The sequence below is a fragment of the Scyliorhinus torazame genome, chromosome 6, assembly GCF_047496885.1.
Source record: "Scyliorhinus torazame isolate Kashiwa2021f chromosome 6, sScyTor2.1, whole genome shotgun sequence".
NCBI classification, from domain to species: Eukaryota; Metazoa; Chordata; class Chondrichthyes; order Carcharhiniformes; family Scyliorhinidae; genus Scyliorhinus; species Scyliorhinus torazame.
This window is the reverse complement of record NC_092712.1, coordinates 286907126-286968073: the sequence shown is the minus strand read 5'-3', so window position 1 is coordinate 286968073 and position 60948 is coordinate 286907126. Positions and strand designations below refer to the sequence as shown.

At 46.9% G+C, this 60948-nt stretch overlaps 1 long non-coding RNA gene across 1 annotated transcript; it reads left to right on the top strand.

Moving 5' to 3' along the window:
- Window positions 1-5746: 5746 nt before the first annotated feature.
- Window positions 5747-49690, top strand: LOC140425813 (uncharacterized). Its single transcript, XR_011948026.1, has 3 exons — window positions 5747-5892; window positions 48732-48809; window positions 49627-49690. It is a non-coding gene; the product is annotated as an uncharacterized lncRNA (long non-coding RNA).
- The last annotated feature ends 11258 nt before the right edge of the window (window positions 49691-60948 follow it).

Below are 60948 nucleotides of genomic sequence, written 5' to 3'. Positions count from 1 at the left end.
AGGGCCTCTGTGATGGCGCAGATGCATCTGTGCGCCGTGGTCTGTGAGATCCCGGACAGGTCTCCACTTGGCGACTGGAAGTATCCCGTCGCGTAGAAGTTCAGGGCGACCGTTACCTTGACGGTCACTGGGAGCAGGTGTCCTCCCCCATACCACCAGGGTGCCTGGTGTGTGGCACTGTCTCACTGCTCAGCCAGAGTCTCCGACGATATGCTCGGTCCGGCAGGTCCCCGAATGACAGGCGGTGCCAGTCCACACGAGGTCTCATGCGGTGCCTCCTTGGCAGTTCCTCCTCCTCAGCCTGTTGGGCAGCCGGCCCTCCAGTCTGTGTGTCTGCCTGCCCCTCTGCAGCCAGTTCCTCTACAGCCCATTCCTCTGCAGCATGGTCCTCTGCTGGCCGTTCCGCTGCTGCCCACTCTGCTGCTGCCTGCTCCGCTGCTGCAGCTTCCCCCTCCTCTCTGAGCAGCCCCCGCTCATTCGGCCACAGGGCATCTCGCAGGGCTACGACTATCACCGCGGCTGACAGCATTGCTGTTTGAATACCATACGCCATGGTCTGCAGGGGGTGGAGGGCCAACATGTTTGCATGGCCCATACTCCCATGCCCAACCTGGTTCCATGGGCTACATGGTGGCCCCGGTTGGCACTGTGGGTTCCGCCCATGCATCTCACTCCCCCACCCCCACACCGTTGCCCCGTCAGTATCCGGCACCATCGGTGCCCCCGGACCTTGTGCCTGTCCTTGCTGCCAGGGGTACTGTTGATTGGCACTGCCCTCACTGGGGCTGCCTTGGTTGTGGACCTGGATGGTCCCCCGGTGGGTTGTGACCAAGATGTTGGAACTCAGTGTTGAGGATGCCATTCTCCTGTGGGGAGCCCGCGTTGTGCTCCTATATACTATGGGATCTACACAATGGCACCCCGGTGTCTCAAGAATGAAAATGCTGGCCCATGGCTATGTGTGGTGACCGGGCCTGGATGGAGAAATAGAGTGGCTGGCTCAACAGTGCGGTGTCTGCCAAGTAGCAGAAACCTCCACCTGCCACACCGCTTCACCCATAGGAATGGTCAGACTGGTCTTGAGCACGTATTCATTTCAACGTTGCTGAGACGTTCCAGGGATCTATGTTCCTGCTTTTGGTCAATGCATATTCCAAGTGGCTAGAGTTCCACAAGATGTCCTCAACACTTTGAGAGCGGTGATCGAAAAGCTCCGGCTCTCTTTTAGCACACATGCTATTCCGGAGGTTCTGGTTACAGATAATGGCACCAGCAAAGAATTTGGCAGCTCTCTGAAGACCAATGGAGTGCGCGACATCCGCATGGCCCGTACCACCCGTCCTCCAATGGACTGGCCAAACGGGCAAAGAAAGCTATTAAAAGGGGCTGACAGAAGCGGACTTCGGGGGGCTTGGACATGAGGCTGGCTAGATTGCTATTTTGCTACCAACACCGCATGTCGCAACCAGCGTAGTACCGGCAGAACCTTTAATGGGCCCGCCTCAACCTCATGTTCCCCAATACTGGCAGGAAAGTGTGGTGGAATCCGGGGCATCAGGGACGTAGCCCAGTTGGATGTGTACAGGTCAGACAGTTCAAACCTGGTGTCGCGGTGCGCGTTTGGAAATTCGCCAAAGGCGCCATGTGGGTTCCTGGGATGGTCGTACAACCAACAGGGCCAGTCCCCTACCAGGTGTGAACATGAGAAAGGACGATGAAGAAACATGTAGACCTCCTCAGGGGCAGGAGATCAGCATTGCGCCATGCCCCTCCGGAAGAGCCAGCTTCTACAAACATTGGCCCTGCCCAAGCAAGCTTTGTGACGTTGCCCCCTGCGCGGCCCTACGCTGCGATGCGTAGAGTCGTAGACTCAGACTTGAACATGCATACCCAGGCATCAGACGTTTCCAACGTTGAGCAGGCTGGGGATCAGCCACCAGAGCAGACACCCCCCATTCTCGGGCGCGATATATGCCAACCAATGCGGCCCCGCTGACAATGAAAGTGCTGTCGCGGGCGAAGAAGTGCATGGTTTAACAATAAATCGGTTTTGTTATCCTCTCGTACCTGACTCCTCTGTGACCACAATATGGTTGAAGAATAAAGATTGGCTTATCACTGGAGGAAATGCCCTGCTCATTTATGTGTGGCGCCAAGGTTGAGTCTGCTGAAGAATCCTGAGACAGAGCTGGCAGTGGATTAATTTTTTGGTTGGTTCTTTAACGTGCAGTTGGCTCCTATTCAAGGGGCCTAAAAAGAAAATGACGTGCAATTGGACAACAGGCTGTCCCACTGCTAAATTGGTAGGCCCAGTGATGGTTTTTGGTGAGGGGATCAATGTGAGTGTCTGCCTTGGCTCTCACAGATGCTTTCTCACATGCTACCCCCTACCCACTCGCAAGCCCAAGTGCAGCACGGTAGCATTGTGGATAGCACAATTGCTTCACAGCTCCAGGGTCCCAGGTTCGATCCCGGCTTGGGTCACTGTCTGTGCGGAGTCTGCACATCCTCCCCGTGGGTGCGTGGGTTTCCTCCGGGTGCTCCGGTTTCCTCCCACAGTCCAAAGATGTGCCGGTTAGGTGGATTGGCCATGATAAATTGCCCTCAGTGTCCAAAATTGTCATTAGTGTTGGGTGGGGTTACTGGGTTATGGGGATAGGGTGGAGGTGCTGACCTTGGGTAGGGTGCTCTTTCCAAGAGTCGGTGCAGACTCGATGGGCCGAATGGCCTCCTTCTGCACTGTAAATTCTGTGATCTATGATATTATGCTGCCAATTAACAGGCAAAACACACGTTAGTTACTGTCCCAAAATGTGCAAAGGATGAAAAGATGCGGTTACTAAAAGCGGGAGCTTGAACAGGTGTGATGCCAAAGTTAGGCACATGACGGTTGGCAAAAATATACATCGGGATGAAATTTTAGTTATTAATGGAGCGATTATTTGAATAGAAACAATAAGCAGGGCTATGGGGAAAACGTGGGAAAATGGCACTAGGTTATAATGCTCATTTGCAGAGCCAGTGTGGACACGATGGGCTGAATGGCCTCCTTCTGCACCGGGATGATTCTGTGATTTTCTAAAGCAGTGGGAGAGTCTCTCAGTCCCCTTCAACAAGAAATCCAGCAGCAATTTTGCTGAGATCTGGTTGAACACAGCATTAAACATGAATTTTAAAAAGAGGTTAAGATATGAGGAAACTATGCGGAACAAATAAAAAGTGTCAAAGCAATGAACTGATTTAAGCAAAATTAGTAATTTAAATACGTTGTAATTTGAAAATGGTACCAAGCAGCAGAGCTAATAAATAAAGCCTTTTTTGCTTTTTCATTTCAGAAGCAGAGCTACAGAGGGACAGACTAGGCCCCAAGTGCTGGTCACCAGAGAAGGAGGAGTAAACTGGGGCCAAGCTAAGGAGTAGGGTTTAACTGATGCCAACCTTACATTCGCCTCTGGTGCTGTACATTCTGCGCTAGCCTTGGCAGAATTCTTATGAAAGTGGGGGTCAGCAGTGGGCTGCCTACCAATTTGAGTTTTCCTCCTCATGGCCCAGTGATGGTTTTTGGCGAGGGGATCAGTGTGAATGTTTGCCTTGCTCCCAGTCTTGGCTCTCACATGTGCTTTCTCACATGTTATCCACTCGAAAGCCCAAGAGGTTTGGAGATTAATATCACTGCGGAGGGTTTCGAGACAGCTGTGAAGGAGATGGCAAGACGTGCTTCCTCTTCAGCCACATCTAAGACTCCAGCTGCCCTGGGCTTTGCTGTTCTGCAGATGTGGCTCTTCCTGACCTCCCCAGCCTGCTCCACTTTCTTGATGTGCAAGTGGCTCCAGTAATCCTTTCGTGGACCAGTGTCAGTGCAAGAGGCAGAGAACACGGTCAAGGATGGACTACATCACCCAAATGCATCCTGCCTGTCAAAATAAATGGTTGCTTGGAAGCAGGCTCCCACATGAAGTGGATCCAATCTGGAGCATAGATACATAGAACATACAGTGCAGAAGGAGGCCATTTGGCCCATCGAGTCTGCACCGACCCACTGAAGCCCTCACTTCCACCCTATCCCCGAAACCCAATAACCCCTCCTAATCATTTTAGCCACGAAGGGCAATTTATCATGGCCAATCCACCTTGTCATGATATTCAGACAAACATCATGGTGCAAACACACATACGCACTGATGGACAGATCAATGGACCAATCAACACACACGCAACATCACAGCCAATCACAAGCAAGAGCACACGCACTATAAAACGGGGAACACCAGAGTTCCTGCTCATTCCAGCAGGAGACAGCTCAGGGCACAGAGCTCACAGCAAGCCACTCAGACATACACCATGTGCTGAATGCCTCTCTATGATAGTGTAAGGGCTGGGTCCACAGGTTAAAGGGTAAAGAACCAACCACAGTCATAAGTTTACAGATGTTGTTATTGATAGTAATAAAACAGAGTTGTACCATCTGCAACCGTGTTGGTTCATCTGTATAGCGGAACACCCAACATGACACACCTAACCTGCACATCTTTGGACTGTGGGAGGAAACCGGAGCACCCGGAGGAAACCCACCCAGACACGGGGAGAATGTGCAGACTCCGCACAGACAGTGACCCAGCAGGGAATAAAACCTGGGACCCTGGCGATGTGAAGCCACAGTGCTATCCACTTGTGCTACCATGCTGCTTTGCTGCAGAATGCCCACCTGAAGCTTGTGTGCGAACATGTTGTGGTGTGAGCCTGTCACTTGAGATGGAGAGGGGTAGTACAGCTGGAAAAGGAAAAAGTTACGAGTTGAGCGAGGCCCCCGAAGGCAATTTTCCAGTGCTTTGCTCCTTGTGAAACCCCACTCCTGCTCCCCCTATGCCTTACTTGGGTGCGTTGCTGATGTCAACACTTGTGCAACATCTCTCCAAGGGTTGGATTTTCCAGTTCCACCCGTTGCCGGGATTGTCCGGTCCCGCCGGAAGTCAATGGATGTTTGGCCGAGCTGGAAAATCGCCTCCTTAAATGTTCTACATTGGCATCCTTTTCCTATTTGATGGACTGTACCTCCCCTCCCATCCCCAACCCTTTATCTAGGACCTCCATATTACATCAGTGAACTTACTACCCAAATTCCAGATTGAGAATTTAGCAGCAACCGCAGAAACCAATGTTAGCAATAAGAATGCAAGCGCCCTTCAAGATGTATATTCCGTCTTTAAATCACCCAGCATGGACCAGCAGAAATTCAGCCCAAGGTGAGTTGTCCGTCACCAAGACAATGATGCAGGTAAACATCTCATCAATCAAGTGTGAATGAGGCCTAGCTGTTAAAATCCACTGGGCCTCAGAATGGTGCCTGTTGGATGGTGTTAAAATTTCCCCTCTTGATTTATATGGTACAGTCCCCAAAGGGTTAAGCTGTTTCTATAGTTAACACTGCAACCACAAGAGGTTTTTTTTTTCATCCTGTCATTATTCATTAATTGCAAATATTAAATTAGTGCACATTTAAGCCTGCAGCAATGCTTTAATGGTTTATTTGAACCTGCCAAACCATCAACAGGTAGTAAAATTAGGAACAAACGAGTGAATTTGTATCGCTGCCATTAACAGCAAAATAATTATCAGCGTCAAGAAACCATTGGTGCTGTGTAAGCACATTTTGACTAGCCAATTAGGTAGGAGAGGACCATTTCCTGTTCTGCGGAAGGTCTTTCTCAAGCAGAACAAAAGTATTTGGTCTAAACGATGACAGATATGCCTCCATATTATTGAATGCACCAAGCTAGAAAAAGGAGAACCCATTCTTTTTTTCACAATACGGTATGGCATCCAGTTACACTTCCATGTATCTTCAAATGAAACTCAAGGACCCCAGGAGGAATCTACGACGATCTGCAGGAGGTAAAACTCTTAACAGTTACAATAATAAATAGGTTGTATTAATTTTGTAATTTGGATAATATCGAAAGCCCAGATGTATTTTGCATTGACAGAATAGCTAATTGAGCAAATGTATATTTATTCTTATTCAGAATGTGATTAAAACTGAGCATTTCCTCAATGTACTTTACACGTAGGCAAACCTGATGTAGTTCTTGAGTAGAATAAAACTATTTAACAAACTCGTGTATCCCAGGCAAGCAAAGGGAAAATTATGATTGAAAAATAAATAAGCAGGTTAACCTACTAAGACAAATGCTCACCTACTCAGAGAAATGTGATTACTACCAATGGTGTTGAGCAAGAATTGCTTTCAGTGTTAATGTAAGCCTACTTGTGCCACTAATAAAGATGATTATATTATTATTTGAGCACACAATTCTACAAACAAGGACATGGACTGCTGCTATTGCTACATTACTTTTTTTAATAGAAAAAAAGATACACGGCACTCATCTTCTTAAACAAAATCTAATAATAGACGAAAGTTACTGAGGAATATATCCTGTCGATTCTGCGATTGTGGCTAAGCACTATTTTCTGCTATCGGGTTGGAGCAAGATGCTCTTTGCATAGTGTGCATACCGACTTGTGGTCCAGAGCACAGGAAACAGTCAGTGATGAGAACTGAAATAAGGAAGGGTGTACCTAACCACAGAGCTGCTCTTAGTTGTATTTGAACGTATAAAAATGTCTAAGAAAGCAACCCCAGCTTCTGTATTTTACTGCTTAGAGTCACTTCTCTCATTTCCTTTTCGTACATGGTCAGAACTCAGCTGGGTGAAGCACTGAAATGAAATGAAAATCACTTAGTGTCACAAGTAGGCTTCAAATTAAGTTACTGTGAAAAGCCCCTAGTTGCCACATTCCAGCGCCTGTTCGGGGAGTCTGGTACAGGAATTGAACCGCGCTGCTGGCCTGCCTTGGTCTGCTTTAAAAGCCAGCGATTTAGCTCTGTGCTAAACCTGCCCCTGGAACTGAAACATGGGTTCAGAAGTAAATGGATTTTTAAGGAAATGGGGAACTTGACATTTAACATGAGTGTCATCTTACTTAAACTTTTCTTTAAAATTAAAAATAAACTTGTGTTAAAAATAGTTGAAGTTGTGGTGAATTACTAATATACATCTGCTCGTGACATTCAACAGATTCTCATATATGCCCATAATTTATCACTTTTCAATCATTGGTCAATGTACAAGTTAATTTTTGTAAGTATTGAAATAATTTCTGAGATAAATCTTTCTATTTGCGTGTAACATTTCCTCTGTCCTGTTTCCTAATTCATCCATTACGTTTAGCTCCCAGAAGCTTACTTCTTTCATGAACATGGGATTTCAGTTCTTTGACCCTTTTCAAAGCTTCCACACTTATTCCGTCGGGAGTTTATTGTGTGCAACGCCTTGCAATGTCTATTCACAGATTTTCTTGCGCTCTGAGACTCTCATGTCCTTTGAGTACCAGTATGTCTATGTCTAACTCAAGGCCCCAGATTTTACTGCTTAATTCAAGTGCACGTATCTTCACCATAGAATTAGAATCCCTACAGTGGAGAAAGAGACCATTCGGCCCATCAAGTCTGCACCGACCCTCTAAAAGATCACCCAACATAGGCCCACTCCCCCGCTCTATCCCCACAACCCTACCTAACCTGTACATCTTTGGACACTAAGGGGCAATTTAGCATGGCCAATCCATCTAACCTACATGTCTATGGGCAGTGGGAGGAAACCGGAGCACCCAGAGGAAACCCACGCAGACATGGGGAGAAAGTACAAACTCCACAAAGACAGTCACCCAAGGCCAAAATTGAACCCGAGGCCCTGGAGCTGTGAGGCAGCAGTGCTAACCACTGTGCCACCGTGCCGACCCTGTGTGGTATCTAACTGAATTTTTAGCCACCATCCTCTTTCCTTCCTACTTCACTTGTGAAATTTTCCATTCCATTCATCAAAAAAATTAAAGTTTCAGATGAAAATATGTGACTGGTAATTCCATGGATAGTAACAGCTCTTTAAATCTTCCAGATTAGAAAATGCATTTTTAAAATTAGTCTTTAATGGGATGTGGACATCGCTGGCAAGGCCCTTTGCTGATTGCCCGTTAAAGTGAGAAGGGGGCTATGTGGGAAAATATACGGACAGCTACTGGACAGAGCTCGAACACCACTGGACGAGACCAGACAAAAATGGGAGGACGAACTGGGGGCAGAGGTAGCGTGGGGACTCTGGAGCGAAACACTGAGCAGGACGAACTCCACCTCCTCCTGCACAGAGCGCACCCGACCAGAACCCGAATGAGCAGGTTCTTCCCGGAGGTGGAGGACAAATGTGAGCGGTGCCAGAGGGGCCCGGCCAACCAAACCCACATGTTTTGGGCTTGCCCCAAGCTTGCTGGGTTCTGGACAGCCTTCTCCGAGGCTATGTCCAAGGTTTTGGGGGTGAGGGTGAAGCCAAGCCCAATAGTGGCAATTTTCAGGGTATCGGAGCAGCCAGAGTTACACATGGGGAAGAGGGCCAACGCCCTTGTTTTCGCTTCCCTAATCGCACGCCGGCGAATCCTGCTTGGCTGGCGATCGGCAGCACCACCCAAAGCTGCAGACTGGCTCGCTGACCTCTCGGAATTTCTCCACCCGGAGAAGATTAAGTACGCCATTCGAGGGTCAGAGGAACGCTTTGTGGATACTTGGGGGCAGTTCTTCGGCCTGTTCCAAAACCTGTTCGAGGCCGGCAGCGAGGAGTAAGCTAAGGGAAAAAAAAAAGATAGATGGGAACCAAAGGACTGCACAACCCAGGGGTGGGGAAGGAAGGTGGGGAAACCACAAGAGAAGAGGAAGGGTGCTGAAGCCAATGGGGGGAGGAAGGGGGGGAGGAAGGGGGGGGGGGCGGGGAGAGGGGGCAGGAAGGGGGGGAGGAAGAGAGGGAGGAAGGGGGGGTGATATCATAGACCAATCCAGAGGGGAACAAAATGTACATAGAGTTAGTTAAGTGAAGGACAAAACAAATCTCTGTAAAATAACTTAAATTAGCACGGGCAAGAAAAATGTAATGTATATACACAGCAACTGTTTATAAATATGAGAAAAGCCAATAAAAAGATTTTTTTTAAAAAAAGATGGCGGTGAGTCATCTTCTTGAATCACTGCAGGCTATCTGCTTGATACACCCACAGTGCAGTTCGGAAAGAATTTCCAGGATTTTGATCCAGTGATATTGAGGAATGGTGATGCAATTAAGTTCCAGATGGTATGAGGGGAGCTTGCAGGTGGTGCTGTTCCTACCAAAATATTTGCAAGGGCTGTTAATTCAGAAAGGAGTTTGTGGCAACTGGGAAGGAAATAATTTATTCGAAATTGGTGAGAAACATTTTGTTCCTCTTGCATGACCACATATGAGGCCTCATTGTGCCGCACTTGGTGATGTGACGAGGCCGTTGAATCCCGCAAGAGGTCTCTCACGAGATTTGCGACGCTCGAAACGTCTCACGAGATTCATCCAAACCTCCCGAGAAATCGCGATCTGGACCTTGCCCTCGCTGGGCAATATCGGGATATGGGTATTAAATGAGCCATTAGGCTCATTTAAGTGTGTCTGCGGCGGATTCTTCCAGCGCCCGGGAACTAACGGCCTCCTCAGCACGGTCTGGACCAGGAGCCATTCACTACTGGTTCACACAATGTGGTCCAGGAGTAAAGGCATCTGGGAGGTTTCCTAGCCCGTTGGACACCCCCAATGTGTGCGGGTTGACATTTGCCAGTCTCACCAGTGAGTTCAGCTCCCCAGTGTTGAAAACATTTCTGACGGCAAAATTCCCCATTTGGGAGACTAAGGAGCGAATTCTACACCTCCCCAGCCGCGGGCTCCTCGGTGGCGCGCCCTCGCCGGCAGAAGGATTCTCGGTTCCGGGTGTCGGCCAATGCGACTTCCCATCGTGGCCACCCTATGCCGGTGGGGAACCCGCGGATGTGGGTGTGCTGCTGGCGGAACGAGGAATCCCGCCAGCGGAGAATTCATCCAAAAATGTTGACGCCAGGACTGAATGGCTGGTGTCCTCTGGTTGGGGAGCTCTGCTGATCCCCTGCTTCTTCTGCAGTGGGGCAGCACTTCTAAGTAGTGCCAAACCTAGTGGGCTCCTAATTGTACTTCGCCCTTATTGATACAGCTGGGGTATGAGGGTGACCAGAGGGATGACCCGGGTGGGCTCCCAGATGACCAGAGGCCTTCTGAGCATTTAAAGGACACAGGCAGCACTCAGCAGTGTGAGCAGCCAGCAGCCTGTAAGTAGCACCAAAAGGTGCGTTTAAATGACAGACGGCAGCAATGGCGGTCTGAGCCAGGCCACCCCAGTCGAGGCAAGACCACGGACTGGGCATCAAGTCACTACTCGCTACAACCCCTGGCCAGGCAGCAATCCCACAGCAATCCCGACAGTTTTCAACGGTTTATCAGTGTTTGTTTAGCCTCCCATTCTGCCTACGCAGCCATGGCACGCAGTCCACGTTTGTAAATACTTGTAGTAATTCACGCCCACTGAGCATCACGGAAGGCCGGAACATACTGTGTTCAGACCGCTAATCGCAAACCTCGTTTTTGCTGCCGGGGAGGGACTGGAGCATGGAGCCCAAATCGGTATCGGGCGCGAAACTCAATTTGGCCGGACGGCAAAAATGTGTCAGGAAATTTCCTGACTCAAAGCACCTGGCTCACGAGGGAAAGTCCAGCTCCTAGTATCCAACATCCAATTCAGATTGAGGGGGCAGTAAGACATTTGTTTTTGTATCCCCGGAGAGAGAGATCAGGGAGTGTAGTGACTTTTTCAGGGTGGGCCTGAAGAGATCCAGAAAGTAAAATCCACTGCCACCCCATTTGGCTTCACTCAGAAGTGTTGGCACCCTTCACCACTTGGGGGACTATAACTGGGGCGGCTCCACTCCCGGTGAGTGGAATATTCTTTTGCCAAAGACATGAGCAGCAGCAATTGTTCATCAGTGCTAAGCTCTACATTTACCACCTATGAAATTTTAAGGAGGTAGTTTTCTTGGCGCCATTCTCACTGTTTACGCCTGAGCTTTGCCACTGATGCCTTTGTGGTGAACGTATTATGGTAACCATTCAATTAAAAGTGGTGAAAAGGGCTCACGTAACGAAGGCGAGGACGAGCCGGCTGTTTGATGGGGTGGAGGATACCTGCGAGCGGTGTGGGAGAGGCCCAGCCAATCCTGTCCACATGTTCGGCTCCTGCCTGAAGTTGGGGAAATTTTGGGGGTCATTTTCCAGCACCATGTCTGAGGTTCTACATGTGGACTTGGAGCCGGGTCCCCTGGAGGCCACATTCGGGGTGTCAGACCTGCCGGAGTTGCAGATGGGTGCGGGGCAGATGTTTTAGCCTTCGCCTCGCTGATTCTGCGCAGGCGGCTTCTGTTGGGGCGGAGGTCAGCTTCTGCCCCCCTGTGCCTCGGTACGGCTGGGGAAATCTAATGGAGTTCCTGTATTTGGAGAAGGTGAAATTTGCTCTGAGAGGGGCAGATGAGAGGTTCCACCAGAGATAGCATTTGTTTGTCTTACATTTTGGGGATCTGATTGCCATCAAGGGGTTGGGGCGGGGCAGTTTGGGGGGTGTTGGGGGTGGGTTTATTTGTTGTAAAAATGTTGAAAATTCTGAATAAAAATATTTTTAGAAAAAAAAACAATGGCAACACGCTCTCTGACGGCCTGCCAATGCTCCAAGCATACAAGTGTGCATGCCCTTTGGCCTTTCCTTTACATTAGCCATGGAGGTCGGCATAAGAGTCCTCAGCAGCAGAACCTGCCTGTGACCTCACTCTAAAGTGAGCACACCCTATCCTTTCCCCCTGTCCTGGCTGCAGGCCACTCGTGCCTGGTGACATGGCACGTGCAGATCCCACCTGTATACAACCTTCTTACGGTATGAACAATGCCAGAATCTGAGCTGATTGATTTGAATGCCGGGACAAATGATAGTGTTTCTTTGGCAGAGGTCTAATCTTTTTCTGGACCTTCACCCTCGGGCACTGCTGACTGCCCAAATGGCAGTTCTTGGGTACCTGGGAGGGGTGGATTGTGGATAAGAGATTTGAGGAGGCGCATAACATGCCTCTATTGTGGACGGCTTCAGTGACATCTTCTGTCCGGGTCCCAGTTCCTGCCGCTCCAGTTACCCTCAACTTCTACATGGAAGTTCAGCAAATAACCATGTCTGCCTTCTGCTCATTTGCTTTTGTGCCCGTCTAATATGGGCGACATTGTCCTGCAAGAAAGTGCCAGTGAATGTGTTACAATACAGTTGGGCGATGTTCCAGTCAAAGCGGAATAGCTGTGAGATGTGGGTGTGAGTTATACTGCAGTGCTAAATGTGTGAGGGCGAGGTAGAGTGTCAGAATGGTAAGCGTTAGTTATGATTGCTAGAGATTGTTGATCGGTCAGAAGTGGGGCTTTGGTGCTTTGGGTAGTGTGAGGTTGAGGGTGCCCTTACTAGGATTTGAAGATGCATTCAGTCACTCGGGTGACATTGTTGAACTTGTTCTTGCACCACATCCAGGTCCTTGAAGCCTAACTCTGGCACCGACCTACGTGGCTATCTACTTCCATTGATTTTGCAGTATCTGTCTGCAGGGCCTCCTATCCCCTTTCAAATAGCGCACCTCTCACCTGCTTTCAACCTACTGCACTAAGAACAAAGAACAAAGAAAAGTATAGCACAGGAACAGGCCCTTCGGCCCTCCAAGCCTGCGCCGACCATGCTGCCCGTCTAAACTAAAATCTTCCACAATTCCGGGGTCCGTATCCCTCTATTCCCATCCTATTCATGTATTTGTCAAGATGCCCCTTAAACATCACTATCGTCCCTGCTTCCACCACCTCCTCCGGCAGCGAGTTCCAGGCACCCACTACCCTCTGTGTAAAAAACTTGTCTCGTATATCTCCTCTAAACCTTGCCCCTCGCACTTTAAACCTCTGCCCCCAAGTGTGGCCACACTAAGGTTCTATACAGTTGCAACATGATTTGCCAATTTCTATACTCAATGCCCCGGCCAATGAAGGCAAGCATGCCGTATGCCTTCTTGACTACCTTCTCCACCTGGGTTGCCCCTTTCAGTGACCTGTGGATCTGTACACCTAGATCTCTCTGACTGTCAATACTCTTGAGAGTTCTACCATTCACTGTATATTCCCTACCATCCCTGCAAACAAGAACCTAGGAGCCCTCTCTCTACCCTGCAGTGCCATTACTCAGGTTTCTTCCTGCTCCTAAAGTGTATCCCAGCCTGGGTTTAAGAAGTGCAGGCTGGCTTTAGTTGGCATGAACGTCAGAGAAACTCAGACTGCCTGCCGAGTCTGCAGCCACTCAGCAGCGCATTTAGGGCTGGGCTACAAGGACCAATCACAGAAATGAGAGGTTTTCATCCTTCCTGCATTATTTTAAACAGGCGAAGGAGGTTCATTGCACATTACGATCCCCATATCTATTATCGGGCCTTCACAGATATTGAGTTCCTTGCATACACAACACCATTAATGTCACTGCATTGTCTGAGCCCTGATGTCATCATGATTATTCTGAACACAAAGCTTAATTGCCTGTTGTGAGGATGACGTCATCTGAGTCGAGGAAAATCGCCTGGAATAATCCCACAAGCCCTCTTAGAGCAATTGAGAAGACAAATTGGGGAAGGAAGGAGAGAGAGTGTAACAAACTGGGGAAGGAGGGAGAGAGAGAGTAACATAAACTGGGGAAGGAGAGAGAGAGAGTAACACAATCTGTGGAGGGAGGGAGAGGGAGAGCTTCACAAGTTGGAGGGAGGGAGAGTTTATGACAGTGCATAAGGTTTTAGACAGGCATCATGATCCTAACCTGCACGTCTATGAGAGGAAACTGGAGCACCCGGTGGAAACCCACGCAGACACACAGAGAATGTGAAAGCTCAACACAGACAGTCACTAAAGGCCGGAATTGAACTCAGGTCCCTGACGCTGTGGGGCAGCTGTGCGAACCATTGTACCACCGTGCTGCCCATGGGGGGAGGGGTGGAGGCAGATTCCTGTTGTTGCACTGGATCTCTGCAAGTTTTTCAAATATTATCCAGCCCCCAACACCTCGCGCTCTAGCTAATCCCGGCTTGTCCATCCACTCACTCCAACTCTCCTTCAGGCCACAAATCTGTCATTTTGTACAGCTCCATTATGGAAACCTTCAGCTCCCTCTAGTGCAAGCTTAGCACACTTGATTGCAAGTTTGTGTCTCAAAACAGATTGATCATGTTTTCAAAGTTGTTTTTATGTAAATTATGTCAGTTTATCCTTCTCTGATTCTGTTCCAATGAATCATTTTGCATTCTAATTACAGCAGGCATGTCACAAAATGTACTTCTGTTGCATTTGTGATGAATGTAGGAATTTGAGATGCATTGTGTTATAGTTACTTGGTGCAGTAAGGGGTTAAAAGCCCTGGTTAGTTTTGACTGCTGCAGTCATGTTCTAAAAGAAATCCTTGTTTGATAGACAACAAAGGTTTTGGGAGCCAGGGGTGCAATTAAACCATCCTAAAAAGCTTGGGCTAATGCAATTTTGTTTGGATTAAGGGGATTCTCTGTGGAGTTAATTAGATTTCAGCTTGGTAAAATGATGAGTTGAGTTGAGGTATCAGGCATTTTGCAGAATGCAGGTCAGTGAATTTTTAGATGAAGCTATGAACAGAAGTCAAGCAGTTTGCTCTCTGCAGTGCAATTAAAGATATAGCCATACTAGCAATCTTTCAAAGCAGGTCAGACCTGTCTGAGTAGAAGATGAGCAGAAGCAGCTTCTGAAGAAATACGGCCAGGGTTTTTGCATGAGTCTGACAGGAATCAGATCTTGTCTTTAAAGCAGTGTCAAAAGATCTCTCTTTCTCAAAGACATCCCTGTATAGCATGTATCCCTATGTGCTAATGGTATTTATTTTTTGAGTGGGAATAAAGGTAGCAGTTAAGGGTATTGTATTCACTGTATTGAGTAGCATTGTTAAAGAGATTATTTTCTGGTGTGATGTTAAAGATTTTTAACACTGTGTTGCTAATAAAGTTTGTTTTAAAATACTATTTCCCTATTTGTTCATGAAATCATTCCTGGAGCGAGGTATCTTTTCCTCTCAGTCTGACAAAATTAAAATAATATACTAGGGTTGCTGTCCAGTATCCTAACCACTGCTGCGGTCTGGTCTGGGATCGCAACAAATTAAATTCTTCATATTTAATAATGGTGCATATCATTTGAAAATTATTTTCAAGTTCAGGGGAAATAATTGCCTCCCTTCATCACTCTTGCTCTCTAGCTTGCCCCCCTCCCCCCCAAAAAAACAACCCTATGTCTCTCTTCCATTGTCCCCCACGGTGAACAGAAAGTTTCAATACACAACCTTAACATTAAGGACAATAACTGATAGGGTATTTTGGAACTTTACTGAAAGTTAACACCACTCAGTCAGTGTGTTCTCCAGATCCTCGTGGGCTGTGTCTTTTTCCCAAAGACAACAGCCATAACCTTTGTTGCTAATGGCCATGCTTCTGTAAAGCCATGTCTTCGACTTCCCTGACCTTGCTACCTCATACGATGTGATGAAGTGGAAGAATGGAGTTGAATACTGGAAAGTAACAGTGCAGAAATACACGATAAAAGTGCCACCTAAACAACCATTGAATATGGGAAAAAGAGGAGCTGGATGAGAGCCTGTGGGCTGACGTCCTGGGCAGGGTCAATTCCTCCTCATCTTGCGCCAGGCTTGATGATTCAGTTTAAGGTGGTGCACCGGGCACATATGACAGTGACAAGAATGAGTAAGTTCTTTGGGGTTGAGGACAAGTGTGTGAGGTGCTCAGGGAGCCCAGCAAATCATGTCCATATGTTCTGGGCATGCCCGACACTTACAGGATTTTGGAAAGGCTTCGCAAAGGCTATGTCCAAGGTCTTGGATACTCGGGTAAAACCCCACCTTGTTTTGTTAAATGGTTAAGTTGTTTTCTATTTTATTGCTATGTTTTCTTTTCGCTGTTTTTCTTTTTGTAGTGGTTTGTAAAAATTATTGAAAAATTTTGAATAAAAACAAATTTTTTTAAAAAAGAATGTGAGGAAAAAAAACAACCCAAACTTTCATAATTTGTGTGAAGCAATGGGCTGAATTGTGTGGTCAGTGGTGAAGCAACAACAGTCATTACTGGCCAGGAAGAGAGCTGTCCACCAAGATCTAGCGATCGATCTCTGTGGCGTGGATTTCCTCTTTCCTGACAGCAGTTTAAATCTGACACTGCGCGCGGCGAGGGCATTTCTTGGTGAGCTGCAATGAGGTCAGCAAGCAGGAATAAGCTGCCAATCCTATTGAAGCATTCAAAAACAGCGAACTAGGGAATTAAAAGCACGCGATAACTTCACTTTTGATTATTACTTTCAGATAGCACGATGGATGCGATCAAGCGCATTAGAAGCTAAAATAACGATTAAAACATTTTATGACAAAATTGAAATATGTGGAGTTTGTCAAAATGGTTTGTTGTTCCACAAACATAAAATTAGCTTTTCAGCAGCAGTGAGAACTTTTAGCAGTATTTATGATGTTAGTGTGCAACTCTTTCAACAAGGTGTAACTTTTTCAAGGGTTATTACAAGTGAGATTAGCAGGGTTAAGTGTAGAAGTTCTCATTAATTCCACAGCAGTCAGGGGTGCATCAACAGCGCACCCTCTGGTGAAACAAAGAATCACTGACAACAGCCTCTGGAACTCCGCGTTTATGCTGCACGTGTGAGGACTCCAGAACATGCCGTCGGTTTCAGTGCAGTAATGACAGAAAATACTGAGAGTTATATGTGCTGGCTAGATTTAAAAAAGAAATGTTTCAGAACAGGAAACCATTTGAGCTTTCTTATAAGCAATTTATTCAAAGGGATCATTAGAGATAACTTTTGCAATCTTAAGAGAGAGCAGTTTATCAGGAAATTTGAGCATGGCTTTTGAAAAAGATCTCATGATCATAATGTAAATGTATGAGGAAATTCCAGTCATCCATCGTGCATCCTCAACCCAGACAGATTCATTCACATGGTCCCCAAATGTAACATTTCAATAATTTTCAAAACAATTCTAGGGTTCTTGTCACCATCACCTTTTATCAGGAAGTTTATTCCACATTTCGGTCACGCTTTGTGTGAAGAAGCATTTCCTGATATTAGATATTTTTTTTAATATCTTTTACTAATTGGAACATTTGTTTCTTCTACCTCCATGTTCCGTCCTGTACTATTAACAGACCCCAGGGTCTGGGATTTATCTTTGTGGCTCTACCATCTATTGCCTCCAGACTGTGTCTGTTGTTTTCAGCAACCAGAAATGGATGCAGTATTCAAGATGCTGTCTGACCTGAGCACTGTACAGTTTAATCATTACCTTTTCTGTCTGACCATCTACTATTTTGGTTATATAGTTCAGCACCCTACTTTCCTTCTTACTCTGCATTTGGCACCTAAGATTCCTAGATCTCCTTCAACTTCATCCTCGGCTAGTTCAACACTATTCAGACTGTACACGTCCAGTATTTCTAATTTACACTTGTTTACATTAAGTTTAATCTCTTATTGTTCTGCCCACTTGTGTGGCTCGTTCTGTAACTTCTGAATATCGTCTCCCCCACCCCCCCCCCCCCCCCGTTCCCCCCCACCGCCCTCCAAGTTCCTCCAGACTTGATGTAATCTGCAGATTTCCCCATGTTTCTTGAGTTCCTGAATCCAGCGATATAAATTGGAAACGACAGTGGTCTCAGCATTGAGGTCAATGAAATAGAGAATTGGACACCGTATAATAGTCTGCCGATTCGCTCCAGCTATTATGGGCCAATTTCACCCCCAAGTTTGTAATTTCGGTTCCCTCATACTGTGGATGGTAAGGTGGCCCTGGGAAAGTTTCAGGGAGATCCACTAGATCAACATTAGTTTGAAGGTCATCCGTTCCCATGATAGATTTAGAATACCTCAGTTGCAATATGTTGGGCCTCCGATAAAATGTTTACCTGTGGGGAAATCGGCCCTGATGCCTTTATTCAAAGAAACATTTCTCGTATTTTTGGCAGTCTGCCAACAGTTGCCAGTGTAACAGGTCTGAGGAGGAGGGATGGAGAAAAATGGATGATAGCAGCCCAACAGAACAGGAAATTAGTAGGAGCGGCTACTATGTGCCACCACCCGTTTTGCATTCCTTTCACACCTTGGAGTTTGTCCTGAGGGGAACAGATAATGCCAGATAATGACAACCACGGGAAAGTTTGAGACTATCTTTTTCACTAAGATGGCCTTCATTTCCTGATACCAGAAAACTTGGAGCAAGTAGCAATTACTGGTAACCATTTAACGTAACATAGCCAGAGCGTTGTTAGGACATTGCTATCTTGTTGATACTCAGCAGAAAATAATGAACTGTGTGGAGGCTGATTACCCTGTGGTTGGATGCTAACAGTGGGCGTACCAAATTAGAACATGCTAACATCCAGACCAAGTTTAACTCTGCACGGCTTTATGTGGTGGCTTACTTATCTCAAAGCTAGTTGCAGATGCTTTCTTGAGATAACCTGCTGTGACGATGTTACGTGCCTTTCTTTAGGCTGTGCTATGTGAAATAATTATTAGTTGCCACCACTTGTTTCATTTCTTTCTCATTTACAAAGTGGAAAATGTTTGAAATGCACAGTGTTGATCGCAATCTAACACGTCTGTGTGTAACTCTTCATCAGAGCTCAATTATATGTGCTCTGTTTCATGTGTACTGGCTTATCTTTTATCCTTTGCGAAACGACTTGGCAGTGCAGCTCAAGAAAACATTTCAGACACTCAAAGGCAATGCTCAGAATCAGTCAGAAGATTTACTCTCTTCAATAATAGGATAGAAATTAAGGCTGCGACAGAAAATATTTAAAGACACAAGGGCCTAGAAATTCGAGCAAGCCATACCCATTTTAAAACGAGCACCTAAAAGTCCAACATGACGGCTAGGATGCACGTGCTCATTTTACACTACCTATCGTTTTAGTTAAGGCTCCTTCTTTGGTCTACAAGGTGCATACTATAACCGATGTTAGGCCATCGATTTACAAATGCAGTGAATCTAATGCCTGTAGCAGTCAAAAGCAGGCCAGAGTGGACAGGCCACATTTTCACTGAGGTGGAAATATGGGAAGGAATTGAGGGTACCTCCTTTGTTGGGTGCCCTATCTGCATCATTCAGGCACTCTTGAGCCGCTCCCCCAGCCTCCAAAAGCCGAGTCCGTGCCTTTTCTCCCTAGGGTTCCTTTCATAGAATCCCTGCAGTGCAGAATGAGGCCATTCAGCCCATCAAGTCTGCACCGGCCCTTGGAAAGAGCACCCTACTTAAGGCCACGCCTTCATCCTATCCCCAGTAATCCTACAGAACCAACCTTTTGGACACTAAGGGACAATTTAGCATGTCCAACCCACCTAACCTGCAGACCTTTGGACTATGGGAGCAAACTGGAGCATCCGGAGGAAACCCACGCATACACGGAGAGAAAGTGCAAACTCCACACACTGGAGCTGTGAGGCAGCAGTGCTAACCACTGTGCCACCATGCCGCCCGTTCATGGTTCCTCCCCACGCTAAAGTCCTGGGCCTAACAGTCTAGTGTCCATACAGTCTGCTTGCAGTTCCAGTGGTGTCCACTACTGGGTTTTGGTGCTGTTGGAACTGCAAATTTTCAAGGATGTATTCCATTCCACTGAGGGGGTGAAACTCCCACTGCCGCTTGTTAAAGCTGCTCGCAGCATAATATTGCTGAAGGGCAGCCTTTCTTAAAGTTATCCAGTTTACGACTGATCTTTTGTAACGTTGGAGGTGGCATGCGTGTACACCCTCCCCCATGCCTCCTCCCCCCATCATAAAATTCACCCCAATATAATCATTTGCTCTGAATTTAAAAGGGAAACAATTGTCATTTTCAAAATACTAAAAGAACATTAGGTGGGATTCTCCGATCCCCCTCTGGGTCGGAGAATCCCCGGGGGGCGGTGTGAATCCCGCCCTGCCGCTCCGAAGCTGGCTGCCGAATTCTCCAACACCGGTTTTTGGGTGGGGGCGGGGATCGCGCCGGTTGGGGGCCATTGGCAGCGCCCACCCCGGCAATCCTCCGGGCCACGGTGGCCCGTTTTCGGCCAGTCTTGCCGGCGTGGATTGGACATGGTCCATCCCGGCGGGACCTGGCTTGGAGGGTGGCTAGCGGAGTCCTCGGGGGGATCCGGCCCTCACGGTGGCCTGGCCCGCGATTGGGGCCCACCGATCTGCGGGCGGGCCTGTGCCGTGGGTGCACTCTTTCCCTCCGAGCCAGTCTCTGTAAAGCTCCGCCATGGCCGGCGCGAGGAACAAACCCCCTGCGCATGCGCAGGAAACACGCCGGCCATTCTGCACATGCACCAACTCGCGCTGGCCCACGGCGGCCCTTCGCCGCTGGTTGGCGCGGCGTCAACCCCGCCGGCGCCGGCCTATCCCCCGGAAGTGCGGAAGATTCCGCAACTTCCAGGTGGCCCGATGCCGGAGTGGTTCACGCCGCTCTTGGCGCCGGCGTCGGGCCATCCCGCCAATTGCGGGAGAACCTCAGCCATTATATGTCACATTGGCTGATGCTCAAATTTTGTGGAAATTAAGCACAACTGCAGAAAAGCCTTCAAGATGATTTGAAGCCAGGTGAAGTTCATATTTAGCTGTGATCTCTTTTCTGGAAAGCGTAATTATTGCTTTCAGTAGGCCATGGGGTATTTCAGAAAATAGCACTACACTGTGCAATGAAATATCAACTAAAGTTGCGGCAATCATTTTCAGAATGAATAGATTTGGGAACTCAAGCAATGATGCTTCAGCAGACAAACATTGATTTTGGGCGCGTCTGATGGGGTGTTTCCCGGCGGCTGGTGGCAAGATCGTGGCCTGTATTCAACGGCACTTAGTGCCAAAAATTAGACTCCACATGAATCTCGCTATTCCTGGCTCTCTCGCCGTCCGATTCACGTCTCAGAGTCTCACCGCTAACAAGGGGGAGCTGCTTTTAAACACTCCCTCACCACTCACTCACAGTCAACACACAAGCATGGCAATGCACAGACCTGCCCCCCATTTCGCAATGCCGACCTGGCCAGGCTTCTTGATGCTGTGAATAAGAGGGGGGCTACCCTGTTCCCCCGAGGGGGTCGGAGAACCAGCAGTAGGGTCAGCAATGCCGCCTGGAAGGCAGTGGCAGCTGCAGTGAATGTGGGCAGCCTGACCAGGAGGACCGCCGTCCAATGTTAGAAGAAGACAAACAACCTCCAATGAGTTCAACGGGTAAATTGCTCGGGGCGGCATGTGACGCAGTGGTTAGCAGTGGGACTGCGGCACTGACGACCCGGATTCGAATCCCAGCCCTGGGTCACTGTCCGTGTGGAGTTTGCACATTCTCTCCATGTCTGCGTGGGTTTCACCCCCACAACCCAAAGATGTGCAGGTTAGGTGGATTGGCCATGCTAAATTGACCCATAATTGGAAAAAAATAATTGGGTACTCTAAATTAAGTTATTTTTAATTTTAAAAATTTATAAAAAAGAAAGGGTAAGTTACAACCTCTCTCCCAGCATCAGTTCCACCTGCCACCCCTCAATCTCGCAAACCCTACCACAGTGGTTAGCACTGTTGCTTCACAGAACCAGAGACCCAGGTTCGATTCCCGGCTTGGGTCACTGCCAGAGAGGTGAGGATCCACTGTCCCTACATGCAGATGATCTGTCTGAGGAGAGTTGTTGATGTCCCATGAAATTAGCCTTTCCCTTTCACTGATCACATGTCCATTGTATTGCAGGATCACCATCTGATGAAGCCGAGCCATCCGGAGTCGTTTCCACCCCCCACCCCCATCCAAGAGAATACCTGGGATGAGAGCTCTGAGGAGACCACCAGCCCCCAGGCATCACAGCTATCACCCCACCTTCCATCAGTGCAGTGACACACTCTTCAGTGGGTGACAGTAGTGAACAGGCTTCGGTGGCACTATCTCGTGAGTGTAGTGATCTGTACATCTGTACATAAATCTGCACATACACCAGGGACTGCAGACAGATGTAACAGCATCAGAGACGGGTATAAAGGGTCCAGCCCAAGGTAGGATCCGCCTCTTTCAGACGCACAGGGCTAGTGAGCAGCAGTAGAGAGAGACAGTTCAGCATAGGCAGCTTACCTTAGCTTCATTGGTCATACCTCTTGACTGTTTTATATCTAGTTAAGCTCTGGAAACAGAATGAACCTACTGAATAAAGTATTTGTGTTAACTGGAAGTCTACAATCTTTATTCAGGCTTAGAGAATAACATATGGTACCAGGTGTGATTTCAGAAAGCTAGCTAGACACCAGCAACAGAAGAAAAACTTAAACCGCATATTCGACTGTGGAAGACTTCGCAGCAAATGGATCCTCGATGACTAACTGATTTGATGGAACTTGTTGGAACACCATGACAGCTGGAAACAGCCTGTAACTTAAGTTATAACTGGAAAATGTTTGAACAGCTGTTCCAAATATTTATCACAGCTAATGATTTAAGCACTACCTCTGACGCAACAAAAATAGCCCTACTACTCTCAACAGGAGGGCATGAAGCTAGAGAAATCTATAATTGCTTTAATTACTTAGAAGGTGAGGACAACACCAAATTAGAAGTTATACTCAAGAAATTTGATGAACACTGTAACAGTCCATCTGGTGAGATGCTGGAAAGATTTAAATCTTGTCAGAAAAACGGAGGGCCCATCTCTGATTTGATTACAAATCTCAAGTTAATACCACACGGCTGTGATTATGCTTATTCCAGAGACACTGTGATAATGCATCAATTAATTTCTGGACTAGATGATAAAAATTTGAGGGAAGAACTTTCACAAAATAAGTATCTAACTCTAGAAATCGCTATGCAAAAATGCCTTGCTTATGAACAAAAACAAAATCAATACTTTGAGCTCCACAAACACAGAATCATTAGTTAGAAAACAAAATTGGTAAAAATGGCGTGAACATTCACCATGATGCGGAGGCAGGGTTGAATCGGAGGAAGACGGAGGTTCTGAGCGGCGGCCATCTTGAGAAGGGAGCCGCACATGCGCAGTTGCGAAAAGAGCGCACAGTACAGGAAACTCGGAGTGCGCATGGGCAATCAAGTCCTACGCATGACGTCACGAACGTGATGACGTCAGAGGACCAGGACCACGCCCACTTAAAAGGGAAATGCACGAAAATGAACAAAAAGAAATTTAAAGCTGCAAAACCCAATTTTCTTGCCTCAAAAGACAGAACAATGCCCGAACTTACACCAGCAGTTGAAAATAACTTTCACAACACCCTGGAACAAGCAGTTAGCACCGCCCTAGAAGATTATATGGTCCTTGTAGACTACGACTCAGACTAAGATTTCATCTTGGGAGATGGCTACCCCAGTACCAAATCCGAACCGCAACTAGAGGTGTTGTACCGTGAAGACCCCGACGATGAGTTCTTCGGATTGGGGAATCTTCAGTCCAGCATATATGACATCCCGACTCGTGAGCGCAGGATTATGCTGCGGCCTGACGCCAAGAAACAGAGAGTGGTCCACACACCACGAAGAGTCCCAGCCTCCACACAAGAAGATGATTTGTTCGTTGAACATGAAGAGAACGATCACAACTCCGAAACAAAAAGTGATGATTTGTCTATCGAACAATACACACAATATTGCTCAGACATTGCTGAATTATCCGAAGATCTTGATCACAGCATCAGCAACATGGTTGAAAAGCTCAATACGACACTTCTCATGGTGGATGAATCCAATATCATGGCAAATCGTCGATACATGGGATGACAGCAATACTCAAGTCAAAGATGACGCCACACAGAGAGCATAGAACGACTCCGTTGAGAGAGCACAGATCGACTCTACAGTGAGAACACTGCACGACTCCACAAAGAGAGCAATGACAGACTCCACAGAGAGAGTGATGACAAACTCCATAGAGAGAGCGATGAAAGACTCTACAAAGAGAGCGATGATAGACTCCACAGAGAGAGCGATGAAGGGCTCCACAAAGAGAGCGACACAGGCCTCCACAAAGAGAGCGACACAAGCCTCCACAAAGAGAGTGACGCAAGCCTCCTCAGACAGCTCGGTAACAGACTCAAAAATGGAAGCAAGCAAAGACTCCATAGCGAACACCATGCATGTACAAGACCATGAAGATCTATCAAGCTTATTTGAGCCACCAGAAGAAGACACTGAATGTCTACCCACAGTATGTGAGACAAGTGACGAAGAAATCACAATTCCCATACAGGATGTGCAGGATCACAGCGAGACTGACGTATCTCAGCTCGTCTGCACAGAAGCACTCAATAATCAGAGGACGGCCACCCATGAGTCCAGAGAGACCACGTCAATAGAAATCCTGAAGATTTTGACTCCAGAAGAGGAGCACCAAGAGTCCAGAGAGACCACGTCAATAGAAATCTTGAAGATTTTAACTCCAGAAAAGGAGCACCACAACCCACAACAAAATGAAATCGTGAAGATTTTGACTCCAGAAAAGGAGCACAAAGAGATCACAGATGATTCAAATGAACCTGAAATGACTCCAAAAGAGGAGCACCTAGAAATCAATGATGATTCAAGTGAACCAGAAATGACTCTAGAAGAGGAGTACCAAGTAAGCAAAGAAGAGGAATCGAATCCACCACAAATGACTGATGTACCAACATCAATGCAACATCAGATCATTCTCACAATTCTCAAGAAGAAACGCTTAATGTAGCAGATACCACAAAGGACACTGACTCCAATAATTGTGACAATGACTCAAATAATCCACATGGCACACTCATTGAGCACAACAAGAACAACAAAAACCACAAGAAGCATAGCAAAAACAAGAACAACAACAAAAACAACATGCGGCGCAACAAGAACGACAAAAGCAACAAGAAGCATCCCAGAAACAACAAGCATGACAAGAAAAAGAACAAGAATAAAAGCGAAAACAACAAAAACAGAATCAACAAGCTCGGCAAAAAGAACAACACGAATGACAACAACAAGAATGCCAACGAAAACAACCAAGACAGAAACGACAAAAACAACAACAAGAACGACAACGAAAACAACAAAGACAGAAACGTCAGAAACAACAACAATGAAACAACGACCTGTACAACATGGTACAACTCTGCACATGAAGGACAATGCCACAGCACACTGCGAAACAATGACAAGACTACAAACATGCCATGGCATGATAAAGAATCTCACAAATTCACATCTGCTGCAGAACAAACAAGCAAAATAGCTTTCACGAACGATGACATACGGAATCAATACCACAAGCACAGGAAAAAGTCGAGGTCAGACACAGAATCGCTACACGCAATCAAATGGAACAGGGGAAAAGGTGTCCACATCATTAAACGACTCATCAGCAAAGCAGCCGAGTCACGTTCCGACATCAACCTAGCTCTGTTATCGTACCGAGCAACCCCATTGAGCTCAGGACTGTCGACAGTGCAAATGCTCTTCGGCAGAGACACCCAGAGAGCCCTACCAGCAAAGCAATTCCAAGACCCCGGCAACACACCGATTCTCGATGACATGCGGGCACTATGCTCCAAACAAAAACTATACTACAATCAACATGCGATCCCACTCAAGCCACTGACAATAGGTGACACCATCAGAATCAGGGACCCAGAAGGCAGATGGTCTGAGTCAGCCACGGTGATCAGGCAGGAGGCACCGCGGTCCTACATTGTCAAATCGTCTGCGGGAGTACTTTTTCGCCGTAACCGTCGGGATCTATTAGAGATTCGACCTACAACGCCAGTATTTCCCACACTGGACTTGACCGAGTCCATTTGTCCACAGGCCGTTCCTCGCCAGACAGTACTCTTGATGACATCAAACCATCATCCCTACTACCACCGTTAAGACGCTCCAGCAGAAGCCGTAAGGCACCCGACCGCTAGATTTGTAACGACACTTCAACACACACACAAGACAAATATGGACATTTCTCACGATGGACTCACAACACAGTCAATTGTTTCTGTATTACTTTTATCATTTTCACAGTGTGCAGATTTGCATATTCTCACCACTTGTTATGTACAGTTTTCTTGAGGCCAGTCTAGAAAACATGTCCAATAAAAGGGGGGCGGGGAATGTAGTGATCTGTACATCTGTACATGGATCTGCACATACACCAGGGACTGCAGACAGATGTAACAGCTACAGCATCACTAGAGGGCATCAGGGATGTGTATAAAGGGTCCAGCCCAAGGTAGGATCCACCTCTTTCAGACGCACAGGGCTAGTGAGCAGCAGCAGACAGAGACAGCTCAGCATAGGCAGCTTACCTTAGCTTCACTGGTCAGACCTCTTGACTGTATTATATCTAGTTAAGCTCTGGAAACAGAACAAACCCATTGAATAAAGTATTAGTGTTAACTGGAAGTCTACAATCTTTATTCAGACTCAGGGAATAACATAGTGAGCACCACACAGGTGCTGATGCACATTGCACATCAAGTGGAGGCAGGAGCATCCAAGGGAGGCAGCAATTAGAGGTCTGCTGGTTCCCAAGACACAGCTTAGGTCACAACCAGTTGTTGAGCCTCTGGACAAGGTCTCCCAGAGCTGATGCAGATGATAGGGCAGAGCCTTGTGATTCAGGAGGGGGTGTCAGCAACATTCCAGAGACTGAAAGGCCAACTGGCGCAGAAGCTGGTGCCAGCAATATATGGCAACGAGGCCAAGACTGCTAGAAGGGCGACCGCAGTGGAAAACCTGGAGCATGCTGCCCACGACTTGAGTGGTGGTGCCCAAAGCATGGCTCAGTCTGTGACAATCATTGCTGAGGGCATCAACATCATGATCCATCATGAGGGATAGGTGGACATTGCCGAGGCACTCCAGAACGTGGACCAGTCGCTGGAGACCACCACTGAGGGTGTCTACACCATGGTGCAGTCAACGGAGAGCCTTTCAGGACTGGCAGAACTAGATGACTCGGAGGCTTCTGGAGCTCACTCCAGCTGCCCCTCTGTCCCATGGAGAAGCTAGGGCCCTACTGGCACCCTCAGGGAGGAGGAAGTGCTAGAGGCCAACTGGAGCATGCCACCAAGGAGAGTACTGCGGTCTCTCAATCTTCTGATTCCTCTTCCTCCTGACACCCGTGCATCTCAAGGGCAGCGGGCAGAACAGGGTGACACGGCGTCGCCCGTGAATCCGGTGAGTCGGCCAGGGCCCCCCGGCTCCAGGCCCTCCAGAGGATGTCCGCCAAGAGCACCAAAGGCCTTAAGGCGCAGAAAGCAGCAGGCTGCCTCCACCTCTGATGTGCTTCCTGGGGACACACCCGGACATAGCACAAGGCCACGGATGATCGAGAAGAGTGAGGAGCACTCAGTGGGCACTGGTGAGGTCACTATCCGCAGCTAGGGGGAATGTTAATCTGTCACGTTAAAATGTTCACCATTAAACCATTTCACACCAGATACATGTGAAGCCGCAGTCACATTAATATTCACAGTGGACATGCCCGCACCCCCCGCCCCCTGTTTCCCCCTCCCCGTACAGTGGTCCAAGATTAAAAGCCCCCGATGCAGACTCAGCTCAGACGATGGGTGTGAGCGCGATGTCAGCAGAAAGACAGGAGTCAGACTTAATCAGATCTTGAAGAGCACCATAGCTTTCCCCACAGTGAGTGATCACCACTTTCCTGTCTTGTATGCTGACAGTGCCAACACAGTCCCATTACCCTGGAGTGATGTTACAAAGACCTTTGGAGGGGGACCTTCTTGGTGGTCCTGGTATGTCAGACCCTCAAGACCCACATCCTTGAATTAATTTGTAAAAAATCACTTTGGTTTTCCATGCCGCCCCTTTTTACTTACCCAGTTCGAGAGCTGCATATTTCTCAGCTAAGCCTCCGTCCCAGCCTGATGAGAAATGTGCAGTGTTCCCCTGGTTCTCACGCTTTTCCAGTAGCGTCAACGCAAGTGCATCCACGTCTCATTTTTATGGGACTCGTGGCTGTAAAGCGATAGGTTTAAAGGTCCCTGTATTTAACATGTCACTTTGAGAATCCAGGGAGAAGGTAAGTAGTTAGGATGTGTCAGGGAGGAGATAGGATGGGTCGGCATGTTTCAATGGGGTTAGGATGGGTTAGGATCAGTAAAGGGGATTGGGGTGTCAATTGAGGTGGGAGGGATGTCAGAGGGTCAGGAGGGTAGTCAGCGGTGAGTGGGGCACAGTCCATAAGACCATAAGACATAGGAAGTAAGGCCATTTGGCCTATCGAGTCCACTCCACCATTCAATCATGGCTGATTTAAACTCCATTTACCCGCTCTCTCTCCATAGCCCTTAATTCCTCGAGAAATCAAGAATTTATCAACTTCTGTCTTAAAGACACTCAACGTCCCGGCTTCCACCGCCCTCTGTGGCAATGAATTCCACAGACCCACCACTCTCTGGCTGAAGAAATTTCTCCTCATCTCTGTTCTAAAGTGACTCCCTTTTATTCTAAGGCTGTGCCCCCGGGTCCTAGTCTCCCCTGCTAATGGAACCAACTTCCCTACGTCCACCCTATCTAAGCTATTCATTATCTTGTAAGTTTCTATTAGATCTCCCCTCAACCTCCTAAACTCCAATGAATATAATCCCAGGATCCTCAGACGTTCATCGTATGTTAGGCCTACCATTCCTGGGATCATCCGTGTGAATCTCCGCTGGACCCGCTCCAGTGCCAGTATGTCCTTCCTGAGGTGTGGGGCCCACAGTATTCTAAATGGGGCCTAACTAGTGCTTTATAAAGCTTCAGAAGTACAGAAGTCAGGGGTTATCAGAAAGTTGGGGGTAGTCAGGAGGGTAGTTGGGATGTGGTGTGGGAGAGTAGTCAGGAGTGTTTGATGGTCAGGAGAGTTGGGGGCAAGTGAGGGGTGGTCAGGGATGTAGTCGGGTGTTGGGAGAGTAGTGGTGGTCAGGAAGGTTGGGTCTTAGTCAGGTGGTTGGGACGGTCAGTACCCTAGCTACCCAGGAATTAGAAGTCATTTTAATCCTAACATTTCCTGGGTAATTATTCTGCTAAGAGGGTCGGAACCACCAAAGTCTCCAATTGAAACTGGAGTTTTGAAGGGTTTTAGGTGCCAGGTAATTGCCCATTGGAAGTTTAAACTTCTTCCTAGATAGACTAAAAGCCTTAAATACAAGATGACCACTGATAAATCTAATGGGAAATTCAGGAGCAACTTCTTTCCTCAAAGACCGAGGAGAAATGGAACGTGCTACCACATGGAGAAGTTAAGCAAATAGCATTGATGCATTTCTCATGAAAATCACAGAGGCGGTATGGCACAGGTGCCATTCAGCCCATATTGTCTCTGTTGGTTTGTTGAAAGAGCAGTGATGCTTTGCCCCACATTCCACTTCTTGTCTGTAACCCTGCCATTTCTTCATCCTTGTCTGCCTGCCCAACTACCTTCTTAAAATTGTTTGTGAAATCTGCTTCCACCACATCTTCGGGTGGAGCCTCCCAGACCCCAACACCTGAGTGAAAAAGATTTTCCTGGATTCCTCTCTCAAACTATTACCAATAATTTTAAATCTGTGACCTCTTGTTTTCTACTAACTTGCCAGCGGGAATGGCTTTTCGCCAACTCGTCTATCAAACCACCCATCATGTTGAAAATCTCCATTCGGTTGTCTCAGAGTCTTTTCCATTCCAAGGAGCGAGTCTTTTCCAGCCTCCTCTTATAAACATTGGTAACATTCTGTTAAGTCGTCTGTACATTTGTCTAAGACCTATGCATCGTTCCTGGAGTGTGACATGTAGAATTGCCCACAATACTGCTGCTAAGGCCTAAACAGTGATTTATAATAATAATCTTTATTAGTGTCACAAGGCTTACATTGACACTGCAATGAAGTTACTGTGAAAATATCCACACTCCAGCGCCTGTTCGGGTACACTGAGGGAGAATTCGGAATGTCCAATTCACCTAACAAGCACGTCTTTCGGGACTTTTAGGAGGAAACCGGAGCGCCAGAGGAAACCCACGCAGACATGAGGAGAACGTGCATACTCCGCACAGACAGTGACCCAAGCCGGGATCGAACCCAGGTCCCTGGCGCTGTGAAGCAACAGTGCTAACCACTGTGCTACCGCGCTGCCCTCAACCTTAGTATGATCTCTCGCACGTAGAGGCATAGATTATCAATTCAAAGTTTTTTTTATAATTTAGAGTACCCAATTCATTTTTTACAATTAAGGGGCAATTTAGCGTGGCCAATCCATCTAGCTTGCACATTTTTGGGTTGTGGGGGCGAAACCCACGCAAACACGGGGAGAATGTGCAAACTCCACACGGACAGTGACCCAGAGCTGGGATCGAACCTGGGACCTCGGCGCCGTGGGGCCGCAGTGCTAACCCACTGCGCCACCGTGCAGCCTGCATCAAATCAAAGTTGCCCACCTACTTTCTTATCAAGCATTTCAACAGACCCTACCACCTTTAAAGATTTATGTATATAGACGCACAGGTTTCTCTGCTCCTCTACACTTTGCAAACCCGTGCCATTTATAGTGCACTGCCTTTAGATATTAGTCGGCACAGTTTGCAACACTTCACGATTCTCCATATAAAAGTCCATCTGTGATGCTTCTGCCCATTTCACGTACTTTTAAAAAATTAATTCTTGGGATGCAGGCATCGCTAGATAGGCCAGCATTTATTGCCCATCCTTAATCGCCCTTGTAATTGTGGTGCTCCATCCTTATGTCATCTTGAGATCTACAACTAACAACAACCTACTGCATTGCCAATCTTCATTTCATCTGCAAACCTCATAACGATGCTCCCTGCACTTGAGTCTAGGTTGTTTAACTGAGGAGTATAATGGACCCATAACTATCTCTTGAGGAACACATTGAAAACCAGGTTGCAGTGTGAAAAATATCCACCTAACACCACGCACAGCTACCTTTCAGTGAGCCAATTCCATATTCATACTGCCATTTCCTCCTTTCTTCGCTGGTCTTCCATCTTCTTCACAAGGCTCCCCTGTGGTGCTTTGTTGAGTGCCTTCCAAAAGGGGAAACTAGATAAACACATGAGGAAGAAAAGAAGAGAAGATCACTTGCAGGTTTGGGTGAAGAGGGGTGGGAGGAAACTCAAGTGGAGTGTAAACGTCTACAAGACTGAGTTGAGCCCAATGGCCTGCACCTTCTATATAATTCACACTGGCCTCTCCTTTCCCAGGAATTCTGTTGGCTTACAGGCCTTGATCCCTGGCTGCAAATTATATCCTTATCCTGACTCGCCCCAACCTTCTATTTATAAACAGACCCCGAGTCCTCAATGGTCCTTGGACCTTTGTGCCTTGCTTCTTACCCAGTCATGCTCACTGCCAGGTTTCCACTTCACTTCCCACATGTATCATGAAACTAATTTCTATTCAATTTTGAAATTCTGATTTCAACATTGTGGCTTTACTCTTTGCATTCCTTGCATTAAAAGTGTCTATTTTAAGCTAATTGGTTTGTCTCTCCCATATTTATAGACACTTGAGTGTTAGCCAACAGGCTGTCCGTCTAACAACTGTGCCATTCTATCACTAGACCACCGGGAGGTGTCCTTGTATGGGACAAAATAGTGTAAATATATTTTTTTCTTTTAGAACATCCCACAGGACTGTAAATTTGATCTTGTGTGAGAATTCATGCATTAGAGATCAGGAGGAATCCCTGTGGTGATCAAAATGTTCCCTCTCCCGTTCATTATCATGTTTAAAAAGTCATGACGCCCATTGTCAATTGATCAACATTTAGAAGAAATATGATTCCATTAACAGCAATTCTCCTTAACATGGCCAATGCTATTAACTAGCATGTACCATTTTAGTTATCACAAGCACTTATACCAATCACCATAGTAGCATGAAGCAAGCATCGCAACTGGTCTGTTATATTGTTGATATTACGAGCGAGTTGGAATCCGAGCATTTATGTCCAAAGATGTGCAGGTTAGGTGGGGTTCTGGGGATAGGGTGGGGGAGTAGGGTTCTCTTTCGGAGGGTTGGTGCAGACTCGATGGGCCGAATGGCCTTCTGCAGTGTAGGAATGCTGTGGTTCTAAGTGGTTTAAATTGAATATTTAAACTATTTAGAACCAAATATGTTTCAAAATATGTTTCAAAAACATAGAATGTTTATTTAGATGCAGATAGGGCTTTGTGCAATGACCATAAAGCAATAGAAACCCTGACAATCTAAATTTGATGCCAGCTGTGATGCAACATGCTGAGAATAATAAGTAATTAAAGTTTGTCATCAGAACCATAAGTGTGTGGTTCCCCCCCCCCCCCAAGTTGGATATATTTAAAGGGTGTTAAATATTTGGAGAAATCTCCTAATCACTATGTTAAGAGGCAAAAACGTTTGTGCTATTCAAAACAGAATTAGATATTATGATGGGAAAGTTTAATGTACTAAAGTGACAGGCATTAAGTGACCTTTCTCATGCATTAATATATGTTGGATGGGTAAATGTATGATCAGTCAGTTTTCAAAGGAATTTGCATCCAGACGATATATAACATTTTAATTATAACTGTAAATATCCACTTGGGAGGGCAGCACGGTGGCACAGTGGTTAGCATTGCTGCCACACGACACCGAGGTCCCAGGTTTGATCCCGGCTCTGGGTCACTGTTCGTGTGCAGTTTGCACATTCTCCCCGTGTTTGCGTGGGTTTTGCCCCCACAACCCAAAGATGTGCAGGCTAGGTGGATTGAACACGCTAAATTGCCCCTTAATTGAAAAAAAATGAACTGGGTACACTAAATTTATTTTTAAAATTTTAAATATCCACTTGGGATCTGTTTTTGAAACAGGTGCCTGCTTTCGTAAGAGGCTGCCTGTGTCTGTTTACACAGCAGGATTTAACGGTCTCAACGCTTGTCAGATCTTTGTCTCGGTAATTGGGTTTCTTTTTCGCTTTTCTTATGGAGCAAAACAAATTAGTTTGTTTGCCTCTTAAAGGGACCACCAAAATAAACAAGACATAAAGCTATTACATAGGAACCTGGGACTTGGGGCAGGAGTATTACATCTATTACACAATTTGCTTTCAATTCAGATACGTCTCAGCTATATCTTAGTCCACTGTTCGGAGAGCTCTGCAATCAAGATGCTCACCTAGGTTGCCAGGACATTTACTTCCCTATACTGCAGAAAGCTCACACCTTATGGTATAAAAATGATAGGGCAAATTTTGCATAACAACTAGAGTACAATATCAGCAATTTGCATGTTATCTAGTTAAACACCCCAAAAGCTTTGGACCAGAGAATGGTTACAACACAGAAGGAGGCCATTCAGCCCGTGGTATCCGTGCTAGTTCTCTGCAGAGCAATCCATTCAGCCTCACTCCCTATCCCTTTCCCCATCGCCTTGCAATTATTTTCTCTTCAGGCACTTGTCTTTGATTCAATCTTCCTCTATCAAACTCAGGCGGTGCATTTCCAAATCCGAAGCACACACTGTGCAAAAATCCTATCCCTCGTGTCACCATTGGTCCTTTTTCCATTCACCTTAAATCGGTGTCTTCTGGTTTTGACCCTTTTGCCAATGGGGACACTCAAGACCCCTCAAAGCTTTGAACACCTCTATCAAACCTCCCCTCCAGGAACATAATCTCAGCTCCTCCGATCTATCCACTGAAGTCCCTCGTTCCTGGAACCATTTTCGTAAATCTTTGCGGCCTTGTCTCAAAGGTTTTCCTAAACTGAGGAGGGAAGAATTGAGCACAATACTCCTGTTGAGCCCACACCAATGTTTTATGGGGCAGCATTAAACGGATGGCAGGGTATCCCATCCCACTACCAAAACGTCAGTGGGGGTCTCACCCTCCAGTCTGAGGAGCACTAATTGGTTGGAGACTGGTCTGCCACCCCCCCCCCCCCACGGGGAGAATATCCTGCCTCAGAGTTGCGGGCCATCTGATTGGCCTGAGGCTTACTGGTCCCAGCATTGCTACTGAGAGCTGACTACATAAGTCCCAGAAAATGGAGCTGGAAGAAAGGTATGTCTGGGGGTGTCTTCGCAGGACTAGGACATGAGAACAAAGTGGGGGAGGGGGGAAAAAAGAGGTGGGGGTGGGGTGCAAGGGGATGAGGAACAGGTACCAAAGGGGCAGGAGGGGAGGCTTCAATGCCAAGAGGGTCCACCAATCAAATAGGGAGGCCTGTGAAGGACGTACTGAACCCACCTCCTGCACAAGGCTAGCGCAAGCTAACCTACCAGCCATCACCTCTGTTGCTGACTGCATCCTGCAATCCAAAACATTGCACCTCGTGAGGGAAGTGATCATTGTGTGCCCATTAACTGTGTGGCCCTCAATTGAGGTAAGGGTGGGCAGGCTGTCCTAATCCCCATGAAACCGTAACATGATTGGGGGTGGGTTGGTAGGCAACGGGAAAGTCACCTACTGAATTTTACAGGCCCCCATCTCCAAAGTCCAACACATGAGGCCATAAAATTGTGCCCAGAAAAATTATTTATGCTTCTATTTAAAGTTCTTATTGAAGGTTTTTTTCCCTAGCGGAAGATTTTTTTTTCTAATGCAGGTAAGGTGAAGGTTAAGTTGACATAGTCCCAGATGACCAGAGGCTGCTTTCCCCTTTGAGGGGGGAGAGCTGACTGGTGGTGATTTAACCTGAGGATCACCACAACTCAGGCGAGGGGCAAGGTTGAGAATAACCTATTGCATTGTATTTGTCAAAACACCTTACGCCTTTTGTAAATCCTCTACCCAGGTACAAATTATGACTGTATCTAAACCTCTTGATAGATACAAGCAATTATTTGAATCAATTACACAATACATTAACTATCTTAATGTGTTTTCTTGTATTGCTCGAGGTAATATCAACAACAAACACTGAATAAAACAAAGAAAATTTAACACATTGTGGAAACAAATGCTGATACTTAGAGGTAGCACCTTTGGCCCAACAGAGAACTGCGGCTTATAGTTGTTACAATTTTTAAATGGGTAATAAAAATAATAAACAAACTTGCATTTATGCAGCACCTCACCATATCAAACTTCCTTTACAAGTCAGTAATTGCAAGCCATGCTGTTGCAAATACACATCTCGTGTCACGACTCTGTCATTAGCATTACAAAATGCCAATGGCACCATTACATAAAGCACTATAAAATACAAAAACATGCTCTCTTTCAACTCTTCATCAAGCATTTCCCATCATTTTAGCAAATTTGGAACAAGCTCAGTTCAAATGCCCATGTCAGTTTGATAAGGTTTGCAATAAGTGAAAGTAGGATCTCCGAACGCGAACATTTTAGTCACAAATTGATTTTCTTCTCTTTGTTCAGCAAAAAGATAAAAGCATAGAGTTCTAGATGTTTACAGCATGGAAGCAGGCCCTTCGGTCCAGCTTGTCCATGCTGCCCAGTTCCTATCACTAAGCTAGTCTCACTTGCCTGCATTTGGCCCATATCCCTCTATACCCACCCTGCCCATGTAACTGTCTAACTGTTTTTTAAAGGAAAAAATTGTACCCGCCTCTACCACTGCCTCTGGCAGCCCGTTCCAGATGCTCACCACCCTCTGTGTGAAGAAATGTCCCCTCTGGTCTCTTTTATATCTCTCCCCTCTCACCTTAAACCTATGCCCTCTAGTTCTAGAGTCCTCTACCTTTGGGAAAAGATGTTAACTATCTACCTTATCTGTGCTCCTCATTATTTTATAGACCTCTAGAATTTCACCCCTAAGCCTACTGTGCTCCAAGGAAAAAGGTCCTAGCCTATCCAGCTTCTCCTTATAACTCAGACCATCAAGTGCTGGTAGCATCCTCGTAAATCTCTTCTGCACTCTTTCTAGTTTAACAATATCCTCCCTATAATAGGGTGACCAGAACTGAACACAGTATTCCATGTGTGGTCTTATCAATGTCTTGTACAACTTCAACAAGACGACCCAACTCCTGTATTCAGTATTCTGACCAATGAAACCAAGCATGCTGAATGCCTTCTTCATCACCCTGTCCACCTGCAACTCCACCTTCAAGGAGCTATGAACCTGTACCCATAGATATCTTTTTTCTGTAACTCTCCCCAACTCCCTACCATTAACTGAGTAGGTCCTGCCCTGATTTGATCTACCAAAACGCATAACCTCACATATATTCAAATTAAACTCCATCTGCCATTCATCGGCCCACTGGCCCAATTGGTCAAGATCCTGTTGCAATCTTATATAACCTTCTTCACTATCCACTGTGTCACCAATCTTGGTGTCATCTGCAGACTTACTAACCATGCCTCCAACATTCTCATCCAAATCATTAATATATATAACAAATAACAGTGGACCCAGCACCAATCCCTGAGGCACACCGCTGGTCACAGGCCTCCAGTTTGAAAAACAACCCTCCACAACCACCCTTTGGCTTCAGTCGCCAAGCCAATTTTGTATCCAATTGGCTACCTCACCCTGGATTCCGTGAGATTTAACCTTATGCAACAACCTACCATGTGGTACCTTGTCAAAGGCCTTGCTAAAGTCCATGTAGACATAGTCGACTTCACTGCCCTCAACTACCTTCTTGATTACCCCTTCAAAAAACTCAATCAACTTCGTGAGATATGACTTTCCCCTTACAAAGCCATGCTGACTTTCCCTAATTAGCCCTTGCCTGTCTAAACGCCTGTAGATCCTGCCCTCAGAATACCTTCTAACAATTTACCCACTACAGAAGAAAGGCTAACTGGTCTGTAGTTCTCAGGCTTATCCCTACAGCCCTTCTTAAACAAGGGCACAACATTTGCTACCCTCCAATCTTCAGGCACCTCTCCTGTGGCTGTCGATGATTCAAATATCTCAGCTAGGGGGCCGGCAATTTCCTCGCTAACCTCCCACAACGTCCTGGGATACATTTCAACAGGTCCTGGGGTTTTATCTACTTTGATGCGCTTTAATAACTCCAGCATCTCCTTCTCTGTAATATGTACAGAGCATATTACTTGTATATCAGTGAAGAGAGAGAGTGAGCACAGAAGGCTTGTACTTGTTTAGAGTTTGGAGAATGACAGGTGAACTCACTGAAACAGCAATTCTGAGGGTGCTTGACAGAGCAGATGCTGAATGGTTGTTTCCGTGGCTGGAGAGTCTAAAACTATAGATGCTGGATGTGATCATAATAATAATCATTTATTGTCACAAGTCGGCTTACATTAACACTGCAATGAAGTTACTGTGAAAAGCCCCAAGTCGCCACATTCCGGCACCTGTTAGGGTACACCGAGGGAGAATTCAGAATGTCTAATTCACCTAACAGCACGTCTTTTGGGACTTGTGGGAGGAGACTGGAGCACCCGGAGGAAACCCATGCAGACACAGGGAGAACGTGCAGACCCCACACAGACCGTGTCCCAAGCTGGGAATTGAATCTGGGATCCTGGAGCTGTGAAGCAACAGGGCTACCCACTGTGCTACATTGCTGCCACCCCATCAGGGTAGAAAACACCTGAGGTCTCCCTGGACGCAGAAACCATACCGGCCCGTACTGGCCTCCCCGAACAGGCACCGGAATGTGGCAACTATGGGCTTTTCACAATAACTTCATTGAAGCCTACTTGTGACAACAAGCGATTTTTTAAAAAGGCCTTCAACAGAGTCGAATGGAAGTACCTCATAGTGGTACCGGAGTAGTTTGGGCGGAGTATAAATATGCGTGTCCTCCATGCTGCAGCCATTTTGCCAGCTGCAGTGGGAGGCCACACATCTTAGAGCAATAAAGCCTCAGTTGCACCCAACTCAAGTCTTTGTGCAATTGATCGTGCATCAATTTATTGCTCTAAGATTTTCAAAAGTTGGACCTCCGTATCAAACCGGATCGCCTGCAGCTGGATCCGCATTCAAGTGACGCCAAAAAGGACTTTCAACACTGGCTAGGTTCTTTTGAGGCGTACATCAACTCGGCGCCCAGCCCTCTCTCGTAGGCTCAGAAGATACAGATCCTGTACTCAAGGTTGAGCTACAGCGTCATTCCGCTAATCCAGGACCCGCCGAACTACGCCGAAGCCATGACGCTTCTCAAGGAGAATTACGCTCAGAAGACAAATAGGCTCTTCGCCAGGCACATACTCGCTACTCGCTCTCAACTCCCTGGTGAGTCCATAGAAGACTTCTGGAGGGCCCGAATCCCACTCGTCCGGGACTGTGACTGTCAGGCCGTTACAGCCACTGAACATTCAAACCTCCTTATGTGGGACATGTTTGTTACGGGGATTGTGACGGACCTCATGCACCAGCGACTGTTAAAGGGGGCCACGCTCGACCTAGCGGAGTCAAAGAAACTAGCGCTCTCCATGACGGTCGCCTCACGCAACGTTCAGGCCTACACCCCCAGCCGCGCGGCCCATCCATCCTACGCATCGTGGACCCCACAGACGGCCGCCCCAGCGGGGGCCTTACCCAGCCAATACGCGCCAGCCAGCAAACCCCGGGGGTCCCCGATGTTATTTCTGCGGCCAGCAGAAACACCCCCGCCAACGCTGCCCGGCCCGTGCTGCCCTTTGTAAGGCTTGTGGCAAAAAGGGGCACTTCGCTGCGGTGTGCCAGGCCCGTGCAGTCGCCGCTATCGCCCCCACACCCCTCGTTTATAGACAATGGGCGCCGCCATCTCCATCTCCCGGACCACGCGCGGCCAGTGGGTGCCGTCATCTTCTCCCCCTCAGACCACGCGCGGCCAGTGGGCACCGCCATCTTCTCTCCCTCAGACCAAGCCAGTGGGCGCTGCCATCTTCCCCCCCGAGCAACACGTGCGGCCCATGGGCGCTGCCATCTTGTTCAACCCCCGCCAAGTGCGACCCATGGGCGCCGCCATTTTGTACTCCTCTAGATCCTCAGCCGCCATTTTGTCCTCCTCGAGATCTTCAGGCGCCGCCATTTTTTCTCCCCCATGGCACATGGGCACCGCCAGCGTTTCGTAGGGCCCCCTGGGCTCCCCGTCATCCTACACCAGCGACGACCGACCACGACTTACCTCAGTGACCATCGACCAGTCTCGTCCACACAATCTGGCCACCGCATCGACCAGAGTTAAAATCAACGTCCACGTGACCTCTTGCCTGCTGGACTTCAGGAGCACCGAAAGCTTCATCCACCCAGATACGGTAAGGCGCTGCTCCCTCGCGGTACACCCCGCCAACCAAAGAATCTCCCTGGCCTCAGGATCCCATTCCGTGGCGATCCGGGGGTACTGTACAGTCACACTCATGTTCCAGGGCATAGAATTCAGCGGCTTCCGCCTCTACATCCTCCCTAACCTCTGCGCTTCCCTACTACTCGGCCTGGACTTCCAGTGCAACCTCCAGAGCCTAACCCTGAAACTCGGCGGGCCCCTACCACCCCAAACTGTGTGCGGCCTCGCGACCCTAAAGGTCGATCCGCCTTCCCTCTTCGCAAATCTAACCTCGGATTGCAAACCCGTCGCCACCAGGAGCAGACGGTACAGCGCCCAGGACAGGACCTTCATCAGGTCCGAGGTCCAGCAGCTGCTTCGGGAAGGCACCATCGAGGCCAGCAACAGCCCCTGAAGAGCCCAAGTGGCAGTAGTTAAAACTGGGGAGAAACACAGAATGGTCGTGGACTACAGCCAGACCATCAATCGGTACACGCAGCTCGACGCGTACCGCCTCCCACGCATATCTGATATGGTCAATCAGATTGCACAGTACCGGGTCTTCTCAACGGTAGACCTCAAATCCGCCTACCACCAGCTCCCCATTCGTAAATTGGACTGTCCATACACTGCCTTCGAGGCAGATGACCACCTCTATCACTTCCTCAGGGTTCCCTTCGGCGTCACCAACGGGGTCTCGGTCTTCCAAAGGGAGACGGACCGAATGGTCGACCGGTACAGTTTGCGGGACACCTTTCCGTACCTAGACAACGTCACCATCTGTGGCCATGATCAGCAGGACCACAACGCCAACCTTGCCAAATTTCTCCGCACCGCCACTCTCCTAAACCTCACCTACAACATGGAGAAGTGCGTGTCTAGCACGACCCGCTTAGCCATCCTCGGAGTTCTGGGGCCCGATCCCGACCGCATGCGCCCACTCATGGAGCTCCCCCTCCCCCACTGCCCCAAGGCCCTCAAAAGCTGCCTGGGGTTCGGGATGAGGCCGGTGAATATCTCGAGAGGCCTTGATCGAGAACTGCGACGCTCAAAACATCTCTAAAGATTCCGTTGAATCTCATGGTGTGACGTGATCGGGATCTCGCTCTCGTTGGGTGAGATCCAGGCGCGCGTCTTTAAATGAGTCATTAGAGTCAATTAAATATGCGCTCGCCCAATTCTCCCAGGGCTTGGGAATCAACAGCCTCGCCAGCTGGTTCGCAAAGTGGTGATCCAATCATGATGGCACCTCAGGGGGTCTCGCTGGGGAGTTGATGCACCCTGGTGGATGTGCACTGGGCAGGGTGGCACCCTGGCACCTAGGCACCTTGGCACTGCCAGTCTGGCGCACTGGCAGTGCCATCCTGGTAATGACTTAAAGAGTGGCCTCGACGGGGACTTCCTTGCCAAGGTGAAAAAAAGGCAAAGTGCCATTGAATAGCCAGGTCTTTACACCCCGTTAAACGTGCCTTTCAGCGGACTTTAACTTGAGTCCATTGAGTCATGCCCATAGTCTTTTATGACCAGTGTCTGTACTTTGTAACAACCAATAGGGCGTGATTCTCCGTTCCTTCACACCAGCGGGATTCTCTGGTCGGCCGCTGTGAATGGGAGATTTGCCTGAGCGACAAATTCTCCGTCCTCGCTGGCAGCGATAGAGGGCGGACTCCCAACAGAGAATCCCGGCCCATGTTCGAAAGTTGCTCAGGTGGAACTTTGTTTAGGAACACTGTCTCATTCAGGCCACCAGGTCTAATTGTAATAGATAAGCATTAGTTGGAGTCAATCAGACTTTCATTACTTTTTGGCAATGAGGTTTATAGATTGACATTTGGATAATTCAGATCCAAATTATTTTTTAACAGTCTCCAGTGCTATTTTGTCCAAACAAATTACGCCAATAGTCAATATCAAAGTTGAAGATGTATTGGTGCTTTTCTGCACTAGTGGTTGTTTCAGCATTTAGCTTTATCTAATGCTGAGTAGATCACTGGCCTAAAGAAATTGCCCTTATTCGCATCACTGAGTAAGAGTAAGAGAAGTGTGTAGAATCATACACCATTACCCAATTCATACTCTGAAATAAATTTGAACACATGCAATTTTTTAAAAACTGGATACACCCTTTATAAAGTGTTAAAATGCCATTGTGAAGAACACTCCGTATTTTAATTTAGTGCATGTTAAATCACAGATTTAAAGTACCCAGGAGAATACCTGATTTTATTCTTTCTGTTTTGCTTAGAAATCCTTTAAGTAACAAACCTCTCATTTAATGTTCCTGCAGATAAATGATTGAAAGTTAACACTGGCGGCATGGTTAGCACTGCTGCCTCATGGTGCTGAGGAACCCGGTTCGATCCCGGCCCCGGGTCACTGTCCGTGTGGAGTTTGCACATTCTCCCCATGTCTGTGTGGGTTTCGCCCCCACAATCCAAAGATGTGCATTGGCCATGCTAAATTTCCCCTTAATCTGAAAAAAAAAGAATTGGGTACTGTAAATTTATTTTTAAAAGTTAACAATAGTGCAACACTTCTGTGTCAGGGTAACGGACATTGGCTGGGACTAAATCCACTGCATTTGATAGTACACATGCCCTGGCGTGGTGCAATATTTATCACATGTAATTGAACACTGGCTGGAAAATAGGGTGGGTTGTCCGACATGCAGTTAGACAATGGGTTAGGAGATCAGTGCTGAGCAGGGTGGGAAGCCACCACAGGATCAAATGTAGTGGGAGATGAGTGTCGGGCCGTATGGACTGGGAATAGAGCAAGCCAGCTGGAGAAATCCCAAGGCATTTGCTTGGATCACTACTTTTGAGGGCCATAAATGCAATTTATCTATGATGTGAGGCATTGTCAATGCACTTTACTGCCAATAACAATCCAACTTTCAAATTGTAAATTTTCACCCCCTAGCTATTTATTATATATGAAACATTTTGCAATGTGCATTTATTTCATAGAATCATTGAAGGAGGTGATTCAGCCCATCGAGTCTCCAGCAAAGTTCCGAAAGATCACCCCACCCAGACCCACTCCACCGCCCCATCCACGTAACCCAACCTAGCCTTTGGACACTAAGGGGCAATTTAGCACGGCCAATCCACCTAACCCACACATCTTTGAACTGTGGGAGGAAATGGAACATCTGAGGCAACCCAAGCAGATACAGGGAGAAATTGCAAACTCTGCACCGGCAGAATCGAACTCGGGTCCCTGGCTCTGTGAGGCAGCAGTGCTAACCACTGTGCCATCGTGCCGCCGTATTTCTTCCTGAAAAGGGGGGGGGGGCGGCCACAAAGATCTTCACTTGGGAGAGGAGGTTAATGCCAATGCCCGAGAGGGAGGCATTGCCCATGGTTGAGGGATGTGGGGGACCCTCAAGCTCACTTCGAGATCAGTGTACCCTTTCAAAATGGCGCCCCAGTCTCTGAGGAGCCTGTCTTGCCAATGGGTTCAGCTCCCCACTGCTGAAAACATTTCTACGTGTGGGCTAGACCAGGGAGAAACTCTCCAAGGCCCCAACAAATGACTAAGGGCATGATATATCGGCCTTGCTGCGCCTTTCGTGAGATTCCGTTAGGAGTTGCGATCTGGATCGCACCCATTGAGGTCGGGACCCAGAATTGAACATTCAAATGAGCAGTTAGTCACATTTGAATATGTCTACACCAGATCTACCCAATGCCCGAACAAAGTTTAAGGGTACAATTCAACCAAATAGGAGCAAAGTCCTTCAGCAAACAAGAGGGGCCAGGAATATGAGTTGAAGAACAAGATCAGCCATGAAGATTCGGTGACAGCGCAGGCTCAACCCTCTAATTTCTCGCATTCTTGTGTGACACGCAGATTTCCTGTCCCTTGCCACCTTCAGGCCCTTTTAAAATTGAAAACTAACTGGAGGCATTGGGATCCTGAGATAACCTGTGGTACCATAATTTGAAAATCTTGTCCCTGGGTCATTTGTTTACAGAGAAGGGATGGTGGGAGGAGGGGGTAGGCAGAGCTAATGGCCTGCAAGCGATAGGGAGCTGACCCAGCTCATTCAAGGGGCTGGATTCTCCGTTTCAGTAGCTAAGTGCTGATGCCAGCGGACCATGTGTGGTGTTTTACAACCAAATATCTGTGTGAAACTATCACCGATTCAGGAACCGGCGAGGGGCCAGCAGCAGCGGCGGGTGAAACGCCTGGCTCCTCATCCGAAAAGGGACGGAGTCTCTGGCCGCGCATGCGCACGGCTGATGACCTGCTGCGGTCTTGTCGTACAACATGGCGTCGGCCGTGTGCGGACTCAACATGCCATCGGCGTCCACACAGTCCACCCCCTGGCCACCACCAGCAGTTCCCTAGCCCTCGTGGCAGCCCCCCTGGCGAGCGGCACGGATCCAGGCCGAGTGTGGCGGCGCTGTACGCCGTCCACAGCCGCCACACGGTGTTCCCGCACGGATGAGACCTCATGTGCCTGGCCATCGGGACCTCGGCCCATCGGGACGGAGCATCGCAGGATGGCCGGCCGATGACACCAGTTCCGAGGGGGCAGTGCCTGACTGACCAGTGTCAAACCGGCGGCGACCCCGATTTCGGTGCCAGAGTCGATACTCCACCTGATCGCCGATTACGATATCGGCGTCGGGTATGGCTGGTCCAATTCAGTTTCTGATCAACGGTTATCCCTAGGATGTTGATTGTGGGGGATCCCACGATGGTAATGTCATTGAATGTGAAGGCATTTAGTTACTTATAAAACAATCTACAAGTGCTATCTACATGTAAGCTGCAGCCTGAATCTGGCCATGTCCCCTGATTCATTTACATTTGCATTGGCCATGTTCTGCGTTAATTAACCAACTATTAGAGATTGTAGATTTACACGAACACAATTCTAGTCAAGAAAGATTGTCAGTAGTGCAACACAACTATCATTGCACAACAGAATAGCTCTGAAGCTGGAATTCACCAGGTATGAGCTGGGGTTGGCAGGAAACTGCCCGACCTTGGTAGTCTAAGACCTGGACGATTTTAACTCATCCTTCATGCCCATGATCAGTTCGCCTCCTGAAAGCAGGTGGCAAATGGCAACTGGTCAGCAGGCGGAATGAAAATGCCGAGTGGCAGGAGACTGCTGCCAGGGACCAAAGGAACGGCACCTGGCACTTGGCTCATTTGTGGTGAGCAAAAGAAGTATCTCCATCTGAGGGAATGTAGGGAATGAGGAGAGGTGGGAATGCCTGAACCTTCCTGGTGGAGGTCAACAAGCATTCTTTGCTGTCAAAGGTTGACAGCTGTACCAGATAAAAGTCTAAAAATGCAGCAAGATTGCCTAGAGTTGTGGAAATGCAGGGTATTATGCTGGGATTTTCCAAAAGAGCATTAGGTGGAGTGTAAAACTGGCTGTTTATTCAATATTACCTTCTTTGTGCATTCACACAAGATTAATTTCAGCTCCTTCATGTATTGCGGAGCAAGGAGTTTTTAAGTACATGTGGACTGAGCTGCTACGTTCTTCCTGTGTGAAAAGGATTTTTAAGAAGCACATGTGTAGAATGTTTGAAGACGGTAATGATACTGAGAATTTTATGCAATGTCAGGCCCAGTAGAGGCATGTCATATTCATAACTTTAAACATGGCTTGTAACCAGTGTAAAATTTTCTGGAACTGCCTTTTCTTTTTAAAATGGACATTAAAAAATTGCTAAGTTGGATGTGAGGGTCAGGTGATTTTTGCAATTTCTCCATCGATTCAAAGTATCTCACCTCACTGGAATGTTCCTAATTGAATGAGCGTAGATGGAGGGCCTACCTTGAATAGGCATACTGAAATGAAACCATTTGTAGAATTTGGACCTCCTATTGTTTGTGGACTTTACCCCAAACTTAAAATCTATGGGCCGGGATTCTCTGCCAGCATGATTCTCCGTTATGTCGGTGCCCGGGGGTTTCCCGACGGCATAGGGCTGCCCACAATGGGAAATCCCATTGACCAGCTGGCGTAACGGAGAATCCCGCCGGCCGGTCAGGGCAGAAATGTGGCGCGGTGGGGCGGAGAATCCTGGCCATGGACTCCTGGCAACGCTGTCTCTAAGCTAGATAATTAGCAGAAAAGATCTCCCGAAACCAGTTAATCTTCAATAGGTGTGAATGGGCACCATCCATTTCCATTGTGTGGCAATGGTTTTGAACTTCAAATCATTTTGGGTGAGCAAAAGAAGTATCGATCATGTGATCACTTGCTCAAAACTTTTCTCAGATAGGAATCTGATTACCCTGAGAACCAGGGAGAAATTGGTCAGTTGGCAAACCACATGGCTGGAAGCAGCAGCAACAAAATCAGCAAACTTAAAACTGGAAACCACAACATTGTAAGGTTTTCCAATCTTTCCCTTTCTAGTACAGATATCTGACCCCCTGGTAAAACTGTAAGTAACTAACTTGATCTGCTGAAAATCCATCTCTTCAAGAGAATCCTGCAATAATGCTGATATACAACTCCAGTTAGACTACCCTTCAGGAGTAAAAACATCTTCACCAACCTGCAATGCATGTTGTTTCCTAAAACAAACTAAACAAGTGAAATATAAACTACTCTTTAATTTACAACTGATAAAAATGCACTATTCTCTTCCATTGTATTTTTCTGGAGTCTGTGGGAGTGAGTTACATAGCGTGAGACTAACGGTGTTAATTTGTGAAAAAATAATCCCCTTTATTTAAAGCACGAAAGCTTGCTACTGGTTATTCAAATTGACCATTGACCACACACGCAGGGATTAAGAAACACGCACATCCTCCTTTTCAAAAACACACTGATTCTGAGCAGTAAGAAAAGGAAATCGGGATTTCAGTTCTCTCTCATCCCTGTCCATAACAGTAAACATGATTTCATAAAGATCCCACTATTGTGCATGTCTATATCAATCTTTTATATAACAGTAATTCTGCCAAACCCAATCATGCATTGTAAAGATCACTGTAGCTGCTGAATAAGCACCATGAACCTTCTCCGTGGATTTTACTAATGTCGGCTGGAAGCAAGGAAATGAAAACAGAAGAGAAGGGTTCAGCTGCTGAGCTCAAGTATACAAACCATGAGAAAACACACTAAAGTGATAAAAGAAAGTCTGCTACTCCGGGTTTGACATAATCATTATGTCATTAATTTTAACAAAGCAAATTGAGTAGATTTCCTGTTTAAATCCTTTGTTTGGATTACCAATATAGAATTTAGGACTTTCCTTAATTTCTGATTATCATCTGCCGATTCTTCTTTCAGTTTCAATTGTGTTCCAAAGGATTGCACTGTCCATGGTCATATTACTGTTTGCCTGTTATCCTCTAATCGTTAACTTGTTGCGGATGTGAGGTCCACTGTCTGTCTTTAGTGTTGCCTTGGGATTTTCAATTTCTGCGCTCATCAGTCTGAGATTTACTTTTCATTGAAACATAGAGGAAGGAAATCAAACAAATCCCTTGCAATCCCTGCCATGCATACATTTGCATAGCTAAGGATTGTGACTCGCTTCCAAATTTGTGCTCCCAGAATAAGCGAAAATCAGGTGCAATTCAGCTCCGGCCGGATTTTCCCAGTAATTTCATTGCAGTGTTAATGTAAGTCTACTTGTGACACTAGTAAAGATTATTATTACTTCCTATTTTTCTCTGCAGATAGCACTTAACTGTCTTTGGTGTGTTCTAGGAGCTGTCAATTATAGCTAGATGTTTCGAAACATATTGGTTAGTTTCACACGATTTTCAGTCAGCCCCAGGGTACTTCAAAGCCACACATCCATGATAGGAGATGAAACAATGCAGACAGCTCGTGTGTGTGTGGAAACTGTCAATCACAGCGTAGTGACTGCAAGGTCCACCGCATCAGTGACACGCTCGGTAAATACCTGCATTAATTTTGTGATTCAAGGGGCGAGATTCTCTGACCCCCCGCCGGGTCGGAGAATCGCCGGGGGCTGGTGTGAATCCCGCCCCCGCCGGTTGCCGAAGCCTCCGGCACCAGAGATTCGGCGGGGGCAGGAATCGCGCCACGCCGGTTGGCGGGCCCCCCCCCCCCGCTCGATTCTCCGGCCCGGATGGGCCGAAGTCCCGCCGCTAAAATGCCTGTCCCGCCAGCGTAAATTAAACCACCTACCTTACCGGCGGGACAAGGCGGCGCAGGCGGGCTCCGGGGTCCTGGAGGGGGCGTGGGGCGATCTGGCCCCGGGGGTGCTCCCACGGTGGCCTGGCCCACGATCGGGGCCCACCGATCCGCGGGCGGGCCTGTGCCATGGGGGCACTCTTTCCCTTCCGCCTCCGTCACGGTCTCCACTATGGCAGAGGCAGAAAAGACTCCCTCCACTGCGCATGCGTGGGAAGCTGTCAGCGGCCGCTGACGCTCCCGCGCATGCGCCGCCCGGAGATGTCATTTCCGCGCCAGCTGGTGGGGCACCAAAGGCCTTTTCCGCCAGCTGGCGGGGCGGAAATTCGTCCGGCGCCGACCTAGCCCCTCAATGTTGGGGCTCGGCCCCCAAAGATGCGGAGCATTCCGCACCTTTGGGGCGGCGCGATGCCCATCTGATTTGCGCCGTTTTGGGCGCCAGTCGGCGGACATCGCGCCATTTCCGGAGAATTTCGCCCCTGGCCACTGGACTGGAGAATCATGAGAGCCCAGAGAATATGGTGCCCGGTCCGTTAATAGGATGCAAATGAATATTAACAATCCCGGCGATTCTCCGGCCCAGCCTGGGCTGAGAGATTCCCACCCAGGATCTCTTTTCCTGGTAGACTACTCCAATGATATCAGTTGCTCTCACGGTTTGGGATTTTTATGTCTACTAATTTCTCAACTTTAATGTACCAGCCACTTCCATAAGCTGGCCTCATGTCCTCTGTGATCTGGAATGCATCTTTTTCAGTCCAATATCGAACTAAATGATGGCGATGCCCAGCGATCACAAAATAAAACTGTTACTCTGTACACCAGCTCCTGGAATGTATCACATGCCACCACACGCAGACTTAGATCAAGACTTGGGACCAAGCCAACATTTGGATTTATTCACATAAGGTAGGCGAATGAGCAGTAAACAGCACAAAAGCTGCTCGGCAGGTTCCGTCTAAACATTGACGTTAAAAGGTAAACCTGCGTCTTGTGCTGTGGAGCCTCAGAATTCATCCAGCTGTTCTACTACAGAACGCACAACTTAATTCACAAAGTTCTGCTCTGAATGAATTGTTGAAGATTGCACGCGGACAAGGTACATGGAGCCCAACGTAATTCTGTCATTGGGTACTCCTGTTCACCACACTGCCCACCAGTCTGAAAATAACTCTGTTCCCCTTTCCCAGTCCTGACACAGTTGCCAATCAAACCCCAAGCCATTGCCAGGCCCGAATCTTTGTCCTGTGTTGGTGGGTTGGATGTATCTCAGCAGATGTCTAACTATATGATCAAAGACTTTTGAAGTTATGATGAACCAAAGAGCAACAGATGACTACATCTTTCATATTTAATAGATCGAAGGCCATCCATTGAAGGTTACATGCCTGGCAGAGAAAGATATGTGGAAAACAAGTATATGCCATTATTAAAAGGTAAGTAGTGCAAAAAGTACCAATTAATCTATTGACTAACACGATTGTCAACTCATTCTTTGAATTTGCCGTCTTCCTGTTCAAAACACTCACCAAAAATATGAAAACGTTTTGCTGTCGGATATCTATTTTTGAACACTTGTAGGGGGAGATTTGTCAAACGAATGAGGCAACATTATTAAATAAACACAGGAAGAGGTGCTTCTTGGTAGGGATAGCAGCAAACTAAATGGCCATCACTTTTCCTGGCTGTGGCCAGCGAACGTGCGACCACGTGTTGTCCACAGAGAAAGGTCACAGTCTGAAAATAAAATTTGCGATTCATAATCTGTATACAACCGCCACTCATGAACAATGCAACACAGGCAGAGTTGATTGGCTACTGCTGCAGATGATTTGGAATTCACCACAGCATAAATGTTATCGGTTTTGCAGACATATTTTTATGTAGTAACTGCTTTTCGTAAAGTGACGACAATACTGATGAGCTAATATCGTCTGTCATTCCTTCACTGAGAAGTAATAGGAAAGTAGTAGAAGGGAATGATGAGGAACATGGGCAATGTGTGGGGATGGGCATGAGAAAGGGAGGGTGATAGGGCAGTGGTTAGCATTGCTGCCTCACAGCGCCGAGGTCCCAGGTTCGATCCCGGCTCTGGGTCACTGTCCGTGTGGAGTTGGCACATTCTCTCTGTGTTTGCGTGGGTTTCACCTCCACAGCCCAAAGGATGTGCAGGTATAGGTGGATTGGCCACGCTAAATTGCCCCTTAATTGGAAAAAATGAATTGCTTACACTAAATTTATTTTTTTTAAAAGGGAGGGTGATGAGCAGAGTATAAAATTCGGAGCTGGAGAAGGGCGATGGAAAAAGAGAGGCGGCTTCCCAACAGGGAGAGAAAATTGCGGATGAAATTGCAGATGACCAGTTCGGACCACTTTATCATGCCTGCTGGTAGCCTGTCACAGAGCCCTCAACAGAGAGCTGGGAAACGGATTATTTACTCATCTCCTTTATTAGGGTAATAAAACACAGCACAAATCAATTGAAGGAAAAACAAAATTTAAAGAAAAACGGAAAAATGGTGCTAGGAATAAAAAGAACCCCCCCCTCCCCGGAAGGTCAGTTTTAAATAACAGGTTTTTTAAAAGTGTTTACTGAGGCACATTAGTACTGATTCCCTTATGAAGAAGAGTGCATCCTTAACAGTGTTTTAATGTAAAGAGATAGTATATTGTCAGCGCTGAATGTCTTGGGTTACCTGAAACTTTGAAGCACCTGCTGTTTACAATCTGTCGTGATCAAACAATCCTGCCTTCAAGCATCTGCTGTTCTATTTACACAGTTTATGCTTTTGGGAATATGTGAAAACCTGGTTATCAAAAGGGTTACCTTACACGAGAGTCAGTGAATAATTCCGGAAGACCTGCTGCTCGCTGGACTGCAAATTTCTAACACTTGGAGTTAATATATTTTGCCCAGGCGCTCATCTGCCTGGGAGAACATATAAACCCCTTCATTGTTAGATATTCTAAAGAGATAGGAATATTCTTAAATGGATCATTTTAACATTGATGTAATTTCACAACAAATTCTTCAAAAGAAAAGAAAGCTATTTTCACGAAGGTTTCCATGCAAAGGAGGACTCAGAGCAAATTCAACGCCTGGTAGTACATAATTGCGGTACAAAGATGTTTCTTGAATTTAGTGACCATATAAATGGAGAGAATTAGAGCAACGTTTGACAATATGTAGTACAGTTGTTAACATCAGTTTAGAATAAGATTTGCGATAAAGATGACTCTGACTTAAACATTGGAAACTGTTTTTACCTTTTGTGTGGGATACACTGAAATTGATCACGTTTTCAGGTCTGATGAGTCATTATCAAAACTCTTCAACGGCACTAGCCATGACGTACTCCTTAGAAAATGCACAACTGCCCATGAACAGTTCACAGATGGTGGCACGTTTTGAGGGGTCATTGTCTTGGATATGAGGAAAAAGAGCAGCAGCTCTGTTTCAATTTTGATGCAACAATGTTGCAAGCAGTGATATATTTTGTAGTAAATTAGCTCTGCGTATTACAGTATTTGACGAAAACTGAAATCGTTCAGTGAAAAATTAAAGATATATATAAAAGGCGGCACGATGGCACAGTGGTTAGCACTGCTGCCTAACAGCGAAAGGAACCCGGGTTCAATTCAGGTCTTGGGTCACTGTCTGTGTGGAGTTTGCACTTTCTCCCCGTGTCCGCGTGAGTTTCCTCCGGGTGCTCCGGTTTCCTCCCACTGTCCAAAGATGTGCAGGTTAGGTGGACTGGCCATGAGTAAAAATTGTCAGGGCGGCACGGTGGCGGAGTGGTTAGCACTGCTGCCTCACGACGCCGAGGTCCCAGGTTTGATCACGGCCCCAGGTCACTGTCCATGTCGAGTTTGCACATTCTCCTCGTGTCTGCGTGGGTCTCACCCCACAACCTAAAGAGATGTGCAGGGTAGGTAGATTGGCTATGCTAAATTTCCTCTTAATTGGAAAAAATATATCATTGGGTACTCTAAATTTTTAAACATGATTAAAAATTGCCATTCGTGTCCAGGGATGTACAGGTCAGATGGGGTTACGGGGATAGGGTAGGGGAGTGGGCCTAGATAGGGCGCACTTTCAGAGGGTCGGTGCAGACTTGATGGGCCAAATGGCCTCCTTCTCACTATAGAGATTCTTTGATTTGATATTCAAACCAGATCAAAGGATAAAATGTGGCACTGAATAAGGCTAATATGCATTCTTTAAAAACTTCAATTAAACCAACCTTTGGTCATTCTACCAAATTAATGACTTTGCAAAAATAATTGCTGGCTGAACAACGGGTTTATATCCCATCCTGAAGCATAGCATCAACAACCTTCCTGAGGTTTAAACATCTGAAAAGCCACGCTCTTGATGTGCACAATTACACGTGGGTAATGAGACATGGTGCACTTCTAGTTATAGCTTTCTGTTTCAAAATGTTGGAAATGGCCTTTAATATTATCCACTTTCCAGACTTATTCCCCTGTCGCTTATAGTCAGAGCAGTGGGAATGAGGCTGAGCTGACATTTTTCCTGGGTCATGCATAGGCCATGCACTTGCATCTGCAGGTCAGATAACAGATGCCATGCGTGAAACGATTATTTGAAAGGTGGCGAAAGGGGAGAAGGTTAAACAGTGATTCATACAAATGTTGACAAAATGTAGCAGCATTCAGAACAGATGCTGGCTATTCATAAATTGCGAGTTCAAACTTTGGAAATTAAACTCTTCTTAAGCTGGTATTAAACTTTTATGTTTGTGACAGTCAATAGATATTAAATAAAAAGTAATAGCCAACAACACATAAATGGAATTAGTGACTACACGCAGCAACCATTAGAAAGTCAGTGACAGTGTTTTTGTTTTAAGAGCTTTTATGTAATGAAGTAACCCTTGCCTAAAAGTGTTGTTGCACCAGGAAATCCTATTATGTTGACTGCATGTGAAATCAGATACCACGGGCCCTTGTGGTCACTGATAGAAAGTGGAAAATCCTCCCAGCATACAAAAATGTAAAGGACTCCGCAGGTTTGATGTTGGCGTGAAAACAAAAGCAGCTTCCCACCAATTCTAAAGTTGGAATGTAAAGGATCACAATTCGACTGCAGTTCTCTTCACATTTTAATGGAAGGAAAATCATGGGTGTGGAAGTGTGCAATTATGCATTATGTACGTTTGACAGGGGCCAGGAGGGGTGCAATACAATTGTTACCCGTAAATCAGATGTTGAGGCCTAAACCAACTTGTCAGCTAAGCAGACTGAGAAATCCTCCGCTGAGAAATTTCATGCACCAGTTCGTTCTGATGCCAGACTGAGTCTTCGATTTTATATACGTACAGTACTGGTGACAACCTGAAACAGTATTCACCAATTCTACAGTTGGACTGTGAATAAACCCTAAAGGCTTTTCATACCTCTCCTTCATCCTCCCAATTACCCCAACCAAAAAAAACTAAATGAATGAGACCCTTGAATTTTGTCGGTGTAGGAGAGGCCTCACTACATGCCCAAAAGCCAGGGGCAACTGCGCCGCAGACTGGTGTGGGACACCAATTAACATTTTTAGCTGCCAGGGTTCCAACTGCTTTGAAGGGGACAGGCACCTGCCACCCCCTCCACCCCCCCACCCCCCCCCCCCCCAAGAGCTGCCAGTCACCTAGAAGGCTGACAGCAATCTCAGCAGCATCAGCAGGAGTGGTGGCCACTGTCAGCATGGTGCCTAGCATAGAGGATTGCCATGAAAGCAGACTTCCCACCCAACCAAATTGAACAGTGGGGGCACCGCGACTAGTCAGGCAGGCCCTGGGAGGGGGGGAGGCGGGTGCTAGTGTGGGGAGAAGTGGTTTCTCGCAGGGAAGGTCTTTGTCGCCAACAGGGAGCAATTCCATGGCCCTCTCAATGTACGAATAAGATGGCCACCTCCAAGCCTGCAGGATTCACCATGTGCCGTCTCTCCAGGTGGCCGAGGAGCCCAACCACTGCTGGTAAAATAACAGTAGCAGCAGGAAGAGGCCCTTGGGTGGCCAATTCAGTGACTCGATTGATCTCTGGATGGGACGGGCATGCTCCACCTTTCCCAACACTGGCAAAATGCCATGGCTGCCCATCCCTGGAGAAAAAAAATCATTCATGGGATGAAGGCATCGCTGGCTGGGCCAGCATTTATTGCCCATCCCTAATTGCACATGAGGGGGTAGTTAAAAGTCAACCACAATGTTGTGGATCTGGGGTCACATGTAGGCCAGACCAGGGGTGCAATTTAACAGCCTTGTCATGCCCGAGATTCACTATGCTCGAAAAGTCTCGTTAGATTTAATAGAGTTTCGCGAGACGTCACAATCTGGATCTCGCCCTCACTGGGCATGATCCAGATCAGCATATTTAAATGAGCCATTAGGCTCATTGAGATATACATTAGCGGGATTCTCCCAGTGCCCAGGACCTAACAATCGCTCCTGGGAGATACTAAGTGCTGAGTTGCGAAGAATAACTCCCCGACTCCCCAAAAAATGGCAAAGTGCCGTTAATCTCTGCAGCCACCGAGAAACATGCCACTTAACGCACACAAATCCCTACATAGATTTTTTTTTCTGGCTAAATCGTGCCCCAGGTAAGGACGGCAGATTTCCTTCCCAAAAGGACTTTAGTGAACCAGATGGGTTTTTCCAACAATCATAAGAACATAAGAACTAGGAGCAGGAGTAGGCCATCTGGCCCCTCGAGCCTGCTCCGCCATTCAATGAGATCATGGCTGATCTTTTGTGGACTCAGCTCCACTTTCCGGCCCGAACACCATAACCCTTAATCCCTTTATTCTTCAAAAACTATCTATCTTTATCTTAAAAACATTTAATGAAGGAGCCTCTACTGCTTCACTGGGCAAGGTATTCCATAGATTCACAACCCTTTGGGTGAAGACGTTCCTCCTAAACTCAGTCCTAAATCTACTTCCCCTTATTTTGAGGCTATGCCCCCTAGTTCTGCTTTCACCTGCCAGTGGAAACAACCTGCCCTCATCTATCCTATCTATTCTCTTCATAATTTTATATGCTTCTATAAGATCCCCCCTCATCCTTCTAACTTCCAACGAGTACAGTCCCAGTCTACTCAACCTCTCCTCGTAATCCAACCCCTTCAGCGCTGGGATTAACATAGTGAATCTCCTTTGCACACCCTCCAGTGCCAGTACGTCCTTTCTCAAGTAAGGAGACCAAAGCTGAACACAATACTCCAGGTGTGGCCTCACTAACACCTGCATAACCTCCCTAGTCTTAAACTCCATCCCTCTAGCAATGAAGGACAAAATTCCATTCGCCCTCTTAATCACCTGTTGCACCTGTAAACCAACTTTCTGCGACTCATGCACTAGCACACCCAGGTCTCTCTGCGCAACAGCATGTTTTTAATATTTTATAATTTAAATAATAATCCCTTTTGCTGTTATTCCTACCAAAATGGATAACCTTACATTTGTCAACATTGTATTCCATCTGCCAGACCCTAGCCCATTCACTTAGCCTATCCAAATCCTTCTGCAGACTTCCAGTATCCTCTGCACTTTTTGCTTTACCACTCATCTTAGTGTTGCCTGCAAACTTGGACACATTGCCCTTGGTCCCCAACTCCAAACCATCTATGTAAATTGTGAACAGTTGTGGGTTTTCATGGCCACTATGAGACTTTTAATTCCGGATTATTATTGAATTCAAATTTCACCATCTGCAGTGACGTGATTTGAACCTGGGACCCTAGAACATTACTCTGGGTCCCTAAATTACTTGTCCAGTGACTATGCCACCAGCTACCCAATTCTGGGATCAAAGCATCTTAAAATAATGAAACATTGTGGTTGATTTTAACTCGGCGAAGCAACATGTGACTTGTAAAGGCAACTGAGCATTACTTTAAAAGGACGCTGATGAAACACTGTGCAAACGTTTAAATTGCAATCTGTTATTACATTAGCTATCAGTTCAACGTTACATAGATTAGAGGTTTTAGAACAGATTGGCGATGTAAAAAGATAATAATACAGTCAATCCCGTCAAAGCACATTTCTGTTTATTTCATAGAATTTACAATGCAGAAGGAGGCCATTCGGCCCATCGGGTCTGCACCGGCTCTTGGAAAGAGCACCCCACCCTAGGTCAACACCTCCACCCTATCCCCATAACCCAGTAACCCCACTAAGGGCAATTTTGGAAACTAAGGACAATTTATCATGGCCAATCTACCTAACCTGCACATCTTTGGACTGTGGGAGGAAACCGGAGCACCCGGAGGAAACCCACGCACACACGGGGAGGATGAGCAGACTCCGCACAGACAGTGACCCAAGCCGGAATCGAACCTGGGACCCTGGAGCTGTGAAGCAATTGTGCTATCCACAATGCTACCGTGCTGCCCCGCAAGATACAAGATAGAATTTACATTAATATTGTTACACCCCGGTGAGGTGAAGTGAGCTGGCTCTCCTTTTGCTCAGCCCCTCTGTTGGTCGCAAAAAAGGTTTTTACAATTTATTTCCCCGTAAAAGTCTTTTCCAATCCAAATGTGTTTATTTGTTAACAAGCAGTCAATCCAACCAAATTTTCTAGAGTCAAAAATGGAGTAAGTTTATTAATTACTAAACCTGAGAAAATGTAATAAAGTTGCGAAGATGCACACAGGTATCAGAAGTAGGAAAGTTAGTGTCCAATAGGAAGTTAAAAGATATATGATGAAGTCCTTTGTTTGTCTTTGAGGTGTAGGTTATTGAATGTTGCAGCGGTTTGAGGTTAGGTGGCTTCCTATTAAATTCGGGAGTTGACTTTGTTCAGGTTCAAGGCAGCATGGTGGCACAGTGGTTAGCACTGCTGCCTCACAGTGCCAGGAAGCCGGGTTCAATTCCAACCACGAGTGACTGTCTGTGTGGAGTTTGCACATTCTTCCCGTGTCTGCATGGGTTTCGTCCGGGTCCTCTGGTTTCCTCCCACAGTCCAAAGATGTGCAGGTTAAGTGGATTGGCCATGCTAAATGGCCCACAGTGTCCTAATGTAAGGTGGGGTTACGAGGATTGGGCCTAAGTAGGGTGCTCTTTCGGAGGACAGATGCAGACATGATCGGCCAAATGGCCTCCTTCTGCACTGTACGGATTCTATGAGGTCTGCACTCTTTTGAATACACCCTTTTAGCATCAGAGAGAAATCGGGAGAGAGAGATCCAACAGCGTATCAGATGACTTGTCATATTTCTTTCGCCGTCTGCTTGGTTTTTCTCATTCTGCTTGGTAGAAATAGTTTGTAAGCTCCTGTCTGTATATTCCCAGTAGGAAAGTCCATTAGCATGTCTTGTATTCATTGATGCAGACCAGTAATCCCATTTTCTGATCTTTGCATTTCTGAAACATTTGACACATTTCAAGGTATAGGGCAATAGGGTTATTTCATCCACCACAAGGGTTTTAATTGATGAGTTTCTGATCCAAGTCCAGAACTTTGCATCTTAAATGCCTTCCTTTCAAGAGAGTCCCTATTTGAAGTGCACCTTGACAACGTGGCCGGGATTCTCTCACCCCGGGGCCCAGCTGGAGAATAGCCAGGACCGACATGAATCGCGGCCCTGATGCCGGTCTACCGATTCTCCGGAGCGCGAGCACCATTGTACGGCGCCAGTTGGGGGCCGCTCTACGGCGCCCCCCCCCCCCCCAGTGATTCTTGGCCCAGAATGCGCCGAGTGGCCAAAGCCGAGTCCCGCCGGTGCCGTCCACACCTGCTCTTACCCGGCGGGACCTCAGAGTGGATGCATCTGGGGGTGGCCTGTTGGGGGTAGCGGGTGGGGGGGGGGGGGGGCCTCCGCTGTGGCCTGGCCCGAGATCAGGGCCTACAGATCGGCAGGACGGTCTCTCGGGCTGGGGGCCTCTTTTGTTTCGTGTCGACCCTGTAGCCCTTTGCCATGTTGCACCGGGGCCGGAGCAGAGAAGGGAGCCATCGCGCATGCGTGGCAATCGCGACGGTCCCACTGCGCATGCGTGCATTGGCGCCGGTGCCACTGCGCATGCGCGGACCCCGCAGCGCCCATCTGACGCCAGGATCAGCAGCCAAAGCGGCGTGGGTCGCTCCAGTGCCATGCTGGCCCCCTGTAGGGGTCAGAATTTCAGCTCCTGAGGCCGTGTTGATGCCGTCGAGAAACGCGACGGCGTTTACCACGGCGTCAACACTTAGCCTCAGGATCAGAGAATCCCGCCCCATATGTGAGACAAGTGGAATGATTTTAAGAAATAATCGGAAGCTGGAATGATTATGTTTGCAGGCATGGAGGGGGTGGGGGGGAGGGGGAGTTGTGAGGACGGGCTGCTGGTGGGCATTGTGGTGCTGTAGGATTTGATTGGCGGCTCCGAGGTGCGCCATCTGGTCTTCTTGATCTATATCTATTTCGGGCTCTTATGCCCTGTTTGTGAGCTAACACTTTTTCTTAAGCAGGTGATCTTTATGTTCATATTTCTTTTACCAAGCTGCCTGTCAATTCTTGCCCCTGAACCAAAAAACAAACTGCTTGTGCCAGTGTTTATAGATAAAATCCATTAAATGCATGTTTTAACTGCAAACTTTGAATATAATGGTAGTGAATCAACAGAACAATTTCAAGCAGATGACATTTTTCTTAGTGTGATCCTTCAGAATTTAGTTTGGCAAACAGGACAAAAATAGTATTAAATATTTCTAAATTTGGAATAATGTTCAAATGAATGATACTGCCATTCTACTCATGTATAGCGAATGTGAAATAATTCATATGGTGTAAAAACTGCAACATACAATTCTTTTTCACATGCGACTTAAATTTCTGTAAAGGGAATTAACTTGCTGATTACTTCAGCTCTAATGGATTTAACCCATTGATTAAAAGTTTTACATGAGGGATTAATCAATTCATATTCCATTGCAAGCAATAACTGCCACAAAATATTGCAGTCGTCTTTGCTATGATGCAGTGCTACAACAATTGGGCTGCAATGAGATAAAGACACAAGCAAGCTTGAACTGCCATGTTGAAAATGTGTTTTTGATTTTCCAGACAATGATTAGAACTTGCATGGTTTCATTAAAACCAACCTGTTCTGTAAAGGTTCTCAACATTAAACAGGCTCCATGGAATTTTTGACACCTGTGAACATTACTTTTATTTTATGTCAGTAATGGACGTCCAACATGTACTTACAATTTCTTTCCCTCCCAAAATAAGGCATTGGAGAAAAATTTAACCATATTTTTTTTGAGAGAGGTTTCTAATATGCCAATTCCTGCAACATAACATGGTTCCCAGAACTTCATTAATTGATGCATCCTTTCTTATGATATCAATCTAATATGAGAAATGTAATGAGCCTTAAAGGATGCTAGGAATGTAGTTCCAACCGAGGCACTAGCTGGACTCATTCAAGGCCAAATGCTGAAATTGAGACGATAATGGGGTTGGTATTCTGGAAGAATGAAATCAAATAGGACGAGGGCCGTCTGTACTGAACACAAAGTTGTGATCTTTGGCCCTCACACAGCCTTTGTCGATATTTACTCTCACACAAACAAGCTGTTTCACCCATGTGTGGGAAGATAAATAAATCCAATTGGATTATTAACAATCAGAGGCAATAGGTAATAAATCTATTTTCAAACACATATTACAGTATCTGTCATGATTAGATTTTACTGAACATGTTACGGCAGCAGAGCGCATCAACACATCGCTTAACACAGCTTTCATATCACTGCAGCTACTTATTTTAAATAAAGAAGTCAAAGGACTGAAATCTTGCTATTATTTTGTATTGAAAACTGGCGCAATGCCAATGGTTTTCAGCATTTGTCTTTGTGTGTGAGCACAAAAACCTGTATTATCTACCACCGGCACCACTTTTTTTTTTGAAAGCGCATTCAAATATTTAGGCCAAAATACTAATTTTTTTTTTAATGTTCACAGTGGAGTCCTATTCTTTGAGCAAGGAATGTTCTTTCATGTCAGCTCACACAAAAAAGCAAGGGTTCAGCTTTTTTGTCTGACAGTCAGACAGCCGAAAGATAATGATAAGCTGAACCTCATTAATGTTAGTAATAGCTAAAAGGTCCTCGGGGTCATCGAGCACAGAGAAGGGAAAGTGCTCAGAAGTTTTCGGAAGGAGCTGAACTCCTTGACAACTGGCAGCTGCCTGCCAGGGAATGCCACAGCGTGGAAGTGCTGGCTTAGCCTTTACCTTTGACCCAGGTGAAGGATACAAGCTCAAGTCCCTGTTTTTCTCACTAAAATAAAGGATCAGTTAATCTGTCTGCTGGCATTAATGAAGAGGGAAAAGGGAAGATCTGAAAACAAGGAATGGACTACGTTTGGAAATATATTTGAGTGTTTCTCCATTGTGTCGCAAAATATCAGTATTCCTTAATCTAGAGGATATAAGGAGGGTTTGCCAGCTAAAATAAATCTAATTTATGAGAATATTTTCATGTTGAACTATCTTTGTTTGGTAATAAAAATAAAATTGATTACAATGTTTATGCTATTTACAAGCAGTATATGGTAAATTAGTATTTCATTTACTTTTAACTGCTTGCTGATTTTGGGCTAAATTTCCATCCTGAGGTGGAAGTGGGTTTGGAGGTGGGCATTCAGGCAATTTCTGGCTACCAGCTGGCTTGCCGATCGACCAAAATGTTCTCATCTCTGGCACATTTTTATAGAGGTGGCTGCGTACCTGCCCGACAGTGGAAGATATCCAAATAGACCAGTTAAAGCGCTAATTGAGAGTGAGCGACATGCCGTTGGAATTCTCCATATGGCAGGCGAGCACTTCCCCTTTAACCCTCAGCCCCATCCTGATGTGTCTGGAGTCTGTACATTGCAATCCGGCAGCCTCCCAGCAGGGTGGTATCAGATATGCATCCTGGAATTAAAGCAGCCCAGCATGGATAAGCTGAGTTGTGAGGCCACAACTGTGGTTCCCCCAGCAACAATGACGGCATGGCAGCCATGGCCTCGGTATATTTTATATCATTCACAAGACTCGAGAGGGTGACTTAATTTTGAGGCACCCTCGTGGCCACTCACCAACAGAGGCAGGACCCACCTTTCCCTGTGGGGCTGGTGGTCATCCGGGGCTTTTGGCACACACCAGTGTCCCTCCAAGGTGTGAAGGTGTGAAGGCTACCTGCCATCCTTAATTGGATGGGCCGGCGGATGACCTACCCACCCCAATGAAAACTGAGGCCTTTACGTGGTACTATCCCAGCCGTGGGCAGGAGGCTCACTATGCAGGGAGCATGATGAGCCTACCTGCGTGTCGTTGCTTGCGTAGGGTTAACAACTCTTGTGAAATGAGAGACACTGCAACTGTGAGGCTGGGAGAAGGGGTGGGGGGGGGGGGGGGGGGGTTGGTGAGTTTGAGAGCAGTGGAGAGGGGGTGCCAGAGCACAGTTGTCAGTGGCCTTAAGAATGGGGTAGAGGGCATGGAGGGGAATGTGCCACTAAAACTTACAACTTACCTTGTGGCTTCTCGATATTATCATCTGCCAGCTGGTGACTCAGACTCCCACTCAGGTC